This window comes from Drosophila erecta, unplaced genomic scaffold (assembly GCF_003286155.1).
Source record: "Drosophila erecta strain 14021-0224.00,06,07 unplaced genomic scaffold, DereRS2 tig00000000-arrow-pilon, whole genome shotgun sequence".
Taxonomy (NCBI): domain Eukaryota; kingdom Metazoa; phylum Arthropoda; class Insecta; order Diptera; family Drosophilidae; genus Drosophila; species Drosophila erecta.
In genome coordinates, this window is record NW_020825194.1 from 16,198,218 (window position 1) to 16,270,306 (window position 72,089).

At 43.9% G+C, this 72,089-nt stretch overlaps 3 protein-coding genes across 3 annotated transcripts; all 3 read right to left on the reverse strand.

Annotated features, from left to right (window-relative positions):
- Window positions 1–38,659: 38,659 nt before the first annotated feature.
- LOC113563743 lies at window positions 38,660–39,515 on the reverse strand. The gene is given in 5 exon segments (XM_026975994.1): window positions 38,660–38,992; window positions 38,994–39,068; window positions 39,071–39,196; window positions 39,198–39,357; window positions 39,359–39,515. Coding segments are annotated over 5 exon segments (828 nt in total). The 5' UTR covers window positions 39,493–39,515.
- Window positions 39,516–44,771: 5,256 nt separating this feature from the next.
- LOC26526474 lies at window positions 44,772–45,494 on the reverse strand. Its single transcript, XM_015155002.2, has 4 exons — window positions 45,318–45,494; window positions 45,143–45,261; window positions 45,003–45,084; window positions 44,772–44,942 (listed from the first exon to the last, which is right to left on the reverse strand). The coding sequence occupies exons 1-4, from the start codon at window positions 45,350–45,352 to the stop codon at window positions 44,882–44,884; spliced, it is 297 nt and encodes a 98-aa protein (XP_015010488.2). The 5' UTR covers window positions 45,353–45,494; the 3' UTR covers window positions 44,772–44,881.
- A 14,965-nt stretch (window positions 45,495–60,459) lies between these two features.
- LOC6553555 lies at window positions 60,460–61,766 on the reverse strand. The gene is made up of 4 exons (XM_026981881.1): window positions 61,679–61,766; window positions 61,451–61,581; window positions 60,907–61,067; window positions 60,460–60,740 (listed from the first exon to the last, which is right to left on the reverse strand). The coding sequence occupies exons 2-4, from the start codon at window positions 61,539–61,541 to the stop codon at window positions 60,678–60,680; spliced, it is 315 nt and encodes a 104-aa protein (XP_026837682.1). The 5' UTR covers window positions 61,542–61,581; window positions 61,679–61,766; the 3' UTR covers window positions 60,460–60,677.
- Between the last annotated feature and the right edge of the window lie 10,323 nt (window positions 61,767–72,089).

Below are 72,089 nucleotides of genomic sequence, written 5' to 3' on the forward strand. Positions count from 1 at the left end.
TTAATAAATTAATTGCTTGGGAAATAAATCAACTTATATCTAGAACAACTCTTTCAGATTCAAGATGAACTGCAACCAAGGAAACGCATTAATTGCAAGCTTGCATTTGGATTTCATCACATTACATCCGCGGTTTGGGTTTACATCACATTGCGTCCTCGTGTTACCCGATATGAGTGCATTATGTATGTATGCACAGCCGGAAAGTTAATGGGGCGACCCTCTGCAAATTTGGATGACCTCGGAGGAAAAGCCACTCGGAATGGTCACCGCATTCCGGGGAATCGTGCAAGTCGCGGAAATGGGCAGTTGGTGGAGTGAGCTGGAGTGGGTTTATTTGTACGGAGCCACCGCTTGCGTCATGTGTGAGCTGCTCCACCTCCTGCTGATGCAGTTCATTAATTATTTGGACGCGAGACCAGCGGGTTGTCACTGCTCGTCCAGCGCATTTCCCCAGTTGGCTTTTCTCCGTTTTCCATTTTGCTCAGCAGCTGGCCGGCTTGTTTGATCGTGTGTGAGAAGCGCTTTGGCCAGCACAAAGTCGCTTAATTAGTTTCAGTTGAAGTTTATTATTAGCGCAAACTTTGACATCGATAACAACGTAAAGTCATTAGCATTTACGGCCATAGTTAGTCACAGTCGCATTCGGCAGTCCAGTCTTCTTTAGTCTCATGATGGACTGGGCATTGGTATGGTAATGGCCAAAAGAGTGGGTGTGAAAGTGGGAGTGGGTGGGTGGCCGCTACACGACAATGCTTTCAATGCCGCTTGCTGTTTCTTTGCCCAACTTTGCATACAAGCCAAATTACATTTCATTCCCTCGTGCCCTTTGACCTCTCCGCAGATTTGAGCCATTTGCATCTTACAACAGGACGCCGCTGGCCCGCAGAGCATTTCATTAGATTCGGATCCGGATCCGGATCCAGATTCGGACTCGGCCACTATATCTCGCTGCCCCCGCAGCGGTGTCATTAAATCATCCTAAATGTCACTGACTCCTGCCGTCACTCCGATCCGCGTTTTGCGCCAATTGCCCCTGGCGTTGCATGCACCGACACCCGTGACTGCCCGATTCCGACTCTGCTGCGGTTTCGAATGCAAATAGCAGTCGCGCAACAGCATTTCCATGGAATTAGTTAACGTTTACCATTGCAATGCTGCTGTTGTTGCCACCAACAATAACAACTAAGCACACGTCGAGAATTCGAGTGGCAGGACAGGGTTAAACTTAAAGTTTCCCGAAAACCACATACAAATTGTTCTCATTTCTAAGGACACTTGAAATCAGCTGGCCAGGTATTGTGCGAATTGGTCGGGAAAATCTATGTTGTGTGGCACACGTAAGCTGAAGACGTATTTCAATACAGTTTTATTTATTTCAAGGCAAAAGACTCTCTTCAATTCAAACTTAGGCCCGATTTCAAGAACATCTTTTATGTGTGTTTTGGTGTTTCCTGGTGAAAGATCAAAGCTTCTAATTAAATAATGACTCAAACCATAACTTTTCAGGCTTTTAAAGGGACCGTGAATTATCCATTTTATGGACAGAGATTTTTGCAAGTGCAGTTCAGTTCTCGGCTGCATGTCGGCACTGTAAGCCGGACAACAAATTGACAGTGTTAAATTAATTTGAAATACATGCTAGTGCTTGATGGTCCGCTGCTGCTGGAATGTTGGTGATTCAGCTGCCTGCTCCACTTCTGGACCATTTCCACATGCCACTTCCAAATCCGTGTACTCGCATACATAGGTGGGTAAGTGGGAAGGAAATCCGCAGCGATGTGGGCCAGACTAACTGGCAGGCGGACTGGCAGGCCCTGATGTCAGTTAGATGCTTTCCACTGATTTTAATTAATTCATCTGTCAAATAAGATTAGTTTTATGGTTTACATTGTGCACACGGGCAGGCATACACATGGAAAATGGCAATACAGTTGCCGTATTCTGTTGCCGGCTTTGTGGTTTTGGGTTTCGGTTTTTCGGGGTATTTGGTCGGACGTGGGTTATACAAATGAGCAATTTGGGGTTCGGAATCACAAAACTTTCGCTTCGGTTGTTGAATTTCAATAAAAATGGCTTTAATAAACGGCTAATTGATGTGTGTGGGCATGTGTACCTAAAAGCTAATGCTCTATTTGATAAACAAGCTGCAACTGCCATTGATAAAGTTTGAATTCCCTAGGGTCCAGTTTTCCAGGGGTCAGGTGCCCAGCCGCCCTTCTGCCGAAGTCGCATTTCAGCAGCCCCATTAATGAGCTATAATAATTCAATAAACTGAAGGCAATATAAATTAACCTGTTGCTGGGCCGCCGCCGTTGCTTCGGCCATTCAATCCGTCCGGCAGTTCCCCCTGGTAAAATACACAAATTTCATTTTGACGTGCATTGCAGGCCACCTACACATGTGCAAGCCACCTACAAACACACGCAAACACACGCAAATATGTATAGTGGAGTAAATACCCAGGACGACCACATACATACTTCGGTAGGCGGAGATAGCCATGGGTATGTATACACAGTCATACGGCCCATTAGCCACAGATTTTGTAAATTATGTCAATAATTCAATACAGATATGCCGGCACTGCTGACATTTGTCAACCACCCACCACCCACCCCCCATTGCCCATCAGCCGAGCTTTTCCAGCCTACCACCCTCGCTTTCCTTAACGACAGAAGCAGCCGTAGTCGTGTCAAATTTGTGCGCCGCTCATTGTTAATCGCCCGGCCATAAGCCCGAAAACAATTAAGTTAATCAAATGCAATTGAGCAATGTCATTTATGATTGTTATGCCACTTGCCCTCGCCAGGGAGCGATCCCTTTCAACCCATTGTCTTCATATCCTTGCGCATGATATATGTATGTACTATTCTACTCAGTTGTGCCAAATTAATTCAGATATTTAAGCATCGACAAATAAAACCTCCAATTAGGGAATATTCTAGTTTGAATTCCGTAATAAGCTTAAATGCTTAACACCCACTGCAGAAATCTAAATACATGATTTAGATGCCTACCTAATTGCCCTGAGTTAAGGAGTTTAGAGCTTATGATGTTGTGGAAATTAAAAAAAAATAAGAATGGACAAGGCTGAAGTTCCAAACTGCATAACTCAGCTTATCTTAATCGGACTTTGAAGTGGCATACCTTTAAATGTTTCTGTCGTAGTTCTCTAAAAATCTGCATTAATTTTAGAAATTCATTTTTGTGTAATTATTTTGATGTAGAAATTCGAAAAAAATTAAGAAATGTGCCAAGGTCCCGCCAAGTCCATCAATGTCACGGCGTGTCCCGCCACAATATGATCACAATAGCTCATATTTAGAGTTTTACATTTTAAAACTCTTCTATAAATTCACCTATTGAATTCGTCAACAGGCCCGAGCATATCGCCCTGATTAATTGTCAAAAGTAAATCCAACAAGAGTGCGCACTTATACATTTTCTGGAAAAGTCTCATCTGTTAATTGCTTCGCTTTAAGCCGCACCTTGTTGACTTTGGCCGAAACTCAGGTGAGCCGGCGAATAATTCTGCTTAACGAGATCATGCACACTTCGGTCTGCAGGATATACGTTTTACCATCCTGTTTATTTATGCCGGCAGGTTGAACTATGAATGCTGCCAGGGGTTGCTGGTTGCTCTCGCTATTAATAGGATTGTCAATCGCAAATTGTGGCTCGCTCTCTGGGCCAGATTCCCCATATATATGGAGTGGATACCCAGAAATCGGCTGGATACGAAGTCTTTGGCCCCCTGTTTTGAATCCTCGCCGACTTCGTTGTCCTCGGCCTCTTCGTCATCGTCACCAAGAACATTGTCAGCATTGTTGTTCGCAGCCCGAGTGAATTTTCGGGGTCTGCCGTTGCCAGGCATTTGGCATTGTGGCTGAAAATTATTATAGCGGTTATTATTCACAGTCAATTACATTGCCACACAAACACAGAGCTGCAGAGACACTGGGAACCGAAGGACCAAAGGAGCGGGACACTCGGAATCCTGCGACTTAGACAAGGAACAGCAATCGCGTGGCCGCCGGTAAGACAGCGAGTGACGTTTTGACAGGGCACCACTATCCATCCACCATGCCTGTATTGTACATAATGACAATTATAATGGCAACCACAATTATGAATGCCAGTCGATTAATAACGCCAGCTTGGCATCCAACTCCCGATTTCTGGCTGCCGGCATCTTAACTGCTCCAAAGTAACGACGACAACAGAGCGCCGTCAATTTATGGCCTCTGGCGCCTGCAGTAAATATTTTCGAGTGTATTAATATTGCCCCCAGTTTGGCTTTTCCGGGTGGCTGTGGCTGTGGCGGTGGGTGTGGCAATAGTGCTCAATCTTCTGTCAATTTTACTTTACTTAATTTCACATTTCGGGTGACGCAGATGGGATGAAAGATGGGCTCCAGCTTATCACCTCTGGGATTTGTGTAAAGCTTCCTAAGACTTGGTTTGATCTTTTGTTTTAAGACACCTCCATTTACAATTCATTACGATTTGTTGAGAGTTCAACATGGTACATTCCACAGACTTCATATAATAATTAAAGACTAATTATGAGCCTTAAAAACATCCATTTTCCTCACTATTTATTTGGTCATCTAATCTTTTTTACTAAACATTTTCTATTACTAAAGTAACAAGTGCTTCCAATAAAAAAGCGACCACTTACGTTGGAAAATTTTATTAATGGGCAAAACTGTTTTAAATGTTATAAAGCCTTTCAACACACAACAAAAAGATTGATTGATTGCGAGTTGCAAAAAGCTTCAATTAATTGCACCTTAAAGCTTTTTCCATTCCTCAGTAATTTTGCGGGAGTGGAGATCTAATTTGTAATATTTTCAGCAACTTTAAGTTCCAATGGATTTATAATCCGAGCCGAAGTGGCCCAGAGCCATATTGTAAAATGTATTTGGCCAGCTTGCGATAAAGTCGCCATCAAAGCTATCGACGTAATTTCAATGGCAATTATTTTAATAGATATTTTGGGGGATTACGTCTCCATCATCAGGGCCCGAAGTTCCTCTTCTGTTCTGTGCTGTTTCGTTTCCATTGTGGCTGATTATTTATTTCGCCAGAAAATTTCTTGAGCGACAGCCGGGCTTAAGTTGTAGCTGAGGACTTTGAGTTCGCATTGCTGATGGAGATGCTGCTGCTGTTGAGCGCCAAATCGTTAGCGCATTTTAATTAAACTCTAAATTAGTCATTTTCATTGCCTTTTGGCACAAAGTAAAAGTGCCCTTCCGCTTCCTCCGCGCGGCATCCCATTTTTGCCATTGGTCGGGGTCCTTGCAGTTCGTTTGAAAGAGTGAAGATGGCGCCGCATTGCGTTCCAGTTTATCTATGTGTGCGTCTGTGTGTACCAGTGTGTGTGTATGCTTATCTGTGTTTGCCATCCTTGTATTTGTATGTTTATTGCTGCGCTTTTTGCTGCTTTAGCTGCTTCTGCTCTGCATTTTCATTTATTTCAGACGACAGATTCCATGGCGGGCTCTTGAGTCTCGCAACTAAATTAAGGTTAAGATTGCAAATAAAATGTATTACCCAGCTCCGATCCCCGATCCCAGAAACCCGCTAGCCGCTACCCGCTACCCGCTACCCGCTCCCTGCTCCCTGTTACGCCGCCACACGCCTCATTTGAAATGCATAAACAACTTACAAAGCAAAAAGTTCAACGACTGTCGCCATTTATCTCTTTTAGCTTGTCTTCTTGTCTAATGACACGCCCACTGCCCACATTGGGGATAGGGTAATGGGGGGCATCCAGGGGTTGGTTTCATGGAAATTCATGGCGGAGACCGCAATTCAAGCCTAAATGCTGGGCTTTTAAATAACAGCCAGCCGACGGCAGCGGACATGCAATGGAGCTGCGTCAAATTCAAGACAAACCAAGAGCAAATTCGCCGCCAGGCCAAAACTGTGGACCGTTCTTCTGCCACATGCCCCATCCCGCCCAGCTATCCACGACATGTACGTCTATGTATCTCCTCGCTGGCTGCCAGATGCTGTCAGCACGCCTCGGGCTGAGGCCAATGCGGCGTATGCGCAATGTGTGCCGCTGCCTTGGTGCAACTGGAACTGCAACTGCAGGCTACTAAATTTAACTGCTGTTAAATAAATTCCCTGAAATTAGTGATATTTATGTTACATTATAGCACCAAAGGCGGCTACAAATAAGCGCAGAGTGAGTGGGCCAAAAGAGCAAAAGAGCATCAACAAAAGGCGACGGCATCGTGCGGTTAAGTAACCGCTCTTTATCTCTTTCAATAACAAGTCCAACGACAACGACAACGACAACAGCAACTGCAACAGCAACAGCAACAGCAGCCACATCAGCAGCAACTGCAACTAGAACTATGCGGTGCGACTATCCCCATCTCCATCTACATCTAGTTGCCTTTTGTTTGGCCAGTGGCAGTGCCACTGCCCCGTTGGCGGAACAACTCCTCTGCCGACATGAATGAATGACATAATGGTGGAAGACCACAATTTCAAAAGCATACTTAACAAATATTACGAAATACTACAGAGAAAAGTGCACGCAACAAAAGAATAACAGGGCCTGGCCAAAGAATCGCAGACGGGCGACATGGTTGCGGGTTAAAGAGATGCACAGCGGCGGCGGCAGCAGCAGCACCATCAGCAGTTGCAGCAACAGCAGAAGCAGCATCAGCATCAGCAGCAGCAGCAGCAAGAGCCGCCTAGGTGAGCTAGACAAAAAGCGCAAAACAATGCAAACGACACGCAGTGGACAAGAGGCCACAATAGACTTTCGAGGGCCAGAAGTCCAGAGATGCTGGCGTGAGCTGACTATCTCGTGATCGATCTAGGGAATTTACAAAAATATTAAACTCCAAAAGCCTGACTAGATATTTTGTTTAAAATAATTTTAAGAAATATTAACGGTCATTAACGGCCCATTATGTTTCAATCTATATAGGTAGTAGTTATAAGTGGACTATTATATCGCCATTATATACTTCCAATCACTTTTTCCAATATACTCGCTTTGGTTGTTACCCTTTTTTATTGCCGGTTATTAGCTACCTGTAAGTAGTTGACTCCAAGGGCTATAGATGCACACTTCGATCCAGAAAAGTGACTTCCGGACCGCAGTCATCTCCGCTCCGAATCGGGACAATGGAGGAACTGTTGCTGTTGCTGCATTAAATAATAATCATAATAAGTAATGTGGGGAGACAAGGCTCTCGGCCTGTAACAAAGTGGAGTGCTTTCGAGGGGCGAGGTGCAAGGACTACCGGACGGTACGACGGCACTCGGGCCAGCTAAACGTCATGCAAAGTGCGGTAAAAGGACACTACAGGATGCCAGCGCTGATGTTACACTTCCTGCTTGCTGGCAGCCAGTCAGAATGGCAGGCAGGTCCTGCCTGTTCATTTGCCAGCCGGCTTTGTTGCTGCGAAAATACCTTATAGTTGCATGTAGCTGTTCTCGCAGCTGTGTGTGTAGTGTCTCCACTCATCAGCGCTGTTGTTCTTCAGCCTCGGCTTTAGCTTCTGGCCAGGTTCTCATCCTCATCCTCATCCTCATCCTCGTCCCAGCCTGGCCGACTTCGTCCGCATCCTCATCCCCAATCCTGAAGCCTGTCATCGTGGCGCGGTCCCTTGTTAAATCCTTTACCAGGCTCTGCATTGTTGCTCACTTTTGCCTGCCAGCCGAGCCATTGTTCATATAGACAAGTTGGCCTGGCCCGGCGTGGCCTACACTGTCTCCTAATAGTTTAGCCTTGTGCACGGAAAACAAAAACATATCTACATCTGAGATAGAAATGTCTATTTTCGAAGTCCTTTCTAAGCCGATTTTATAACTGAGTTGATATGTGATCGTGATTCGAAGTGATGTGATTGATTTTAGAAATTATGATTTGTTGATTGTGTCTACAAACACGTTGTAGTATCTGCAGAATGTGGTATCTGCAATACAAGTTATTGGAAGACCAATAAAAGAAGGTATACTCGATTATTTAAAAAAATATGTGTTAAACTAAGTCATATTATACATTTGATTGTCGTATTGTTCTCAGTGCACTATATAGCATTCTGCGGCTTCATGAGCACAGGTAGTAGCTTTTGCACGGGAGCAGTGGGAACAAAGCCTTGGCACACATTTCGCATTCGCCTTTACTGTATTAAGCCCAAATGATTTAATGAGCATGTTTTACCCAAAATGTAGTAATTGTCACGTATTACGTGCTCAGGCTGAAGATTGCGTATGCAGAGCTGACAAATAGCTAAATCTTTGGGCCGCTCGGTTGCCTATTTGCCAGGTTTTTCAGCCCGGCTCAAGCAGCAGCAGCTCGAATTATGTATATTTGCATATGTAATTTTATGGTAATACTCGTTAAAAATATATGTACACATATATCTGCGAATCCTCCGTTTGTGTGTGAACAAAACAGGGCCAAGTACGTGGGCTTAGCCGAGTTAGTTGTTGGCATACTATTCTGAATTTGGGAGCATACAAGCATACAGCTCACATACTTACCCGACTTGCTCAACCCCGTATCTACCAAAAATCCAAATTAGAACTCTGGGAACAGCACGTGTAGTGCTGTTGCTGCGTCGCAAGACTCTTGGCGAAACAAATTTTCATGTTGAGTGCATAAAAACTCTAAAAAATTCATATAAAACCAAAGAACGCACTTTACACGCTCTTCCAAAAGAAGCTGATGCTGAAGCTGAGGCAGAAAGACCCCCGCGTGCTCATAACATAGATACAAATAACCACAAAGGGAGTAGCGGCGGTGACGTCCACGTCTGAGTGACATGTCATAAAAACCGAAACAATATTGTATGATAAAGTATACGCCCAGTGGGCAAACGCAGGGACATGTGTATATGAAAACTGAATTAAACGAACTGCGAATGGGAAATAATAACAGTGGCCGCAGCATCAGCAACAGCAGCAGCAGCAGCAACAACGATGGTCCCCACTGAAGAACCAGAAAAGCAATAGCGGCACAAGACAAAAGATAATGGCAGCAGCAGCAGTAGCAGCAGCAGCAAACAAAAATAAGAAAAATCACAAAAGTCGAGCAAGAAGGGTCAGCATCAAGTGAAAACCAGCAGCAACAATATGAATTCGCAGCGTAAACAGGAAGCACACAATGGAGTCAACTCTCAACTGTCGTCGGGGTCACCAACGACCATACAACAACGACAACGACAACGATTGCAAGTCGGTCTTTCGTCGGTCACTTAACAGTTGTGCTTCACTTTTGAGCTGCTTTCGTTACGTTACTACTGCCTTTGCCAGCGGCAAGCGGCAAGCGGCAAGCAGCATACTTTATTTGATGGTCATAACTTTTTCATTAGAACAAAAATATATATTCGAGCGCAATATGTCCCGCAGCGCCGTAAACTATAAGTATATAAATAAGTACGGCTCCTCGAGTGCCACAAGCAGTTCATAGAGAGCTCCCTGCTCCCCATATTTATACTTACATCCATATATAGTATAGTGTGCTATGCAACGAGTATAATATATATATGAGTGCGATGCTCGGCCATTGTGTTTACTGTGGGCTATGTGCTGTGGGCTGTGGGCTGTGGGTTCTGGACGGTGCGGTTCGTGAACAACAGGAGCAATAGCCCGAGCTGTCATACTTTTCGGATGACCATAAAAGTCGCTGTGAAGTAGGACGCTTTACGGCGGAGTAGGAGTCTTAGCCGTAGCCGGAGTCTGACCCACGCCCAAAGCCCTGTGCGCTGTGCGCTGAGCGATGAAAGTTTAAGTTTAACTCCAAGACGCCCACGGGGAGCGAGCATGGGCGCTAAAAGTCTTGAGAGCCAAACGAGTTTAAAGATAAACAAAGATGCACAAGGCTCGTTCTGCCCACCGCCCCTTCCCCGTTCCCCGTTCCTTAAGACGCACTTAAAGACAATGGGATCGTTCAAGCTTAAAAATTTAAATTACCATAATTCATATGACATGAACATGTTGCTGCTTAGTTAGTCATCTTAAGTTTACAGTTAGTGCGCCTTGAACTGTTAACTTACCAAACTTAAAACTTAAAACTAGTATACAACGTTGTCTTGAGTAACCATATTGAATATTTAAGTGGTGCTTTTCAAGTGTCTTAAACTCTAATTAATATATGGATATTTTATTTTATAGGTGGTATTTTCATGTACTACCAGAACTCGAGGCTACCTCTTAAGAAACGGAATTCGGTTTAAATGTAAAGCATGTGCGCTTAATTTAAAATTCATGAATGCATCTCTGCGATTGGCCAGACAGGCCAATATCACTTGAAGTAATTGCCCTTTGTCACATGGCCAAGTTGCCTCCATCCAGCGAGCCAGGCGATTCTTAATTATTCGAAAACCAATTGCCGATTCCCCCAACGTCCTCTGGTTTTATCTTCATGCCGTTTGGCTTTACGTCGATAGGGCATGCAATTTTCAGATTAAACAGCAACTAAGGAGAAATGTCTTGTGCTAACGCTGCAGTGGCATGCAACATCGCTGCCGATTTCCCGCTGCCCCAGCCCCTTTTCCGCTCCCCAGGTGAGCTGCAGAAACATCCGAGCGGCACATTCCTTTGCGGGGGAACTTTTTGCATTCGAATATCAAAATCAACAACTAGTTTTGTTGTTAGCCCTCGTTCGCGCTGCACACTATCTATATACTACTTATACAGCTATCATCATAATACAGATGTGCAAATGTAGTTTATATTAATATTAATTTTATTAGTGGTAAGAAAACTGTTCCCCTGTGTGCTTTAACTATAGAAGACATCTTGTACTATTAATAAATAAATAAACGTAAACTCCTTACAAGGAATAGCCAAATATATTCCTCCTAATTTGGCGTAAAAGCATAAATGCGAAAAAGACAACTACTTTCGCATTTCTGGTTCAATTAACTTGGATTCTTTTTGTTTATTATGCAAATACTACCTATTACGCTGAACCCCGCTGTGCATGTTGTATATCTCAGTGTCTCTGCACCCGGCTTGTATTTGCTTGTTGATGCTGTAAAGCCAAGGAAACTTTTGTCCTCAGTTGCCCAAATAAGACTGTGTACACAATGTGGGTAGCGGGTGAGTGGATTTGGGTGGTTTGGTGGGTGGTTCCTCGGTTTTTGGCTGGATGGGAGGATGGGTGGATGGGTTGATGGGCGCAAACACAAGTGTGCAAACACTCGTGGCGAAAGATTGTCCTGGGAAATACAGAGACATCTCTGTCTCCGACTCCGACTCCGACTCAGAGTCGCAGTTGCAGTCGCAGTCGCAGTCGCATATAGTTGAATGCCCCAGAGGGAGCTTACAAAACTATTATGCTCCCGCGCAGCAGTGCCAAACCAAACCAAACCAGAACCAGAACCAGCAACAGAACCAGAGCCAGAGCCAGAGCCAGAACCAGCAGCGCATCAACAAAGGCAGCAGCCACAACAAATGTACTAATAACAGCAGAAACAACAATCCCGCCCCAGAAACATGGCCATAACGGGCAGCAGGGGGCAGGGAGCAGGGCGGACGGGTGTGGAGACAAGGACTCGCATATCAGCTTACAAATGCAATGAGAAACTGCAAATGCAAAATACCAGCGCGGCTGCAGCCGAAGGATATGGCCAAGGGGAGAAAGTCAGGTGGGTGGTGGGTGGTGGGCGTCAACTGTCCGCTTAAGCCGAGGGAAACATACACCAACAACCAACCAGCAACACACACGTGGGCAAAGGGACAAAAAGTCGGAGCACTCACTACAAAAATCAAGCCCTAAGTATACCCTCAAGTTATTTTTTCAGCTTGTACTTTTTTAATTTGGTTGTTTTGTTTGTCATTGTGCCCGCTTTGTTGATTGTTATTGTTTTTGTTGCATCTGTCGCTACTGCAGGGCGCTGTTGCTTTGTAGTTGTCAAATACACATTCGTATGGCTGTGCGACTAGCATGGATTTGCTGAAATGGACATGAAAATGAGAAATACGTTCAACGAACCAGCAAAGCGGCTAAGCACAAAACGCCATGCATACATACTCGCACGCACATGGAAGCTGTGTGGGAAATGTGCAAAATTCAAGGGGCGGCGGTAAATGACAGGGGGGGGGGGGGGGGGAGGTTGGTCCAGGCCATATCTTGGCGCTTAATTCCGCCCCACTGACAAGAAAGTATCCGAGAAAGTCTGGGCCAGGCTTCATCTGCAGTTACGCATTCAAAACTCATCAGCGACAATGCAACAGCGTCATCAGGCTGGGTTCTCAACAGCATTTCTGCATTTCTGGAACTGGCACTGGCACTGGCACTGGCACTGACACTAAGTATTGTTTTCCGCATCAGACCAATACCATTTCGCCCCTGGGGTTTCCGGAATTCAGACGAGTGCATGCCATCAAGCCTGATTAATGCCCGTTTGGCGCACAACGCTGCGTATACGTCATAGTGCGCAAATTGTTTCGAAGCAGGTAAAATTCCCATTTTCATAACCGGCGTCAATTTAAACAGCATGTGGCATTCCAAGCATATGAAGGGGCAGTTCAATGCATTGTTTGAGTCGGAGTTTGCTGGTATCTTTAAACTACATGCGTCTGCAGCCGAAATATATCCCTAATCTGCCCATAACAAGCAAGTCAGATGAGTATTTTCTTCCGCAGGGTTGAGAGATGCAGTTTCGTATTGTCCCTTTTTTTAGGGTCGGCTAAGTAGAAAATATTACGTATACGCATTATTATGCTTTTCCCCCAAGGCAAATACGACGGCGGACAGAAATCACAGTGTGCATTGTTATATGGCGCACAAAAATTGTACATCCATCGGAGAAGGGACTTGTGCATGTGCGTGTCGTTATTAGAGTCAAAATTGTATGACATACAAGTTGAAGCAAATGCACGCATAAGCTGAGTAACAAAAACAAGAACGGCAGTGAAAGATCAGAGCAGGAGCGGACTGAAAAAATGTGTGCGCTTTTAGTTTTCATAAATATTTAATAAATCCTTTTGGAATGCCCCTTCCATTCAATAAGTCTTCCGCTGTTGTCATTATATAGTTTGCAAACAATGTTTGGGTTTTTAAAGGAGCGCTACTTTCCTAACTAGAACAACTCATTCGCGATTCCGCCACTGGACTCTGGGCGTTTTGGGTGGTTTGTTGGCCCGGCCATGGACAGCCAGCAGAAACAAAAATCTCATATCTAATGGATGTGCTCGCTCATGTGTGCGTGTGGCTCTGCAGGCATCACGTAATCATTGCACAACTAAAAGGCAACCATTATTATTTGAATGAGAATGAGAATGTGAATGCGAGTGCGAGTGCGAGTGCGAGTGTGTTGGCAGCGTAACAGAAAATTACAAGCAAAAGATGTTGGCATTTACGATAAAAGCCCTGGTAATGTTCTCCTTACGACACATACAGCTACAAACAGAAAGTCCCTAAGCCGGTCCGATTTGGCTCTGCTTGTTAGCCAAGTTTGGAGCTTCGCTCCCAGCTACAGGTTACCACTTTGCACGGGTGGGGGAAGCATCCTTCGCACACACACACACACACACGCACGCACACTCACACCACTCGCTTTGAATCTGGACGATTTTTCAATACTGCGAAAGGAACACGTACACATGCGTGTGTAATTGCTCTTTGTCTGCATTTGTCTGCAATTAATTTCGTTAATGAATGCATAATCGCATTTTTGTGCACGCCTCGAAGCCATTTGGGCCCGCGGCCGACTGAAATTATTGCAAAAGAATTCAAATGAAAATAAATTTACGTAAAGGAAAAACTCATTAAAATGAGCCCAGACGTAAGGCGAAAAAAAACAAAAAAAAAACTCAGAAAACTCACAGCCCAAAGGACCCTGCATATGTACACTCACACACAAATATGTGCATTATTTTATTTCATTTGTTTGTTTTCGCTCCGTGTTGCTTCGCTTTTTTCTCCAATTTGATTATTACGATTTTTTTGTTTCGGCGGCGTACGAATAATGAATTTAATGAACCATTAAGATGCTCGCCGAGTGATAAATTTCAATGCGGGGCATAAATTAAATGGGCCCTGGCCGCATTTGGTCTCTCAACTTTTGATTGTAACTCCCAGTCGACAGTCTGCATTTTCGCATTTCAATATTTGCGTAAGTAACACTTTTGTAAACATATATTCATATATATATACCTCTGGGGCCAGAAGCCCACGTGCTTGAATTTTTTAATTTTGATAATTGCACCACAAATACGGCAGCACCCACTACCAACTTTTTGCCAACTTTCAAATGCGACTTAAGTCAGAAACTTGCTGCTGCTGCTGCTGCCGCTGCTGTTGCTTTTACTGGTTTTGCTGCTGGTGCTGCAGCAGGAGCAACAATAAGTCGAGCAAATTTTTTTGACAAATTGCTGCAACAATATATTTTACTTTTTCCCCTTGGTTATTCGCTCTGGCTTTGGGCGTAACAAAAGTGTTTTACATGCCAACAGATTCATGGTATTTACACGCACGCAGCATTAATGTCGCAGCTTTCCCACGGCCACCCCACTACCACCCCCTTGTATTTCTCACGTTGTCTGTTTGTCTGGGTCTGTGGTAAAACTTTTCTTACATGCAAATACAAGAGTTAGCGGGGCAGGGGGTTTGCTCAGCTGCCCCCCTCAGTGAGCCCCTTTTATTCATACACCCACCCACCCACACACGCTCATTCGGAAAACTCAGTACTTTTGCGTTGCATACTTTTCAGGTTGCGTGCGTGAAAAAAGGAAGAAAAACGAACTTTTAAGCTGCTTTAATGCGTTTCTGCGTACGTTGCGGGTGCTGGGGCGGGGGGAATGGAAAATTGGGAAAGGGGTAGGAGATTGCGGTTGGCAGAGCGAGCGTGAGCCACCTTAGCCAAGTTCAAGCCGTTGAAAGTGCTTTTAAAGTCGCAATTTACATAAACAAAGAGGCTACTGCATATGAACAGAGGAATACCCCGCAAAATTGTAATTTATAATAAGAATGTAGATGTACGAATTTAATTTGTACATTATAATAATGTCTGGGTAGTCTAAACTATGTAAAAATGACAGATAATAATTTGATAATTACGATATTTAAAAGAAAAAATAACATTTTACTTCTACATTTCATTACCAATTTTGTATACATCCTCCTTTCGTTTTACATTTGTAACTTTGAAGAAGTGTTGGCCAACCTAAAAATGGCTATGTGTTAATTAATGGGTTTGAAATAGTTCTCAGCATAATTTCATCATCCCTGCAAATGTAATCTATATGAGCAAGGGGTTTTAAAATTGTTGGTAGGAAATGCATAAACAAGTAGACGGTCCATTTGCTAGTGCCTGTCTAATACACCCTGTTAAACTCTATGGGAATTAAAATGAATAAATAAATAAGAATAAAAGCAAAAGTTCCGAACTCAACTTTAATTACATTCTGCTCTCCGGTGTGCGAGTGCGAGTGTATGTGTTTTTTTGTGAGTGTGCTCCTCTGTGTGGCTCGGTATTTTCAAGTCAATGCTTATTTAGACGCTTTCATTGTTACTGCCCGGGCAATAAAGTACGTGAAGCTGGCGTGAACCGACGAACAAATAAGCACCGAAAAAATGTAAGCAGTCAGCCCCTACCTATCGTTTTTGTATGGTTACAAATGCACAGATGGGCTCAGAAAAATAGGGAATGAGTTCCACAAATATCGACGTATGAATTTGCTGGATTATCCTTCTACAGCATTTTTAACACTAACATTGTGAGATTCTTGTTATAAAATGATGTTGTTAAATTCATATAAAAAGCATTGCTGCACCTGTCCTTTTGAAAGTAGTGCGATGATTTTCCTGTAGAGGGTTTTACTCCTCTGCACACGATTGTACGTATATAGTTGCTGACTCTTACTCTTTCTGGCTGCCACCTTCGTAATGACTTCATTCAAATGCCAACCAACTTGAAATGCCAAATGAAATAACTTCTGCCGGGTAGCAAGAGCAAAAGAAGAAGGAGGAGCAGGGGCACGCTGCAACAACAAGCTGAGTTATGAGTTGGCATATGACTTTCATTTTGAAAACCAACACACACACATTCCAGCCAACGAGCACTCGCTCACATACACATACATACACACACACACAGTCACAGCCGCTGTGGGAAAAGCGGAAACGGATGAGATGGAAACGTTGTTGCCATTTGCGAGAGCAGGGACCAAAGTCAAAGTCGGAGCGGAACAGCGTTCACACATAAAGTGTGAGCCTGCTGCTGAGTCCATATCCTTGTCCAGGATCCCCCTCCAGCCACAAGCCCCCGCCCAAGCCCCCTGCCCCGCCATTCTTCGCCCGCAAATGTTTGCATTTTTGCACATTTCTCCTGTCTCATTATGCTAAATACATTTGCATTGTTTGCCCGTTGTTTTTCTAGCTCTTTTGATGCATATGTGATGCCCCTGCTGTCCTGCCACGCCCCTCGCCAGTGCGTGGCCCCCCCGCCTTGGCTTTATAGTTGTTTGCTTCCGCTTTTGGTTATTACGCATTCATGTCTTGCCAAGTGCGCTTCAGAAGTTTTGCGTCAGTAGACGTATGCGAGTGTACAGCGTCTGTGTGCTGGCTAAAAAGTCAAAAGCAGCAAATGCCAGATTTTCAGCATCGCACACACACACAGCCAAGACACATTAGTTGCCATTGCAGCTCAGTCGGCCTGGCTCGGTTCGGTTTTGCATATGAAGTGCCGGCTCGACAATCGAAAATTTGCGCAACAGACTCGCTAAGTGGGAGCCCAACTGTAGCATACTTTCCAGCCAAGTTTATGCATGGCCATTGCCAGTGCCTTAATGAGGCACGTCGGCAGCTGGCTTTAACCCATTATGTGCCGTTCCCCAAAAACAATGGACCACAATCAGGGACACTCTTTGAAACTGCTTCTGGATGGCTGATTTATATTAATATTTTTACATGCTAGCTCTCACCTCAGATACTCGTATTATATGCTTTTCAAAATGAATGAACAGTTGTGTGCTATTTAATCAAACAGTAATTAAAAGTATATAAGTGTGTTACGAGGGGTTAAGGCTAGTCAAAAGGCAAAAAGAAAATGAGGAGTTGGAAAAGCTGAAGGACACTGGCTGACCGCAAAAACGCAGGCAAATTAAAAGCGCCCAAGCTCCGTTTTCTCGTTATCATCTATGACTTTGTAAAAGGCTAATTTATGCATTACAGTTATAAGGGCAAGCCAGAAAATTTTTAAGCCACACACACACACACACACACACACGGAGACACTATAACACGTGGCGCCATATCCAGGACAATGGTCGTGGTGGAGCGGCCTTTTGTGGAGTGAGAGAGCGCGGATGGAGGGCCAGGACTTTGGCATTAGCCAGGACAATCTACATAACAATAAGCGACGATTAAAAGCTTTACGGCTTCAGCACAGACCACTTCACATGCCCTCCGCACATTATCTATTAAAAATTTATAGCCAGACAACAGAAACGCCGCCGAAATGTCGACGCCGGCCTGCAGCCAAAAATCCGTAGTCGAAGCCAAACAAAAGCCAACAAGTATGCACAAATTTAAAATGCTGTCCCCCCGAAAAAAGGAAATACGAAATTCAACGACCAACGATACGACAACAGGAAAAAAGAAAAAAAAAAAAAAAAACAACCAAACGCAAGAAAATTTCAAATAAAATTCACAAGCATGAAAGCGCCATTACACACAGGCCACGAAAACAGGATAAAGCCCACAAAACCCACAGAAAAGCAGCAGCAAAACCGAACCGACACCGGTACGGAAAAAAAAAGCAACGCAACCAAAATAACGAAAACAAAACAGCTTCTAATAATTTTTAATGAAATTCCAAATAAACACGTAAAAGCCAATGAATGTCATTTCAAAAAGGTAAAAGCTTACCGCCAGGATCCAGCACTCGGCTTCGAAGGAGCAACAAGGTGCGCCCGGCGAGGATGTGTGATGTGCTCTCCCGTTTCAATGGCACTCTGGCTCCGGAGCAGCAGGAGGAGCAGGAGGAGCATCATCGGAGGCAATTGGTGGCGGGCAGCTGAGGGCAAATGGAGTGGCATTCCCCCAAAATGTTACGGGGGATTTCGGGAATGGTGGCGAGTGGAGCGGTGTGGGTGATGGTGTGGCAAGGGCGGACAAAGAGCGAAACAAGTGCCACAACAACGGCCAACAAAATTTATTAGTCCGCACAATTTGACTACTTTTAGGCGCAACAACCGCAGGACAGCGCAGGACACACAGGCTCCCTCTGTGTCCTGGCAGCCTGAAAATATGTTTAGTCCTGGCCGAAAAAAACCCCAAAAACAAAGGGGGACCAATAACGGTCACAACAGCAGCAGCAAAAGCACCAAAAGCAGCAGAAGCAGCAGCAGCAACACCAAGAGCAGCTCCGGCATACAAATACACAAATTTATGGCGCAAGCTGGAGAAATATTGTCAAGGCAGGGGGGCAAAAAACAAACAAGTGGACTTCCAGGCGCGTTAAAGCAAGTTGAAATTTATTAATTTCGTGATAAGGTAAACAACTCGATGCGGAGGAGTCGGCCATTCAAGATCCATCCCGTGGAAATGAGGAAAACAAAAATTCTAATTTAAGTTGCGGGAACTCCCATTAAACTTGTACGTGCGGTCGGAATGGATGGCATTCGCAAAGAAATCCGTAATCGCAGAAGATACTCGTACAATGCGGCGTGCATATATTATTTTGCTCAGGAAGAAATGCAGAGTTCCAATGTTTATTAAAAGGAGAAAATACTTTTGAAAAATAAATACAATACAATACAGTACAATTTATTAAAAAATTCCTAATGAATTGAATATGAACTGTCCGTTAAAAATACTCCTTAAAAAGGGTACACCACTATCAACGACTATAAAATATGCAGTAAATATGCCTTGAATAATGCAAGTATAAAAAACACCACCGACTCTTTCGAAATTCATTCAGCAAACCAACTTTCTATACGCATTAAGTAATGCGAACAAATTTATTGACTTGTCCTGGCTGGGAGACTTAATGCCAAAGTTTCACCACTGCCTGCATGTGTTTTTGCGTTGCTTTTTTAAATGTATTTTTGGGCTGCGGCGGCTTCGTCGGCGGCTTGGCGGCGGTAAAAGTTTTCATATTTAATTTGAGGGCCACCCACACCACCGACCATCGATGGAGCCACGAACCACTGCCCCCCATTGAGTTTCCCGTACACAGCGGAAAACACACGGCGGCCTCAGACGCACTTTTTGAAAGGTGTTTGACCGGCAATAAGTCAATTTTGTGTACATTTTATTCACGCGCGGTAAGTTGTGGGTGTTGTTGGGTGGTGCTCGGTGGTTTTTGGGTGGCTTTCGGGTGATTTTCTGGTGGTGGCAAGCGGCCTGGTGTCTCGCTCGCCCCATCAGGGAGTTGGCCACCGAAAATTCAATGATTAATGTGCGTTGGTGGAGCTGTTGAAGTGGGCGTGCTGTGAATGGGTTGGTCCCACGTCGCGAATGGCAAAAGGTGGACTCCTGTTCTTTTTCCCACTACCAAAATAAAAACAAAACAAAAAACAACAAACAACAAAATAGCAGAAACAACCGCTCAGTGACCTCAGCGAATTTCCAAAAGTTTATTAATTTATTGGATTCATGAAGTCATTCGGCATTATGCGTGGGGAATCGCATTTCCAGCGAGCGATTTGGGGTTGGGCCCATGACCAGTTGGTTATTTACTTTGCCAAAGTATTAAATTTTGTTGGCTTTTGTGTGGCAAGGCAGTGGAGCGCGGACGATTGGGCAATTCGATTTTAAGGGCTTAGAGGCCCAACGTTGTTTTCATTTACTGCAGAGCATAATTTCTCATTGAAATGGCTTGGCGGCATTAAATCCATTCAAAATCACCCGTTCCATCGAGGCTCTCTGTATGGCACATCAAATGTAATTGCATTCGACTGTGCATACACATGTACATATTCCAAGAAATTCTCGGTATTACGCAACACCAGTAAAGTTAAGCCGATTAGTTCCCACAAAAACATACATGCAGCTTAAAGCCAATGCAAATGCAGAGATTCCTTAAAGACATCACAGCCATCTTAACTTGCAGCGCCTTGCCCAAAAATTAATTCCCCATAAAGTATTAAGGATGCATACTATAAAAGGTATAGGATATGGAGCAAACTAATTTGTATTTCAGGATTGACTAAATTCCAATGAAGTGTGTACTTGTACAAAAATCCCCTTTCCTCTACCGTATTTTACGAGTTTGACAGAACTTGAACTACTAAAACTTTAAAAATTTAATGGAGTTTTCTGATTTTGAGGCTGTTAAGAAATGTTAATAGAACTATTGCGCGTGCACAAAAAATACTACTTTACGCTGTTTGTCACGGAATTCTGTGGTTTCCATTCCCATTTACCCGTTTTGTATCCTGCAGTCGACAAATGCAGCTGCATTTGGTGTGCATGTTGGAGTGCGTGCTTTGTGCATTGAATTGCAAAGTGCAGCGTGCACTAACTATTACACGGCAATTATTTAATTAATTAAAACTAGCCGAAAGCGTATGTAAATAAATGCGGAAACAAAAACACAGATAAAAGGTAATTAACTAATCAAAACACAAAATGCAGCTCACACATACGCACGCATATGCCTACATTCTCGAATCCTTTTGGCCCTTATCGCTGCATGGTTGTGTGTGTGTGTGTGTGGGTGTTTTTGGTAACATATGTGTGAGTGGCCAAACTAATCAATGCACACAGGTGGAAGCTCTGGGTTAGGTTTAATTTTCGCTTTAGCATGCACATCACATCGCAAATGGAAGATGGAAGCCGGCCAATCGGCTTAAACACATTTGCCAATACATGAGATAAACAACAAGTAAACAAACAAAAAACGACAAATAAAACACTGTGCGGAAAAAAATGAAAATTTACGTAGCATTTTAATAGGTAAAGTTTTCCCTTTAATGTTTATTGGGCTTGTTTGTTGTTGCTGCTGGTTTGCCTTCGCCTTTGCAGTACTAGTACTAATTTTTTTATTTTTTCGAATTTTACTCCTATACATGTTGCGTTTGTTTTTTTTGGTTTTATTTTTGCCGCATTTCATTAAATAAAACTTTGCCCGCAGCAGCACCACCACCATACCGAACTGGAGACGAGCTAGTTGTAGAATTTAATAGCTGCAGCAGCAGCAGCAGCAGCAACCCCAGTTAGTTACAACCTGTGCCACGACCCCCATTTGGAGCCCAGAAAAGCAGTGGGCGGTTGTCGCCTGCATAAAACACTGAGCTCTGAGCTCTGAGCAGCAAGCTACTACAACAAAAATAACAAAGTTGAAAAAAACTAAATAAAATGCCATCAAAAGTGCCAACCTTGAGCACTTGGTTATTAAAATGCATTCAACCAAAATCTAAAAACTACAAAACTAAAAAACGTCCACGTCGAGGATCCTGCTCCTGCTCATGCTCCTGCTGCTCCTAGCTGCTAAAAACTAAACAACTTTTCCCTGGCAAAAGTGAGGCGCAGAGATTGAGATGGTGGAGTGACTGCAGCTATTTGGCCATTGTTGGCAGCCGCCGGAGGGCGTGTTGCGCCCACAATTTTGTCGTTACACTTTCTAGGTGCCTTCCATTCTTCGCCCACTATTTTGCCCATTTTTTCGTTTTTTCAATTTTATTTTTTTGTTTTAACCAGCGGGCGCCTTGCGAAAAATAATTAATTTGCATAATCCTTTGTAGCACTTTGCTTCATTCATGCCCGGCACGTTGGCTCGCTCCTTCGCTCCTTCGCTTCTTCGCTGCAGCGAAGCTCTGGCCGAGCTATGCGAAATTCTGCAATGCAAATTACCTTAAGTGCGGGCCACACAACACATCACCCGCAAAAAGAAAGCTGAAATGGGTGGCGGAAAGCCAGGGGCCATGGCAGACAGGAGGCAGGAGGCAGGAGGCAGTGGGAAGGGCGGGGACTGCACTGTACATGGCACTAAACAACCTCAAATCCTCATAGATCTTAAGTTATGTACACACACACACACTCACACTCACTCACACTCGCACATAGTGCGTTTAGCTGCCGAGCGAAGGCTGCAGCTGTCTTCTCTCATGTCGCGAGTCGAGTTGGGCTGGCAAATGTGTAAAAAGCACCTGCTGCAAGTTATTTAGCCAGGCCCTGGAACCAGTTTGTAGCTCCACAGCTCTGCAGCTCCTCCTCCACCTCCTCCAGCTGCCCCTCTTGGCCAAGATGTGGGTGGCTGGAAGCCAAGCGCTGAGAGCCAAAAGCGGATGCATCGCCTGCTGCCTGCACTTCATCACACAAGTCGCCAACAAGTGCCTACTAGCACATGAAATAAGCTGGACCTGCACTGAAAGGAAAAAGGTGCTTTTATGACTGCCTAAAGTGCTTAACATGTTGATTAAAGGGCTGGTGAAAGATGAATTATTTACATAATTTACAAAATCATAAAAAACAATTTAACTGAAACTTTAATCGTATATAATGAGCAAACAAAGTGGGAAGTACTTAAAAAAAAATATGCTCTAGTAATAAATTTTGTAATTTATTTTTTGTTTGTTACACTGCAAAGCAGGTTTATTTTTATTGGCCCAAAACGATTGAAAGCGATTTAATTTGTTAGTATAAACAGCCACTACACCTTTATTGCTAATTAAAGCTGTAGTGTATTATTTACACATTTGTAATTGATTGTTTGTAAAAAAATGACATCATATAAATATCAAAGACAGTCCTTAGTCCAAGAAACCATCTCTGCGTGGAATAAACCATAAATTTAGATTACAGTCTTAGATTGTAATTCAGAGAAAATCAAATTTGGCTTGTGTAGCAAGATGGAGCCTGCGACTTGAGAACCTTGGCCCCTTCAGGCAGCACCCAAACACTTGGCTCCAACATTTGGTTAACACGATATTTCTTGCCGCCTCTGATTTCCAGAGCGCTCCATCTCCATCGTGGCTTTCATCTCTCAGCTTTCATCTCTCTGTCTGCGTCCCAGGCTGAACTGCAACTGCAACTGCAGCAACTGCAGCTCGGGGCACATCAATTTGGCTCAGGATCTCAAGATGAGCGAATGCCTGGGCAAATTAGTGCAGCGTCAAGCGGCGGTGGAAATTTGTCCGCTGTCAGTTTTGCAGCCTGAGCTGGCCTCTGATTTATGCCCCACTTTGCGGAGTGGCCAGCACGTAGCAAACAACACAAAAAAAAGCAAAACAAGAAAAGGTGGGGGGTGGAGCAGACGCAGGAGGATGGCTCGAAGTGGCCTGTTGGACAGCCAGCCTCCAATTGTGTTCGCCGTGTTTTGGCCACAGTGTCCACAGTGTCCACAGAGTCCAGGTTGCATAACTCACTCGCCCGCTGACGACCTGGGGGCATTCTCAGATTCTCGGCGGTCGACTTGCTCAATTTGCCATATATAACACGGGGGTGCCCTGCTCTTCATTTTCGGTGTGTGTGCGCTGTTCTTAACTATTTTTCAAACAAAAAATACAACAAAAAGATTGGGGAATAAAGAAAGGTGAAAGGGTGTGGGGAGCGGGTGGAGCTGGAGCAGCGGGAGCAGCGGGAGCAGCGGGAGGGTGCCCCAACCTTAAGTAATGAAGCAAGCGCTGGCAGTTTTGTGGGCGCTGCTTCATTTAGTATGCCGGGTAACATAGCCCCATCTCTCTTGTGCCGGCCATCCAGCCGTCTCTTTCGATGGTTCGTAGACCTGGCCAGTATAAAATTTATGCTATAATACCGTTTGTCCTTGCTGAGGCGCCTCTGAAGTGTTCCCTGCTTTCCCGGCAGTTTTCCCACCACTGCTTTCCTCGGCACCCAAAGTGAAGTAAGTATTTTTGGGTATTTGCATAAATTTTCTTAAGTGCATCAGGCAGTAAATTGCAATCGATGTTGTTGTTGCAGCGGCATGCTGCCGTTGCCGTTGCCGTAGCCGTTGCTGTTGTTGGTATTTTCCTTTTGGCCCTCCTGCTGCACGCTCTTTGCATTTCCCCCCTTTACTTTTTTCCTGTTTTTCAGCTGGCTGCAAATTATATAGCACACTTTCCACACCTGGACAGGCCGACGTCGACATCGCTGGCCACGGCAACAACTCAACGCCGACCCGGCTGCCACGCCCCTTCGTGCCACCTCGGCCCCTTTTGGCCCCTTTCGGCCATGGTCCTTACCCTCAGCTACTTCCGGCTAACACATACACATACAGCGGCAGTCTCACCAACACACAGACACCTTCGACATGAGCCTTGGTGTCTGGCAAATTGTTTTCAAGGAACATGCAAAGCGCAAGTATTTAATTAATTTTTGCATATTTTATCTGTTTGAATTTGTTGAAGCATGTTCGAGTGCTCCGTCTCGCTTGTAAAAGCTCGGTATCTTGCTATCTTGACTGTGGGCCAGCGTTGAAATGCTTAGGCCATTGATTGCATCTAAAGTGGCGCTATTTATACGTTCGGCTTCATTTAAATAAATTTTAAATAAAGCACAGCCAAGTGGAGAGCGTTAAAGGATCGCCACTGCGGTGTTTCTAGAATTTAAGACACTGCAGGAGCTGAATCAATTAGAACAGTTGTATAAGGTATTAGAGGGGTGTGCTTCGGAAGAAGAGTTAATAAACATTTCTGTTTATTTAAAGGTCAATGAACATTATGCTGATGATAACACAGTTCCACAAATCCGACTGCCAACTATCAATAGGTAATAATTCCAATAAATCCACATGAGTGCAGAAATGCAGCAAATATTTATCGGTAAACCCCAGGCGATGTGCTCGGGTTGTTATTTAAATACCAATAAAAAAATGATATACAACAAAATGAGAGAAATTTACTTTACAGTTTTGAGCACTCATCCAAAGTGGGGCCAAATTCTATTTCCACACGAATATAAGCTGCGGCTTATATAAATTTTATAAAGTTGCTCCTGAGGTAAGCCAAATCAGAGTAGTTTAGTGTGTTACTTTGTTGGTCGCCTGCAAACTTTCTCGGCCAGCAGATACATGGGCTCACAACCTATGTACATACATACTCGTATATACCAGCCTGTATATACAGCCTTGTGTAGTTTGTGCGCCATATCTATATCTATATGTATTAGGGCTACCCATTTCATAAATTTTCTTGCAGAAAATGCGGCTGCCTCTCTGCCTCGATGTTCTTGCTTTGCTTTGTTCGAAAATCAATTATGCTGTCATTGTCATGCTTTTGACCCCATACCATCCCGATCCTGGTCACACAACCCCTCGAACCCCCAGAACCCCCAGAACTCCCAGTCGCCTCACCTCTTGAAGGTCGGACCTCAACTGTTATCACACCTAGCGCTGTTTAAAAACACGTTGCTCAAACATTGACTGTTGACTCCCCCGCCTCTTGGCGCCCGGAAAAGCCAGGCTTTTCCGATTTCCCGCTTTCCGATCCCCCCTTTCTCTTCCGATGATGATGGCATGGGCGTAGCGTGCAGCGCTCCCCGTTTTACGTGCCCATAATGGACCCTCATCAGTCTCATTATTTATGCGACGTGCGGTTTCTTTGGATTTTGTTAGATTAAAAAGTGCCTGAGGGTTTTGTTGAGTGGCCAGAGCGTCACTGTGGTCACTCTGCTCAGTATGGCCGGGTGTGTATTTGTGTGTGTGTGCATAAAGGTCTAAAGGTAAAGCAGGTCAGGCCGGCCGGTCGGTCAGGTATTGTCGTTCGTTGTACGAGGCCCATGCCAACGGCTAACTGCCCCTGGCCCTGCTTGTTTACGACCTTAGCACGCGCCCCTTTCACCTCAGTGACTATTTGTTAAATTTACAAAACGAACCGGACAGGACAGAGGGTTCGATTGGGGGATACCCTCTGCAAGGATCAACAGAGGGCTAGGGGTGTTAATTCCTCAAAGATTGTACATCAAATGGTTGTCTAACTTGTGCAAAACTCTGGCCTTTAGGGAAGCGGGTCCTTCAATGGGAAGTCATACTGTTTCCTGTTGGTATTAATAATGCAGACATATTTCTACAAGTGGAAGCCGAAATAAATAATTACGGGAAGATAGTTCAGTGAACAATCTTAACTGCATAGTTAAAACACTTTCTCAGTCTTAATTCTCATACTATTAAAATAGTATCTGCTAATATCTTTTTGAACATTTTTTAGGAGGCTTAACTATATTATATTTATTAAACCAAATAAATCACCCCAGCAAAGCAGCTCTCTTCGAACACTAATTAAATCAGCGAGCACACCGAAACAATCAATCCGAGTCCACCCAGGATCACCAATCCCCAATCCCCAATCGGAATCCCGCAGACGGGGCTCCAGAGTAATGGGCCATAAACACAGTGCGCCGGGTCCGGCTAAAAGATTGGCATTAGTAATGCGTTTCCTCTTTTCCAAGTTTCCGTTTCGGTTGCTCTTTTTTTTTATTTATACGAGCGAAAGACAGGCTGCTGACTGCGAGCACCGGCTCCACTGGTGTTCAAAGATTAATGCGACAGCCATTGAATATTTATTAGTTGTTACTTTGCATATAATTTGTGGGCCTGGGCCAGTTTTTCGAAATGCCATTGATTTGCCAGCAGAAGGGCGGAGGGGCTATCCACATTTGAATGTGGAACCTGTCGGACTGTTGACTCTGCGGTTTTAATTTGTCAGAGTGCGCTAATACGAAATTAATTTGCCGGGCCAGGATAACCAGGACCCAACTGCCAAGCTACTTGTCCACTTTGCGGCCAAGACAAATGGCGTCTGTTGCTGAAATATTAAAACGAGAAAAAGATAACAGAAAATAAAATAAAAATTCCTGTCGTGCAGAGTTGCTGTCTTGCTGTCCGGCGGCGTTTTGGGGCTGGCATAGAAGCAATTACATTAAATAAAACAATAACATTGGGAGTGTAAAGCGGACGAACAAACAAACAAACTGGCGAACAGTCCAGTGGGGCAAACAAGAGGCCAACCCAAACACACATGCTGGCCGAAAGGCACCGAGCGTCAAGACAAATTGTTGCAGCAGCTGCATGTTGAGCCAATAAACAAAGCCAAAAGCACAACACAACACAGCACAGCCCAGCAGCAAAGGGATGGGAATCAAAACCAAATTAAATAAAATACAATACAATAAAATAAAGTAAACAAGGCAAGCCAAATAATAAGAATATTGCATTAGTTTTAGTGCAGGCCTGGGGGCCAGTTTGAGTTCAAGAATTACACAAGATGGCAAGATGGCCTGTGGGGCGTCTGGTGTTCGGCTCCGGCTTCGGCTTCGGCGGCCAAAAGCATTAACCGCACTGACAGCCCAGCAACCGACAAGCTGGTAACACACACGAATCCAAACAGGGGGAAGGACCAAGGACACGGACACCCACACACACTTGCACTTGACTGCATCGGCGGTGGAAAGCTGGTGACACGCTTCTACATCGGCGACAACATGCTGCCACTGAAACGGGTGAACGGAAAAAGCTGGCTAGCTGGATAGCGGGAAAGGAAAACAGGAGCAAAAGGAGCAACAGCATCCGAATTGGGATTGCTCGACTGCCAGACTGCCGGACTGCCTGACTGTCGTGCCCAAAAGCAAAATGTTTTTACACTTAAAGACAAAACCAGAGATTCGCCCCAAAGAACTCCCGCCCAACTCGGCAGCCCCCCAGCTTTTCGGTTTTCGGTCTCCGGTCTGGAGTACCAACATTGAAACGTTTGCGGCTGCGGTTTGTACTTTTTGGTCTTAGCAGCGATGCAGCTCAGTGGGTGGCGGTTGATCCTGCTGGTCCTGCAGTGGGTTGGCTAATGGGAAGGTGGGCGCCGTGGGGCGGAGTGGAGGAGTGATGGTCCAAGTAGTCCTCGGCAAGCTGTTGTCGCTTTCATCCTCATCCTGGCATTGCATTGACAGAAGATTAGTGTGAGGCAACAATGTGAAAACAGCTCTCCAAGGGTGCCACACATACTGACACACTGCACAAAAGCTATGACATGCATAACTTTTTCTACATCTTAGTTGGTATAAATTGAAGTTCATTTATGCAATTTAGCAGAATGCGTTCTCGGTAGCTTTTTCTACGCATTCATTAAATATCTTTTTTGAACAGCTAAAGTGAGGGTTGCAAAGAGTTTCTCGCAGTGCACGCAGCTGCATTTGGCGAGGAAACAAATGACAGCCGCAGGGACCGAGGGCGAGAACATTTTTATTGCGGTGCGTTTGCTTTTTAAGTTGTTCCGAATTGCATTTGCCAGTGTCGCTGCTTCTACCGCTTCTGCCGCTCCTGCTGCTGTGGCTCCCGCTCAAAGATTACATAATTTAGCGAAATTTAATAAACATCAACACCAACTGCTGTGCCGTGCCTCGCCAGCTTCCCGCTTTCTTTTGTGCGAGCAACTTGAGCCAGGGTCAGGAGTTGGCTGTTTGGTGCTTGGCGCGGGGTCAAAGGTTGCGGGGTCTGGCGAGCTGAAGCTTTATTAAATTTCACGCACGCCACGCTCGCTGGCGAACCTGAAAATAAATGCACATGCTGGAAAACTAGCACTCCACCAGCGATTTTTGTGCTTTTCCCGCTTTTCCCGCTTTCCCGCTTTCCTGGTGACTGTCGCCGGCGAATGGGGTGCAAAATGCTTTCGCATCTGCATATAAATTCCTCTCATTTTTGTTCGCACTCCGACAGGCGGCAGGCAGCTTACACACGCTGCTTTTGCTCTTGGCCAACTCCACCGCTGTTGCCAATATTTGCATTTGCATTCTATTCCCATTTTTTCCATACCTTTTTTTCGCCCGCTATTGTCGCCTCCTGTACTCTTACACTGTTTACATAAACATTTTTTTTAGTCGACGCAACAACATTTCGCTGCACAAATTTACATTTAAATTAAATTTTAAGTGCATTTTCAAATAAACTAAGTTGCTGGCAAAAGCAATAGGAGTGGGTGGGATGGGATGTCGGGGCAATCAAAACTCAATGCGTGCACTTTGCATTCACGCTCCTGTGATATTCGCATAAGTCCGAGGTGGGCGTAGGGGCGTGGGGGCGTGGTCGTGGTCCTGTCAACGACAGGTTACGGGTTAAATGCCAGCAACATGGCCAACACAACACAACATAACAGAGCTATGGCAAAACATGGCTGAAAATCGACAGAGGTGCCAGTATTAAATGGGTGGGCCTAACAACACTGCCGCTCCTGCCGTCACACATGGCCATATTGATTGTTATCAATTTTCGGTTATTACATGGCCAAGCGCTTGCCATTTTCATGGCGATTTTTCACTTGTTCAGTTTTTGTGACGCCATGCTAGGAATAAATTGGCGAGCGAAAAGGTGAATGTGTTGCATGGGCAGTTGGAAATTTGAAAAGTACGAAATTATACCTCCCAAGACAGTAAATAATTTAGCAAATATAAAACTTGGTTGATGGCCAGGGACCAGCAACAAATGCTCGCCTCATGCTTATTGGGTTAGAAGAAACATGTCCTGGCCAAAAGGGAAGTTCACACTCGACAAGCAGAAGTTTTGACTCCAGTTTCTGTGTCTGTTTCGGTTTCGCTTTAGTTCCAACCGAAACTTCTCAACTATACGATTATAGTCCAATCCCAAATGAGGACTGGGGTGCAAGTGGAAGAAGCCAAATAAAACATTACCGGGCAAAGTTTCTCTATGCATTTTTGATTGTTCTCAATTGCTTTGGCAATTGTTTGCAGGGTATCCCACGGTCCATTACCCTCCTCAGCTGCAAAATGTTTTTCATTTCGGTTTCCGCACTGGTATTTCGTACTTGTTTCTATTTATTTACAGAAAAATTGCTGTGTTTCTCGTTATATTTTTGGGCAATTGCTAAATACATACGTGCTTTCGAGAGATTTATGTTTTTGATTTTTATTGAGGCCGAGTGCATCGATTATACTAACAGCAAATTGAACTAATAAACGAGATTTATAAATAAATTCTTGCCGCATGCAGCTATCTATTTTTTGGCCTATGTATACTGCCAAGCCCACAAAAACCAAACTAAGCCGGCAAATGGATTCAAAACCAATAAGAAATACACCATCAGATGTGCATTTGTTTGCCAAGTATGCCTTCTGCACTGAAACTAATTTATATATTTGGCCTGCCACAAACCGAAGTTATGGTAAATAAGTGTGGGGTGGTATATATATATATATATATATTTAACATCTATCGATAAAACCATTGTTTGTTATAAGTTAGCTGTAATCCGGCTTAAGGAACAAAACTTCGCTGCATCTTTTCATTTATTGCTTAATTTATATATGGCTGCGTAAATAAATGAAATGATGAAAAAGTAAAGCAGCAGAGGCCACGAGTTCGCGACGCGGGTGGGACAAACGAAAATTAATGACAAAATTTAATGGACACTTGTACGCCGGACCACGCCCCTCAGCCGCCACCGCCACCGCCACCGCCCCCTTTTTGAAGCTGCGAGTGCGTGGAAATGTTTACACACACTTATGCGCAGTGCTACACTCGCCGGCAGTGAAGTTTACTTATACATTTAAGTACGCGTCGCATTTAATGGACTGAAATTGCATGTCCGCCCAGCGGGAGCAGCAGCAACTGCAGCAACAACATGGGACCACGAGTCTGGCGGGAAAACAAACAACAAACGCTAAGATTGTTTGACGGCAGTCGCTTATGAAGCACCCTACTGCACTTTGGCATCACGACAAACCCAATAATGTCTCGAGGTTGCGCTGCGTTGAAGTTGCCGCTGAAGTTGAAGTTGCGGCTCGAGTGGTGCACTGATTAGCTGCCGGTTATCCCGGCAAATAAGTTGTGATACATCCTTTATCCCGATCCCCAATCCCCGATCCCCATCGCGATTCCCCTGGCAACTCGACGACGAACGGAAGTGGTAGCACATCTGAAGTGGCTGCGGATTCCGCATGATGAAATATTTGGAGTGCTGACAACCCAACTTGAACAATTTACGGCTTGCAGGCAGAAAGTTTGCATTATACACATGTTTATTAGGTTTTGTACTTCAGGTACTTTTTGCAAACGTTAACTCAAATATTATCTATATTCTCAGGTGACACGCAACTTTTTAATCTTTTCCCTTTTACATATAAGCAAAAAATCGAGTAATAAATTTAATATGTTGCAAAGTTATAGTATACCTAATATGATACGAGAAAGTACTAAACGTCTAGCATGTATTGCATTTCATTTAAAATAAATAAAATGTGCCTCTTTCTTTAATGCAATTTGCTAGAAAGAATTTTAAGGCATAATTATAAGAAAACAATTTTAAAACTTCATAAATAGTCCTTTTCACAAAACTCATTTCTCGGAAGAAAATAAAATCTCTAAGCCTTTACAAAAAACCATGATTTTATAATAATCAAGACTTCCCCGCCTGTCAGATACCCATTACTCAGCTAGTGGATGTGCAAACGAGAAATTTAAACATTTTCTGAAATATCGGTCGAAATTGGGGAAAAAATGATAAAATAAAAAACCTAAAACCTTGTAGTTCCTGAGATCGAGGTGTTCATACGGACAGACGGCCATGGCCAGATCGACTCGGATATTGATCCTGATCAAGAATATACTTTTTATGGTCGGAAACGCTTCCTTCTGCTGTTACATACTTTTCAACGAATCTAGTATACCCTTTTACCCTACGAGTAACGGGTATAATTGTACTAACTGCCAGCCATCCTTCTCTTAACCTAATTACTGAAATACATAAAGTTTAGAATGGGATATTCTTAAAGTTTTCTTTATGTGCAACCTCTTAATTGCGCAGAATGCTTTCAGGCTCGGGTCTCATCACCATAACCATCACCAGATATAGTGCAAAAAATAATTCCCCCATAAATGCAACTCCGGCACTCTCGCACTGCAGCATTTTGGCATCCTGGCACTCTGAGTTTCTGGCACTCGTGGCCGCCTGAAGAAGCCGCTTGGTGCAAAGGAACTTTCAGCTCATTAACTTAAAAACTTGCGGAGCTCTCCAGCAGAATCTTAGGATTTGCCTGAATGCAGAACATGCATGACAAAGCCAAACCGAGCTGAGCCGAGCACTTCAAAAAAATACCGCAGCATTTTTAATTTACTACAGAAATTACAAGCGAAATGCGAGAGCTGCGTGAGAAAAAGTACTTTTCTTAAAGGCTGAAGGAGAAAAACGCATTGGATTGTGGAGCGGGAAAGGGGAAGGGGAAGGGGAGCTGGAAGGAGATGGAAATATAAATAAATAAAGCGAGGTCGAATGCAGCAGCACTCTCGTTCGTCCTTTTCTCGAACAGCTCGCCCAGCCAGTCAAGTCACTTTGTCATTCCGAGTGGAGCGGCAGCATAAACAGCATCCTGCATCCTGCTGCCAGGACCCTGAATCCTGAGTCCTGAGTCCTGAGTCCTGCATCCACCAGCCTGCATCCAACCACCGTCCACATCCATCCACATCCACATCCGCACTCACATTTGCATGACGCCAGGAGTCGAAGGAGGCCGACTGCCAGGATGTGCCGCTGAATGTGGATCTGTAGTTTTTTGCGCCGCCAGAGTTCTTCACTCCCATTTCATCTTTACTTTTTTCGTGTGCTGCTCGCTTGCCGGCGACGGAGCTCTTGTTGGTTTTATGCTGGCAGCGTGTATATTTAATTAAAACAGGATTAATCTAGCAGAAACAATACTTCACTAAATGCAGGAGCAGCAGGAGCAGCAGGAGCAGCAGGACCTGCGCTGCCTGTGGTCCATGGACTCCAGCTTTAGCTCCATTTCCACTTTCGGCTGCAGCTCCAGCCTGCGGCTTGGCTAAGAGACTCGTTGGCTTGCCCGCCAGTCGGAATCTGGGGGAGGAACTGGTGGAACGAATGGGGTTGGAGTGGGGCTTATGGAGGTGGCGCTGCAAGCTGAGATGTGGGGAGATGTGGGGCTGACCTGGCTGCCAGATTCGTCGGAGCTTAACACAAACAATGGCGTTAACTGCTCCGGCTCAGCCCCGCTCACTTACACACACACACACTGCGGGGAAAACACGACCCCAAAACAGGGATCATGTTTAATATTTGACTGCTTCCTGTTTGACCAGCACTTCTTGAAGTTGCATACAAACTTTTCAATGTTGAAACTACAGTAAATACAAGCCAAAAGAAAAATTGCACTACTCTTAAGATGAAAAGATGATTATCAAAAAAAATGGTTCGCATATGTGAGGAAAGTTTTTATGTAATCTTGATGGAATGCAAGCATTAATAGTCAAGCTACCGAAAGTATATATAAGCGTTCTTATTGTATATTGCACAGGGGTGCCATTAAACATATGAAAATTTCGTCCTGTGCACACACGCTCACTCGTCGGCCTTAATGCACTATGAGCCCCAAAAGTATGCTGTGCTTTTTGATACGTTATGCAGATCCTTGCCAGAACGCCGCCGACAGCTTAGCAGCGCGCCTTCAATCATTCAACTTCAGCTTGGTCTCCTGTTCCGCCTCCAGAATGCTCCTCCTCCGAGTGCTCCTCCGAGTGCTGCTCCGGCTGCTTGGAGCTGCGCTGCCAATCAAGGAAATTGCGTGCTCACATGTTAAACGGGTCGGATGAGGGGTGCCAAAACAGGACAAATGGGTAGGAAAGAATAACAGGCGAGTGGGCGAGTGGGCGAGTGGGCGAAGCGCTTTTCGGCCATTTACTATCGACTTTAATTAATATTTACCCACTGAACGCTGGGCTTTCGGCAGCGACTATTAGCCGGGGCAAACAGTTTTAACAGCTTTTGCGGATGTTTTGACTTTTAGTCCATCGGGCCTCATCAAAAAACTTAACTTGACTTTGGCTCAAGCGCAAGTCAAACGGAGGGCAAATAAACAAAATATCTATATATATGTATAAATGTATATATGGCAAAGCGGTAGCAAATTGCTCGCCAAATATTATTTCTTTTTTAATAATTTGACCAACGGAAAGAAAACAACTTGGTGCCGAGCATAGAAGATTGAAATCCAAGAACCAGAACAAGAGCCGGCCCAAAAAGCTGGCTAAAACCCACACCAGGAAGTGCTATACACAGGCAATGCCAACAGCAACAGCAACAGCAACAACAGCAACAACAGCAAGAACAACAACAACAACGGCAACATGAGTCGAAATTGTAGTTGTACAAACACGTCAGCTTTTAAATTACTTGGCCTAAAGGTAAATTGAGCGGAAGTTAAAATGTTGGAAAAACAGCACGAAAAAAGCAAAACCAAAAACACGGGGTGCTTGCTGGCCCAGTGGGTGGCCTAATGGGTGGTTCGGAGTGGGTGGTGCAGTGGTTCGCTGGCTCGGTGGCTCGGTGGCTCGGTGGTTCATGGTGTAACGGAATACAGTGCCAGTTAAGTGGCGGGAAAATGGCGAAAGGGACGGAGTGGTGTCCATAACAACAGCAACAAGAGCCGAGCTCGTGAAGAGAAAAGGCGGCACACGGCAAATTTGCCGGGAGTAAACGCAAGTATAATAACAACCGAAAGCAAGTTTTTCGGCTCAACTTGTTGTTGTTGTGGCAGTAGGTACTACTTCCTCCTTCTATGAAACTCAGTGGCATACAGAACGTAATTTCAACTAAACGAACCGGCAAACAAAAACAAACAAACAGCGAATGGCGAATGGCGAACGGCGAACGGCGAACAGCAACGAAATATTATTTTAGCTGGCTTGCATCCTTCCTGCAGCCTTGCGGCCAACAGGAGAATCGCTGCCATACAAATGCATATACACAGATCTATATATTTTTATACATCTACACCTACACATACCTTCTCTACATTCATATGCCGGCGGGATAAGTTGGCGAAATTGTGCAATAATAAAATATTTGCAATGTACTCGAAGCGCGGAACGCCAGCGACAGGCGGGCTGGTGGCTGGTTGGCTGGCTGGCAACTGCATTTTCATAAAGTGCAGCTCATAATAAAGCCGCGGTGGGTGGATTGGCGTTGGTTTGGCTATGGCTTTTATATGGGCCCAAGTAGAATCACCTACATACACACCACCCACCCCGAATAAAAAGCGCAAATAAATATGAGCAGCAGTAGTTGCAGCAACAGCAGCAGCAGCAGCAGCAGCAGCAGCAACAAGCCGAACCAAAACAAACAACAATGGCAACAGCAGGAAGGCCAAAACAAAACCAAGCCAGGACTACAAAGCCAAACAAAACAAAACAAAACGCATACAATGGCGACCGGCAATGGCAATGTAAAAAACAAAAAATATAATAAAGCCCGCGAAAATATTTGCAGCGGGCATTGAGAAATGTTGCGCAATAAAAATTGCATTTTTATGCTGATGTTTGAATTTCGCATGCAAATGAAAAACGAACAGTGCCAACCGAAAAACAACAGTCGCCCCTCCTTGGCCATCGGAATCTCGACCCTATAGCTACCCGATAGCTAAGAATTGAACTATCTAATTTAAAGCGTAACCATATCATCATGGTATTTACATTTCTTATCGCTATCATATTGGCAATAGCATCTCTTTTTTGAACTCGCAGCTGTCAGTCTTGATAAATCTATCACGTGTCAAACAAATTATGCAATTTCCGCCAGCAATAAAAGGTAAATCAATAAGAGATAAACTTGGTAGACTTTATTTGAATATATGCATGTAAAAAGTTACAGATACGCGTAATATTTTATAATTCTTGAAAGAAACAAATGTCACAGCCTAAATATAACTGTTCACGCATCAAATTTAAACAACTTAAATGCATGTCTTGTATATAGTTATAAAATCGTTTAACCATCATATGCTGAAACAAATTTGTATGTTTCAGTTCATAAAAAACTTCATTGTGCTACTGCGTAAATAAGCAATTTAAATAGGAAATACTATAAAAGACTTGATCTTAGTGAATTATTTCCTTAACGCGCAGCCATCAAAGGGAATGCCACTAAACTCAATAGCAGTTTTGCGGCCAAATGGAGTGGATTTAATACTCCTTTGATACCCTCTGTCTGTCGTGTTGCATAGACAACAAAATGGTCTGGAAATAAAAACGAATGGTGGAAGGGAACTGCGAACTAGGAATCTCGGGGCAGGAAGTGGAGCTGCCGCTGCTGCTGCCGCTACCGCTACCGTTTTCCCCGCCACCGGCATCGCGGATTTTCCCGCTTTTCCCCGGCTTTTCCAACGCTTTTGCGCTCCCATTTCCCAGCACTTTCTCCATGGCGGCTTAGCTGAGACTTTGCGCCCACGCTCCACGTGTTTATGACTTTGAATTGCAACTTCATCCGCCGTGCGGGCCGCCGTTGTCCTGAGTCCTTAGTCCGTAGTCCTGCTGTTCCAGTTGTTGTTGCTGCAGCAGGTCCTGTTTTAGTTGTTGCCACAGCCGTGTGCCTTGTGCCGTGTGCCGTTCGCTGTCGGTTGCAATGATGGCGGCGCATAGCGCGCATTGTGACGCGAAATGGCGTCGAGTTGAATAATCCAACATGGCGTTTTGCCGCCGCCGTCGCGGCCAAAAGAGCTGCACTGGTATTTGTGTTTCAGCAGCTATGTTTGTGTGCGTTTGTGCTGTCTGTTTCCGGCAGCCGGATAAAAAACTTGGCGTTAAAGTGTTAATATTTTGAGTTTTGAGAGCGTCGGACTGGCAGGACATGCAAATCCTGTACAACAACGTCTGAGCAACGGAGGGGCTTATGTACGAGTAGTTCTATTGGAGCACCATGGAGCGTCAGCTTCGACGCTGTTTCCCCTCGACGCTGACACTTGTTCAATTCAAATAGCACGCCAGAGCCCCCGACATTGATGTCCTGGCACGGCATTCCGCCGCTTTTCCGCTTTTCGGGCCTAGCTCCGTCCGGAATGGGAATCGGGATCGCAACGCTACGGCTTGCTATGCATAGCTATGGTATGGAATCGGAATGGACTGAAGCTTCCCTTGGTATGGCGTGCCCCGGCGAGCCGCATTTATGTTATCTTTAATTTTTCACTACGAAATTGGCCGTGGGAGTGCAGTTCGAATTGCCAGACAACAAGCATATTTATTTATATTGCCCCGCCGTTCGACCCCAATGCGAACTGTCATGAACTTACAGGGCAGATGGAGCACTTCAGTTGCCACGAAATGGGAGTGATTGCGCGGAATGGGGATGGTGTCCTTCGCCACCTGTGAACGGGAAACAGATCAAGTTGGGGGTGCCTAATGGAAAGAAACATTTGGGCACTTGACTGTCAATTTAATGAGCTTTTCAAAAATAAATGTGCTGATAATGTAGGATTCTTAAAGTGAAATTTATAATAATAAGTAATCGCTCGCACCAACACATTAATTATACAATAATTGCGATTGTGAATAACTTAAAAAGTCATCATTGATCATCTTAAATCCGTAACTTGATGTTTTGATGAGGCCATATACGATGCTGATTCGCTTATATCTAGTACTTATTACATCTTACCTAAGGCAAGGTAACTTACACTTCACACTTCCCTCAGAGCATTTTCACTTCAATTGCAGGTGAGTTTGAGTGGCAACCGCCGAATAGCTTCCCACTCGGAAGGCTTAGAGTCAATGCAGCATATTAATGATTGGCTGCGAACCAATGTTTGACCATCGTTCGGTAAACGGGCACAAGGGCTTTCGATCTTGGCCAATTAATCAATCGGGCAACGCATGGCGTGGTCAGCTTGCCCAAGTTCCCCCAATTAGACCGCTGCGGTAAATGTTCGCTTAGCAGGAAAGTGGCAGGCAGATGGAAGTATTGGAGGCATGAATACTGAATGACAAATAAGGCATCATCGTTACCATTATCATCATCATCGCCATCGCCATCACGAACGCAGGCACCAATTAAATAGCGCATTTTCTTTGTCGGTTTATCGCTGATTGGCCGGTGTAAATTTCAGTTTTACTTAAAAATTAATTATCATCAGGTTGGGATCGGCTTGTTGATTTTGCCAGCGGGACAAATGGACGGACGGTATGAAGCGGTCATGTCACATTAAGCATACGCACTGTGTACGCAGCGCATAACTGACGGCAAGCCAAGCAATCAAGCGAACTGCCACCAAAGCCCCGCATCCTCCACGCAAATCCCTCCCAGGCAGCCGCCAAACCAATTCCAGAGTCCGGCAAACAACTTGCCAGACTGCAAAATACAAAAAAAATGAAAGAGAGATGGAAAAAATTGTCAGGCTGGCGTTTAAAACCAGTTCGCATCAATTTAAGCGGACATATGCTTAACTTTACTTGCGGTGATTTTTCAACTTGGCCCGCAGAGTTGCAGGTTGCATGTAGCAGTTACCTGAAGACCATCCACCCCCTCCCCCTCGTACTACGCCCCTGGAAAGTGAAGAGGGTGAGGTGGAAGGAGGGCGAATGGCTGGAGTGCTTTGCACATTGACAGCGTTAATTAACTTTTAATTTAATTTCGCGTAAATGAGTTTTTACTGTCAGCGCGCGTTGCTTTATTTAAGCTGACAAAAAACGCAATTTGCAATGCAAGAGTTTTTCCAGTTCGAGGGGGCCAAGCGATCGAGCCAGCCAGCCAGCCAGCCAGCCAGCCAGTCAGCCAGCCAGTCAGCATGCTTTTAAGCGCGGTTTTCAAATGTGGCTGCGATGTCGTCAGCCAGTGTCAATTTATGCCGCCAAAGTGAAAATCCAAACTGAAAGATTTATGCAGGCGACACACTACCACACATACGCACACACACGCACACACACGCGCACACACACGCACACACACGGGGGGCACACACATATTTTATTTATATTTTTCACTCGCAAATGTGATTTATACGAAAAATCTCAGCAACAACATGGCTCTGGCTTGCTGCGTGTGCGTGTGAAATATTTTGCAGCGTTTGAGCTTTTTAAATTCAATTTCCAGCCAGCTAAAGAGAGATGGAGTTGCAGTTGCAGTTGCAGATGCATGAATTCGGATTCAGACGCCGATGGCAATGTCGATGCGGGCATCGCGGATTTTCCCGCTTTTCCCCGGCTTTTCCAACGCTTTTGCGCTCCCATTTCCCAGCACTTTCTCCATGGCGGCTTAGCTGAGACTTTGCGCCCACGCTCCACGTGTTTATGACTTTGAATTGCAACTTCATCCGCCGTGCGGGCCGCCGTTGTCCTGAGTCCTTAGTCCGTAGTCCTGCTGTTCCAGTTGTTGTTGCTGCAGCAGGTCCTGTTTTAGTTGTTGCCACAGCCGTGTGCCTTGTGCCGTGTGCCGTTCGCTGTCGGTTGCAATGATGGCGGCGCATAGCGCGCATTGTGACGCGAAATGGCGTCGAGTTGAATAATCCAACATGGCGTTTTGCCGCCGCCGTCGCGGCCAAAAGAGCTGCACTGGTATTTGTGTTTCAGCAGCTATGTTTGTGTGCGTTTGTGCTGTCTGTTTCCGGCAGCCGGATAAAAAACTTGGCGTTAAAGTGTTAATATTTTGAGTTTTGAGAGCGTCGGACTGGCAGGACATGCAAATCCTGTACAACAACGTCTGAGCAACGGAGGGGCTTATGTACGAGTAGTTCTATTGGAGCACCATGGAGCGTCAGCTTCGACGCTGTTTCCCCTCGACGCTGACACTTGTTCAATTCAAATAGCACGCCAGAGCCCCCGACATTGATGTCCTGGCACGGCATTCCGCCGCTTTTCCGCTTTTCGGGCCTAGCTCCGTCCGGAATGGGAATCGGGATCGCAACGCTACGGCTTGCTATGCATAGCTATGGTATGGAATCGGAATGGACTGAAGCTTCCCTTGGTATGGCGTGCCCCGGCGAGCCGCATTTATGTTATCTTTAATTTTTCACTACGAAATTGGCCGTGGGAGTGCAGTTCGAATTGCCAGACAACAAGCATATTTATTTATATTGCCCCGCCGTTCGACCCCAATGCGAACTGTCATGAACTTACAGGGCAGATGGAGCACTTCAGTTGCCACGAAATGGGAGTGATTGCGCGGAATGGGGATGGTGTCCTTCGCCACCTGTGAACGGGAAACAGATCAAGTTGGGGGTGCCTAATGGAAAGAAACATTTGGGCACTTGACTGTCAATTTAATGAGCTTTTCAAAAATAAATGTGCTGATAATGTAGGATTCTTAAAGTGAAATTTATAATAATAAGTAATCGCTCGCACCAACACATTAATTATACAATAATTGCGATTGTGAATAACTTAAAAAGTCATCATTGATCATCTTAAATCCGTAACTTGATGTTTTGATGAGGCCATATACGATGCTGATTCGCTTATATCTAGTACTTATTACATCTTACCTAAGGCAAGGTAACTTACACTTCACACTTCCCTCAGAGCATTTTCACTTCAATTGCAGGTGAGTTTGAGTGGCAACCGCCGAATAGCTTCCCACTCGGAAGGCTTAGAGTCAATGCAGCATATTAATGATTGGCTGCGAACCAATGTTTGACCATCGTTCGGTAAACGGGCACAAGGGCTTTCGATCTTGGCCAATTAATCAATCGGGCAACGCATGGCGTGGTCAGCTTGCCCAAGTTCCCCCAATTAGACCGCTGCGGTAAATGTTCGCTTAGCAGGAAAGTGGCAGGCAGATGGAAGTATTGGAGGCATGAATACTGAATGACAAATAAGGCATCATCGTTACCATTATCATCATCATCGCCATCGCCATCACGAACGCAGGCACCAATTAAATAGCGCATTTTCTTTGTCGGTTTATCGCTGATTGGCCGGTGTAAATTTCAGTTTTACTTAAAAATTAATTATCATCAGGTTGGGATCGGCTTGTTGATTTTGCCAGCGGGACAAATGGACGGACGGTATGAAGCGGTCATGTCACATTAAGCATACGCACTGTGTACGCAGCGCATAACTGACGGCAAGCCAAGCAATCAAGCGAACTGCCACCAAAGCCCCGCATCCTCCACGCAAATCCCTCCCAGGCAGCCGCCAAACCAATTCCAGAGTCCGGCAAACAACTTGCCAGACTGCAAAATACAAAAAAAATGAAAGAGAGATGGAAAAAATTGTCAGGCTGGCGTTTAAAACCAGTTCGCATCAATTTAAGCGGACATATGCTTAACTTTACTTGCGGTGATTTTTCAACTTGGCCCGCAGAGTTGCAGGTTGCATGTAGCAGTTACCTGAAGACCATCCACCCCCTCCCCCTCGTACTACGCCCCTGGAAAGTGAAGAGGGTGAGGTGGAAGGAGGGCGAATGGCTGGAGTGCTTTGCACATTGACAGCGTTAATTAACTTTTAATTTAATTTCGCGTAAATGAGTTTTTACTGTCAGCGCGCGTTGCTTTATTTAAGCTGACAAAAAACGCAATTTGCAATGCAAGAGTTTTTCCAGTTCGAGGGGGCCAAGCGATCGAGCCAGCCAGCCAGCCAGCCAGCCAGCCAGTCAGCCAGCCAGTCAGCATGCTTTTAAGCGCGGTTTTCAAATGTGGCTGCGATGTCGTCAGCCAGTGTCAATTTATGCCGCCAAAGTGAAAATCCAAACTGAAAGATTTATGCAGGCGACACACTACCACACATACGCACACACACGCACACACACGCGCACACACCCGCCCACACACGGGGGGCACACACATATTTTATTTATATTTTTCACTCGCAAATGTGATTTATACGAAAAATCTCAGCAACAACATGGCTCTGGCTTGCTGCGTGTGCGTGTGAAATATTTTGCAGCGTTTGAGCTTTTTAAATTCAATTTCCAGCCAGCTAAAGAGAGATGGAGTTGCAGTTGCAGTTGCAGATGCATGAATTCGGATTCAGACGCCGATGGCAATGTCGATGTGATGTCGAGGCCAGCCGTTGCATAAATAAGCGCTTTAGACCACTGTGCAAAAATGGGGGGAATGCGGTGCTCGGTGGTGGTGGTGGTGGTGGTGGTGGTGGTGGCAACTCGAAGTGGAAGTTGAGTTTCGGCCGCACAGAAGGTGTGTGTTTTATTAATTGCCAGCGCCAATGCCACAGTTGCCGCAGCAGCCGCGGCCAAGAGAAATATGCGAGCAATGCACGCATGCGGTTCCCTCAGTTTTCCCGCCCACCCCCTTTTCCACCCTTTCCCACTTTGCCGCCCCAGTTTTCCCGCGACTTTTCCTCCTCCTTTCCTCCTTTCATGCAGCACCAACTGCCGACCATTCCGAGTGGGCAGTCGCACGTTATATCGTTAATGAAAACTGATTCTAGTGTCATTAACGTGCGAGCTCTCCAGACCATTTCGAGTGCAACGCGAGCAGTATCTCTCAGCGTCCTTGGGGCACCGCTGCCACCTCGACACCACGACACCCGTCCACCATGCTCATCCTCATCCTCACCCCTCTTCAGTCCAGTGCCAGCGTGCATGACGAGTCATTTAAACTGATGCGTCGCCAACTGAGTGAGCAACTGATTGCGTCCTGCCACTCCACAGTCCGCAGTCCGCAGTCCGCAGTCTGCAGTCTGCAGTCTACAGTATGATGTCCAAAGTCCCCTTTCGATCCCCAATCTCCCAATCTCCCAGTCCACCCATACCCATGTACTCCTCGTTACTGAACCCGCTGACGACTTAATGACAGTCATACAAAATACGACAGCGGTGCGAAAATTGCAAGGCTTGCCATCAACACTGCAACACTGCTCCCGATGATTACCTTTTAATGCAAATATAAAAAACGAAAGAACAACATAAACCGATCGGAAGGCAAGGAGTCGCAACAAAAATGCTCTTAATAACATCGGCGATTTTAGGAAACACTTAAGTGGGTTGTGTTTGTTTTAGGGTTGTACGATACCATAGGAATTTAAGTGAACAACCAAAAAGGAAACAAGTTTTTTTGAAACTGGTTATGCAACTTAAAGAAATGCCGACACTGCACTGAATAATATCCGTTCATAACTTTAGTTATTTAATATAAGCCCAATTAATACAAAATACCTAATAGTACTATTTAATATTTTCAATTTGTTACATGTATTTGGTGAATAGGCTTGTTTGAGTTCATTTCTGTCTTTGAAAAAAGGGATCTATGAAAATGAAATAAAACTCTGTTCGACATGGTTCAGAAGTGAACTGTATATAATTGTAACTATAATTATCAAAAAATCATTTGGGGCTCTATTAAGCTTACAACCTCTGTGTGCTTAAGATCAACTTAAGATATTCAACTATTGTGGAACACCGCAGTTCAAACAGCGTGAATGATTCAATAATTGTGATCCGAGCTGCTTGATTTGATTGACGAGTGCAAGCCGCCTGCTCGGGTCGGACACGCCCCTAAATACGCAGGGTATAATCAAAAGCGATGGCAGGAGCAGAAACAAAGGCGACCGTCCGACAAGCTGACAAATAAAAAATCCAAAAAGGAGAAAACAAGCGAAACAGAGCGGCCCGAAGGGGAATCGCGGCATCGGGGATCTGGACAGAGCTTCACTTGCCATGGCATGGCATGTGTAAATGACGCTTAAAATTGAAAAATTAAATGAGAAATTATTATGTGTGGCAGGAGGTTGGAGGGCGGAGGTAGGAGGGAGGAGGCAGCCACAGGAGGCGGCAGGAATCCGGACCAGGGTATCCTGCCCCGTGGGACATGTGTGTTAATGTGCAAGTGTGAGGCGACGGCGCAGTGTCATTAAATTAATTTGTCAAATATGTATAAAATAATAAATTACCTTTTTGTCAGTTACTCGTTTATTAATTTGTACATGGCAACAACTTCTCGGAGCTGCGCGACAAAAAGGACCAAAGTGTGTAAAAAAAAACAGGACGCGCCACTGTCCAGAAGTCAACTAGCATAAAAAATTATGATGTGTAAAAAGTAAACACACGCGCGGTAAAAAAAACACAAAGCAGCGGAAAAACTGGGTGGAAAATGGGAGAAAGCGGTGGTATACCATATATATACCCTATATATTGTGATGGAGGTGGAAGAATTGGACAAATTGCCTGGCTGCTCATCGTGTATCGTTTAATAGGGACGACCCACCACAACCCACACCAATGCATACACACACATGCACATACACACACACACACATACTCGTATATGCACGTCACATGTTTTTGGGGCATTTTTATTTCACAGCTCTGGCCGAAAGTTGAATGATTTATGATTTATTCAATGCAACGGATAAAACGATGCCAACGACGAGGACTCTGTGACTCCGCTGTCTGTCAAATTATTTTTTAATGTGTCTATTAAAAAATTCAACAGCTGCATCAACAACTGCAGAAACAACTAGATCAACTATAGGTGGTACTCTGGTAGGTAGGTGCCGCGAATCGAGGCGTTCAGGTGGAGATTTTCGGGGGATTTGGCGCCGGCATTAACATGGAACCAATATAAATGGCATGCCAAATTGTAGTGGATGAACAAATTTGCCGCTTCATATGCGAGTGTGGCAATAAAAACTTGTAGAGCCAAAGCCAAATGCGATTTGGTGGGGCATTTGTTTTAAATTACCCTGGCGTGTAAGTGATGAACTGGTGTGTCTGTATGTTTTCCCTCTTTGTTTTTTCGCTTTTTTGGGTTTTTTTTTTGCATTTCGGTTCGGCCAGTGTAACAGCAAATTGAGCAGTCGCCATAAAACAACAAACAAACTTAGCCGTTTTGCGGCGCTACCCACGACCAGCAAAAGGAAAAAAGGGAGCATTGAACTCGCCCCACCAGTAGATTTCCCGAAAAAATACATGGGGCTACATGATGAGCCATAAAACTATTGCAGTTATTTGGAGTAGATTGCACGGGCGGCGATACCCAGATACTTATGGGATAAGGTGGAATAAATATTTCCGTTGGCGGCCCAAAGGCGATTGCAATTCAGGCCAAAGCTCCTATAATGCCAACTTATCCAGTTCCTATCATAAATACAAGTTTGTGAGACCGTGGTTTTCCTGTTTTCGAACCCAAGAGCTCTGAAAATAAAGGGGAAAACGTGAGCGTGTTTTTATTTATTGTGGTTGGGATACAAAAAAATATAGAACCCTAACGTACAATCGCTTTAAAGAAAAATAAGTATTTTATTTACGAAAATCGCCTTGGCACTCGATAGCGATCATCAGGAGACATAACCACTTGATAATAGTTGAACACAATAAAAGAAAAAATGAAAAAGAGCGCTAAGGGTCAAGTATTATAAGGAACAGACAACAACACATACGAATGATAAACGGACTCACCCAAAGGTATTATTAGCCAGTGAATAAAAAATATGCCTATTCCGCAGAAAACTATGGATGAACCCACCAAACACCGAACATCCTGTATAAAAAGGGGATTTAAATAACATACTACAATGTAAATGAGTAAACGAAACAACCTTTAAGACACCAATAAGTAGCATGAATCCAGACAGTGTAAAATTGCCTCCACATATGCAACCAAAAACCAAAATAGCATTCGGTAGTTTTTGCCGTTTCACGAAGTCCACAACTAATGCTGTAAATTAGTGCATAATTTAATATTGTTTTTCAATATTTAAGAACCCTACTCACGGATAAATGCGATTCCGAAGATTATGTTGATACATGCCCACAAAACGCAAGCCCTGTACTTAGTGCAAATATTAAGGTTTGCTATAAAGGAAAACTTCTTGCACATGGTATTCCGAAAATAATAACACAAATTTTGACATTAAACGAAAATAAGCATGTTAAAACATAGACTTAGTTTGTTGTTCGGTTTGTTTGATCTTGGATTTCGTAAACAGCTGCTGAATCGCGCTTAGTTCGCGTTTTATAATTATCAAACTCGAATTATTATACATTAGCACCTGCTTGTAATTAATTGCCATGCAAATAACTCTGTTGGGACTCTGGTACATTTCCCCTTTCGCCCATATGGACAATGGTAAAAGTAAGCAAATAATGTCATTCAATTACAGAATTAAACTTTCCCCATTTCGTTTTCCATTGAAGCGTGAAAAGTGAACACAGTGTCGTCGCCGTTCAAACAGCTGAACCCTTCCCTCTTCCTTTTCCATTTCCACGTCCGTGTCCACCTGTTAACTAATCAAATAACTGAAGCGACACGAAAATACCCAAATGTGGTCATGTCAATGGTTTCGGCCGCCGGCGCTGACAGTGTCCAAATCCAATGCAAACAAAAGTGCAAATGAGTTCGAGAGTGCGACGCTAAAATGTTTGCCCAAGCCAAAATGTTAATGGTAATGACAGCTCCGAGAATTCGTTAACGAAGTACGGGCACGTATGGTTCAGTATGGTTCAGTATGGTTCCGCCGGATTCAAATCCCCCGGATTCAGATGAGCCCTCTCAGTCCATCACAATTTCCATCAGTGTGCATCAGCGCACCCAAAGGCCAACAAATGCCATTAAAAATTGCCACGTGAAATGCTTTCAAAAGCCATCAAGAGGGATGGGTTGTACGGGTATACTCGTATGTTTGGTATGTGCTTGCTATATGTATCCTAATTTCTGCCAACTAAATTAAAATATTTACGGGTAGATCTGCATGTATCCCAATTATACGCGACCCAAAATATGATAGTTAGACGGTCAGAGCAGAAACCAAAACCAAACTAAAACCGCACCAAGAAGACAACCCGGCTAAATCCCATAATTAAGCTTGTATGCATGTCCTTGTCGTCCTCGGTCTTCTCGCTTCTAGTCGTCCTTTTTGCGTGCATGTGATGTATTAATTTAGAGAAAACCAACATCCACCCACTCAGGCATCATCCTATCCCCGAGTAGAAACAACACCACATGGTCGACAATGGCAACCGGCAACCGGCAACGGCCACAATTACACCTACAGGAAGGCAGAGAGTACAGGACAATGGCAGGACACCGGGGCTCGGGAGTCTGGGAGTCTGGGAATTCTGGGGTTCCGGGAGCAGCAGCAACAGCAAAACTATTTCACAGCTAAAAATGCTGTTATGCGTTTATATTAACACGGATGTACCCGCACACACACCAGAACACCCCGAAATCGTGACACCCACTATATAGTAAAGTCGTGGAGGACACGAGGACACGAGGACACGTAGAAAGGTAGCCAGCATACATTAGCAGGCACGTAGGATGCAAACTAACTGTGCCATTGGACTAGAAATAGTATCAGCGATACGAATCATATGCGGCAGCGCCAAAAACGCAGACCAAGCCCAGACCAGGACCTCATCCTGCCATCCCCATCCACCCACCAAGATACGCCCCACTTATCCCATACGACCGCCCGATTCAGCGATGCGACTTGGTCGCACACGGTAATGTGGAAAAGCATCCTGCGGGGGCTGCCCAAATAGAAAAGAAAGATCCATACTTATCACAAGCATTCCCAAAATAATATGGAGAAGGAAACGCTTTTCGGTAAATATTCCATAATATAATCCATAATTCCATGCGCTACTCGCAAATGCAGCACTTTCATTTGTTTTTAAACAGCAATTGAAAACATTTATTTGCAGCTATCAGCAGAAAAGAAAATAAGCCAAAATGTGAAAATGCATTTCAATAAATATTGCATAATTATAGATGCATTCGCAAACACCAGGTTTCTTGTTATAAAAATCGTTTGATATATAAACATTTTTAGTGAAATGTACTCTATTTATTGAAATGATAATAGACATATTCAATACATAAATCCTAAAGTGTGCTAATCGCTGCGACAAATTGGTGAATTTGATTATTGTGTATAAAAAAACACTTATAAATTACAATAAGCCATGAAATATTTATGGAATGAAGGCAAATGAAATCGTGACAATTTGTTTTACTTCTATTAAAGTTAAATATCATGCAAATTTAAGCGCAACACTATGGGATTAGCATACTACAAATTTGTATAAAACGAATGTATTTGTTATGCGCTTGTTGCTGCAAAAAATGTATATAAAATAATTCATATTATGCATGTGACTTGGAAATGAAAGAACAAGAACTTTTAGAGAGGCCCTCGCATGGTGCAGGTTTCGTCACACGCTAAACAGTTGGCAAGTATTCGAAGGACTGGGCTGGGCGATCCGGATTCGGGATGGGGGATTGAAAGATTGGGGATTGGGGATCGGGGACGGGATATGAATACTATAGAGTGGGCCTGGCTGAAGCCGTAGGTGGGGATGTATCCTTTGTGCCTGCAAGGAGCGTTGGCAAAAGTTAGTTACGAGTGCGAACAATGATATTACGTAAAATATTTTGAAACTGCTGTCGTTGTCGACCTGCTCTCAGTTACGCTGTTCTCCGCCGGAGTTGTGTGGGTGTGGGTGTGAGTGTGAGTGTGTCCCTGTGTGTGGGTGATATGTGGGCGTAAAGTGGCAGGAAGTGGGGTGCGAGTTTGAGGGGGCGTGGCCGAGGGAGTTTCTGCGGCCATGTGGCATGTGACAGCAAAACGCTGCTGACTCCGAAGCTCCACCTTTGCCGTAATTGTGTCGCACATGACCCCTTTAGTGGAAGGATGGCACCCTTTTCGCTCTTCGCAACTCGTGGAAGGACAATGAGTGGGTCTGAGTGCAATAACCACAATTTCAGATTGAGATGGAGCCAAACATGGCCCCAACAGCCCCACCCACTCGATCCCAATTCCTCTGCTAGCCTAAGCGTAAGCTCATTACGTTTTGGCTTTGTTTTGGACTAATTAAATTTGAATGACTATTTTCACTTAAAAACTTTTTGCCCCACTGGTTGGGTTTTGCCCCACCATTTCAAACTCCTTCAGTGTTGTGGCTGCTTTTGCTTTTGCTATTGCTTTTATTTTTGTTTTTGTTTTTGTTTTTGTGTGTGTTTTTGGCGGTGGCACCAGGTTTTGTTCAAATGCTGCTGGGGTTGGCTGTTGGCTGTTGGCTGAAACTCTTGAGTGAGCCATAAACAATGTGGCTGGCAGCCTGGCTAAAAACCCAAAAACGCCACCCACCAGCGACCGCCCCAAAAATGCCAAAGTGTCGCACGGGTATCACACAAAATATTAGAAATGATACTTAACCACAGAATTGCAGAGCTTTCGCTCTTGGATCGAGTGGGTGTGGTTGTTTGCGGGTGGCTGTGTTCGTTGGGGGAGTTAATTGTTTGCGGGCCAACCGTTTGGGCCCCCATTTTCGCATCCGAAATGCCAAACTGTGAAATTAGCAGCAGCGCCAAATGGCAACCGGAAACGTCGCGCCAACCGGATATAAGCAACACTGGGTGCACCGCATTCAAGGGGCTGGATACCATGCCGTGCCATCGAGAGAATGTTGACAGCAACAATAAGCCATTTAAAAAATACGGCAACAAATTTATAAACTTTTCAATTAAAATCAAAATTGTTCGGTTGGCTGACCTCAAATGGATTTCATGATTTTATTAGCAAACCAATAGATGAATTCGCGTATTTAAAACTTAATGCAATCGCTTTCACATTTGCTTTCTGCCTTTTCATTTGCGGCCATAAATAGCCCCCAGGGGATAAAGGATATTATTTGGTTTTGTTTCAGCCGACTAGCCATGGTATCTACATATACTCGTATGTTTAAATGCAAACCGAAATGAAAATAAAAGGAAATTAATAATAAGGAATAAAGCCGCCGACAAACGATGCATAAATAAATAATACCTACAAACGTGCGTCTCCGGAATCCGGGAAAAACCCGGACTCATGTACTCGTGGACTTACGGACTCATGGATTCCGGCAAGGGCGTGGCGGAAAATCAATAACAACAAAATATTGTTCGTCTGACCAACAAAAACGACAACTACAACTACAAAAGGCCACTTGATTGTGGTGCACAAAAATTTAATTGTGCTCAATTGAAATGAAATCAAATGAAATTTGCGTGCAATTGTTTCTGTTGTTCCATTTGCTCCTTCTTGGCACCGTAATATCAATATCTAGATTTGGGAACAATGTTGAGGAAATAAATTTTAGAATAAAGAACGAACCGTTTAAAAACCATTGCATACAAAATATCAGAATATGGTTAAGGTAAGTAAAATTGTAAATGATTTGGATTTTAATGTAATAAGCAATAGTTTTAAGTTATGGAAACAATCAGTACTGGAATTCATCCCAAAAATATGATGTATACGTGTATATCATCCCTTTTTGGTTTGTCTGATTTTTAAAGAACTTTACTGTATTGTACACATCTATCCTGAATAAGTATGCACTTCACTCTTAAGTGCCCTTGCATTTTGGTCTTTTGGCCAGCAAATCGTTTATATTAAACAACATAGGCTGCCGGAATTGATTTGTACTTGCCACTCATACAGGAAATCCTCTTCAAAATTGTTCGATAGCAATCAGTTTGGATGAGTACTTCTATCTTTCAACGATCCCATCCCGAACCATTCCAATGAGTTTGTGGTTTTCCTAAGCGGCATTAAGCTCAACCTTTGGCCGTTTCACGAATTTAATATCCGTCATTCTTTCCCCTTTAAAAATCGAGCACGTGGAGCACACGGCCCCGTCGTCCCCGTCGGCCGTGTTATTCCATTTTTTCCCCCGGATTTTTGGGCTTTTTGGTATGGGTGCACCCGCAGTGCTGCTGGCAACATCCAACTCGTTACCAGAAAGCTAAACCGTGCAAAATCAAATAAAAAGCTATGGTAATTGGCTGTCGGTTGTAAAATTTTACAATCATTTTGCAGCGTGGCGTTGCGTTCGGATGCGTTAGCATGGTTTTCCCCATTTTGTGGTTAAAACTAGGGAAAGTTTGTTTTTGACAAACTAAAGCAAATGCGACTGCTAATGTGCGTGTGTGCGTGCGTGAAAATATATATTATGCGGCACATAAATGCGCATTAACAGGCGTTGCAGGCACAAGGACTCTCATACCCGCACTCACACCTATGCAGAGCACAGTGGACAGTGGATGGCAATATCAATATCCGTGGGTCTGATTAAAATGAAATATGAACATTAACCGCATTTGTTTAAATATACATCGAAACCGCACACACTGCGTGCAAACACCCACACCACGGCAAATACTACACTATTGGTCCAAAGGCTTAACTAGGGGAATGCGGCTATTTGGTTGCGTTGAGATAATAGACAAACACACAAAACTGCGGACAAGAACATTTAATAATGAAATTGAATTTACAATTATTTTTGTTTTGTTTGCCAATACGCACACACACACGTAGGCGAGCTCAAACAATAGCCGTTGTGTGTGTGTTTGTGCAGATTTTCAGTGCGAGTATGTGGGCGGAATAAATATTTGATTTGCATTTAAAGCTGCATACATCAAAGCAACTTGAGCGCCGCCCTCAGCATCGGTTTATGGTTAAAATTTAATTAAAATCCCTTTGTTGCCCTTGCTGCGGTGACCAATTACATAATAATTAATGCTAGATTAATGCTGCCAACTCCTAGCCGAGAACAATGCAATCAATCTTCATGGCTGATGCCGCGAAATAAAGTAATCCAATGCTCAATTAACGCAGACAGTAAAATCTTAAGTAATTGCAATAAAACAGACTACCCCTCGAGTACATATTTTATAAAGTCCCTTCTACTTGTTGTACTTTTTTTTTGTTTTTCGCCGAGGAGGCGCGAGTCTTGCACAAAAAAAGCCTTGGAAAATGCCATAAAATCAACGCCAAGGCAGCGACAGGATGACGACGAGGTAAGTCAGCCAGGACTTTCTGGCTGAAGAGTCAAAGCGTCTTTCCATCCCCCATTTGGCCCCCATCGCCAGTTGGCCAAAATGAAGAGCTTTCACATGTCTGGCACATAAAAATGGAGCGTTGTTAAACGCACCGCTGGGAAAACGCGGAAAAGCGGAAGAAGACGCCCCCGGAAACCGGAAGAAAACAGTGGCGCAAATGTCGCAGCCCAACTTGCTGGTGTCAGTATCTAAAAAAAAAAAAATTCAGATGAGATGAGAAAAAACAAGCAGCAGCAGCAGCATCACATCAGCAACAGCGGCATCAAAAATTGCTTATGTTTTCATAAAATGAAGCGCAAACAATTTTTTGACTGAAAAGCATAATAAAAACAACAAAATTTCGCACAAAAACAAGGGGTCGTGTGCCGCTGCTAAGCAAAAGTACTCACTCCATTGTTTCTTTTGAGAGGCTGTAATCTGATTTTATTATAATTTTGATTTGGCTTTCTTTTCATAAATTTTATAACAAACCCAGGTCGTATGCAACCAAAAAACGGGGCGAATGAATATGGGCAACACAAAAAAAATTTGTGAAAGAATCAACAAGGAGAATTGAGCCCAAATAAAAACAAAACATTCGCGTGCCACCCAAAAACCACGAGCAATAATCATAATAGCAACAACACTGCGGTCCCTCCTGAGGTTAACTAAGGTTAGGGGTGCCGTTATTAGAGGGCGGTACAGGTGGCTGGGGGGTGGTTGTAGGCAGTGGGCGGTGGGCGGTGGGCGGTGGGCGGTGGAGATGTAGGGGGCGGGGCTCGGCGGCATTGTGTGCCTGATTCCTGTTTCCCTACGTTTTTGGCTGCTGCCAAGCAGGCGTAAAATAATAAACGCGAAATAAAGTGGAAGCCCACAAACATGAACACACACACATACACACACACACCCTTAGATGCCCACACATGTGGTAAATACACTGAAGCAAAAGGATTTGGCCAATTACAGAGCAAAAAAACTTGAAAGCGCCATGTAAACTAAGCTAATTTAAGCTAATCAAGCTGAGCTTGAAAGAAGGGGATAATGTTTAAATTTACAATGTCATTAAAATAAAGAATGAATATGGTGTTGCCATCAATAATCATTGATAAGACTAATTAATTGGCTAATTTAAGCAAAAACATATATTCTCTTTTTCAATTTTATCAATCAAAGGTACAAAATAATCCCATTATATTTTACACAACACATGGATTTGTTAGCATTAAAGAGAAAAAATTGTTCCTATTATTATTACACCATACAAAATAGCAATCTAATGTATATTTTTTGTGCAATTACATATGTAGCTGGCATATGTATGCAATCAAACTGAGCCCGGTTTTTCCCGCGTGTATACATGTGTGCGACTTACTAAGCCGTGGAGCCAAGATGGCGACTGGAGCCTTGGTCCTTCGTCCTTTGGCAACTGGCGGCGTTACTGTTTCTTTGGCCTGCCCAACGAAGCGTTTACACTGATTTTCGCTTTCAGTCAATTTTAAAGACAACTTGAAGCCGCATAACCAACCAGCACCATCAGCAGCCGAGGCAGCAGCCCATTTCCCTGCTGCTACATTTTTAATGAGATTAAAATAGGCTCACACAGTGCCAACAACACGGAAACAACAAGCAACTTTCACACTCACACACACTCACACTCTTTGGGGGATACAAAGGTGTGTGTGTGTGTGTGCGTGCATTATGGCAATTTGGGGACTTGTACAGGATTTTTTCGAGCCCATATTTTAAAGAGCTGCCTAAAAGGTTTAAGAGATTTGAGGCTGTCGCTCATTTGCTGATGTCCTGATGGGCGGCGACCTTATGCAGCGACCACCTTCGCAGCTCGCCAACAGCCTCCATGTCCTCCCGGCCGCTCATTAATCTACAACGCATTAATTTCTCCGCCGCAAAATCCAATCTAAATTACATAAATCAACAAGCCGTAACGAAGGCTGCTTGGCTGGAGCCCTCGAATGTCCTTCGTCCTCGCATTCGGCGTACACCCCGCCCACATCTGCCCACTTCCACTGCCTTTCCCGTAATTGGGTCACTTGTATGCGAAAAAGCAGCGAACTGTTGCATGCAAAGTACATGCAACATGGGGCATCCTGCACGGGGCAGGAATTGCGATGCAATCTAACAGCTACTTTGTCAAGCAGCAGCAGCTGCAACAGAAATGGCAGCAAGGGATTGCAACTTGCACCACTGCTACCAGCTATATTACGATTGGGAGATTCGATTCGAGTAACCCCGAGCCAGCCAGCATCACCATTCCCCATCCCCCCTCCCCCATCCACCATCTCTCCGCCAGATTTCAGATTTGTGTGGCCTAATTAATTAATTGAAATTCATGAATTGCACATGCGACTGGCGCTTGAAGAATGGCAGACGCGGCAGCAGTCAGTCGGGCGTTTAATTCGAGCTGACAACGATGCCACAGCCGATGCTGCATATTAATTGCAATCAAAGCTCAATGGGCAGCAGCGTTTAAAACTAAAGGGAATCGACATCGAAATCGAAATGGGGAAAAACGGGGGGAAACTGGAAAACTGACTGACAGTTGGGGGAGAAAACTGAAATCCGCTACGAAAGCCGCTTAGGCACTCGGGCGTATTTTAATTTATTAATGGCAACTCATCGAGCCGCTGCGTTTTTTGTCCCACTACCCATCCCAGTCCCCATTTAAATCCATACCTACAAATCCAAGGCGCCCGTTTTGACCTACTGCCGATACCGCTCACCTGCGGCTTATCTGAGCGACGCGTAATTTTGATTATTAAGTGCCACTTAATTTAGTGGGCGTGTGCGCTGGGGGCCATCGAATTCCCAGGCCACAATCCAAAACCGATATGGAATATTGAAATTGAAATTGTCAATGTGCTGCGACAACGGCGGTGGCTTTGGCTTCGGCTTTGGCTTTGGCTTTACCTGAAATCAAAGAACTGGTTGCCAACCGAGGTGGGGATTGATATCTGGATCTGGTTTTTCGACCATTTTCCCCTGGTGTCGGTCATTTGGGAAAAGGCCGGTAGCCGTCTTAGCCGTTGATTAAGAAATGCATGATATATTTGCCTGAGATAAGACCACGGGCGAAAGGTTTCCATTTTGGATTCCGTGCGAGTGGGCAAGAAAGAGTAAGTCCATCAAATATTTACATATTCCACATGCCGAAATGCCAGCTAAACGTGGGCAGGATCGGGCACATTAATCACGTTGAGAAAATAATGTTGAGGTTGAAGAATAAAGCTGAAATTGATATGCAACCGCGACTGCTAAAAATATCAAAAATTAATTTACCCCACTACCCGCTTTTCAAAAGGCGAAAACTTTCTGCCAGCAAATTACTCAACTCGTCTCGAGTTGCGGTTCTCAAGTGCATAATTAAGAGCAGTTTAGTTGGGTGTTTTCGACTCTTGATGCATGGTGGAAGGATCAAAAGAGGATACAGCTATATTAAAAATGTATTTCCAATTGCAAATAATTCCATATAGATTTATTTACAATTGCAACTCTTTGAGTAAGCCTATTTTGATAGGGAAATAAGCAGAAACTTTATAACAGCACTCCAACTTTCCACTGAGCTTACATAAGCCCACAGAAGGGGGTTAAGGAAATGGTAGAGGGCTATCAAATGTTGCTTGGAAATGTTTTGAAAACCTTTTGGATCGACTTAGTATTCAGCAAGCGCGGCCAAACTTTGAAATTTACGTAGGAACTTCGAACTCGCCGCTCTCTTTCACCACTAACAGTGGCGAATATCGTAAGTTTTAAGAGCGTGCCAAGTTTAAGAGCGTGCGCATTCGAGTTCGAAAAGTCACGAAGCAGAGTGGCTTTGATTTCGAGGAAACACGGCCTGTTCGTTTTCGGTGAGCCCTGCGATACTGAGATACTCAGATACTGAGATACTCCAACACACACATATACTCGTACACAAGCCTTTATTTGTATGTGTCGACATGTGCGAAAATCGCGGATGTAGGCCAATGGGTAGACGACGACGAGAACGACGGCGACGACAAATACACGAGCAACACAAGAGCGCGGCATAGTATGCCACACAAATGCTGAATAGTTGCGGAAGGTTATGAATTTCCGTGAGAAATTACTACAAGTAATATGTGAGTGTTGTATGGGCATGTGGATGTGGATGGGGATGGGGATGGGGATGAGGGGCTGGGATTGGGATTGGGATTGGGATTGGGGTGTGTGGGCCCTAGGGCTATAAGGGTATATGGCCGTAGCTACATAGATGCACATGTATGTTGGTAGGACGCGCTCGTGTGTGGCCACGTGAGGCGTTATTCGCCAGTGAGTTTGCTCATGTGTGCAGGCCGATAACAATGTTGCACTTGCTAATGCATTAATTTTAATGCACTTTCGACTCAACTCGGGCTGAAACTAGCTAGCCAGCTCTGCTCACTTAATTACTTGAATGCACCGCAAACTCACCAAGTCACGGGGTTATCCATCTTGCTTCCGATACGCCTTATCCCCTAAATGAATGGAATAATGCAATGTATATATACATACACACTCGTATATATAAATGGATAGATAGAAGTGTAATGCTCATGCACCGAACGAAGCGTCATTATCGCTTTTGTCTTCAGAGAAGAGAAAGGAGGGGAGGACCAACGGAACCGGATCCCGAGGCAATGGCTAAAGAATCCTTTGCTCCTTTTGCCGCCTGACACTTTTGTGACATTGTGCAAATGAATAATTGTGCTTTTCTTTGCTTTGCTGGCGACCACAACAACTGCACATCCGTTCCACATCGCTCGCTCAATGTCTCATCATCATTATTATCATGCTCATGGCCGGGGTCATCATCACGTTCATTGTCGTCCCAGTTGGCGAAAAGGCACGTTGCTCATCCGCCGTGTGGACTATCGCCAATGCCTTCGCCATCATCATCCTGTTCATCACCATCAGAGGGCCGGAATGTCCTGTTCCTGGCCAGCCTGCTCGGCCATCGCCATCGCCATCACCGTCTAACCACAACAAAACAAGCAGCTAAACAGTCGCTTAGCCCGGCCAGCCTGACTACTGACCCCTTTTCAATGGACATCCGTTGGATTTGGCCCTGTCTCCACGTAGACACTCCGAAAAAATCCACATCGGTTTCAATACATTTCATTCATTTGTTCAGTTGTAAGCAGTAAAACGCTTATTAAGTAGTTAATTAGTGCTGTTATCGGGCAATCTGCGGACGAGGATATTTCTATTTTCACTACAAGAAAATGGTGACTTCAAATTGTGTAAGCTATTGATCCCTAAGTAGGTCGATTTCTGTCTCAGTGCACTATTGCCACTTGGCCAACGTTCGGCGTCCGAGTCGCCACTGTTTGCCATTCATTTTGTTTCTGTTTGCGCTTTGATTGACGGAGAGCTGTGCGATGGCGAGCTGAAAGCTGGGGATCCTCGCGCTGCATGTCCTTGCGCTTGTCCTTTCGGAAAACCAATGCCATTGCGCTGCCCCAGCATTATTAATGATTTTTCCAAAGTTTTCGCAACATTTTATGCTACATCTTCTGGCCCGTTGGGCTCTCCACTCCCTGTACTTCTGCATTTGGTGTCCTTCTGGTCTTTTGGTCCTCTGGTCCACTGGTGTTGTTGTTGTCCGTATTGTCCGTGTTGTTGCTGGCGTATTGTTGATTGTTCTTTTATCTCGTCTCCGTCAATTTCGTTGCGTTATATTGCTGTGTTTCATTTGACTTTCGGTTTTGAATTTCCGCCAACTCCCACGGGTTCATTTCCCGCCAGCTTCAGCTCCATCTGCCCGATTTGGTAGCTTCTGTTTCGGCTACTGTTTCCGATTCAGATTCTGTTGCTGGCTCGGTGTTTGGCCAACGTATTACGCTTATTTGCCCGGTTTTGGTTTCGGTTTCCCCCGGACAACATGGCTGCCGCTCTTTGCATCCTTGCTGTTGCAACTTCCGTTTCCGGATTTTTTCAACCCGGCGTCCGCTCATCCACCAGCCATTTCCTCCTAGATAAATACTTGTCAATCAGTTATTAATTGCTTTTCAAATTTATTGAATTTGTGGTTGCTTGCAATTTGGCTTTGCTTTCTTCCCCAATGTTTTTGTGGCCCTTCATGATTGGCAGAAAATGTTGCAAGCTCCTTCCCTTTTTAAGTTTTTTTTTCTTTTTGTTGCTCGGCTGACTGCATTTTGTGCATGTCAAGCCAAGGTTCATTAAGCTAAATTTTTCAGCAATTTGCAAGCAAACCGAGTCAATTCGATGGCATTCTGTATTTTCAGCAATGAAGACAAGACAAAGCCTGGCTAAAAGAGTGCTTCCTAGTGGAAATGGAATGGCACACGAGGCAATTCAAGTATCAGAATGCACAAAGTAAAAAGATATTGGGACAATAATTGATTGAGACCATAGTGCACCATGTAGCAACATAATTGACCGTTCTAAACAATTGAATGCAAAAGGGTTGTGCTATACCCAGGCTAAATTGATGTAAAATTGTGGTTGCATTTTGCCTGTTTGTCCTTTAAGCACAAAAATACTTCAATTTGATTTCTAGCTCTAAAGAAATGAGTTAGATTGCACTTTTTTCGCATCTTGCTCACATTCACTGCTCTTATTTGGCATGTAAATATGTAAAGCAATTTGCCACTCTACCAGCCATTTGTGTGGCTGCCTTTCAGTTCGCAGGCATTTGCCGTTTTTGATGGCGCTCGTTAATTGCATTTTCCTTGGCCAGGTGATAGACAAGCCGCGAAGTGAAGTGACTGCAACTCCGGTTCCAGGGGTTCCAGGAGTTCCCCGGTTTCCCACTTTTCCCACTTTTCCCAGTTTCCCGATGCAAGCTGATGTGATGTTATGTGATGTGATGTGATGTGATGTGATGTGATGTGATCTGATGTGTTGCTGTGCGATGTGCAATGCAATGCCATGCGATGTGATGCGGCGAGGACAAGGACAAGACATTCGGATGTGTCAGTGGCGACAGTTAGAACAAAGCGATATTTAACCAAGGTGACAGGTGGAGGATGGTGGGTATAATGGTTGGTTGGTGTATGGAACAGTGCGCCTGAAAGGTACATATGTGGCCGCAGAACAACAAACACCGAAGCGACAACAACGAAATGCAATTAGCAAATAGATGTGGCCGTGTGATGTGATGCCTTGCCTCCTTGGCTTCTCGCACTGGCTCCTTTCGAGCTTCTGTGTTTTATTGAATCCACTGCTATGCTAAATAAAATGCACACAAAATAGGTTTTAAAAACAAGTCTGCCATGCAGTCGCAACAATATGTTCCACATTTTATGCTCTGAAGTAGTCTGCCATAGCGACAACAGCAACATATGCATGCAATGGACTCTGCGCCTCACTAACTTCAATTGCTGGTGGCAAAAGGCTTGTGCACCATTTGGAGTAGAAAGCCACAACTTTCCCATAGTCACCCCCTATATAAATATATGTATATAGTGTGTATATAGCCCATGGTTTGTCTTGCGTTTGTTTCGCCTTTTATGGCAGCTAAAACGCAGGCATCATATGCAGATGGCCTCGTTGCTGCAGCAGTTGCTGCTGTTGCATCTGTATAGTTGCTGTTCGCGCATCTGCAACATCTTGTTGAGCTGTCAAAATATGCTTGTTAACAACATTTGTTGCACCGCAGCAACAACAGCATGCGGCATGCGGCATGCGGCATGCAGTAACAGCAAAAGCAACAGCAACAGCCACACCAACAACACCAGCAATGCAAGCACAGAGAGCCCAGTCTAAAGACTAAACACTAAAGACCAAACACCGATGACTAAAGACCAAAGCCGGCGCGAGTGGTGCAGCTGCATTTGGCCTAAACATGTTTGCTGAAGCTGATGCCACCCATTTAAATTCTGACAGCTAGAAATTTTTAGTTTAAAAGCGACAAAAATAATCATGGAAATTGCCGTTTTTCCAGCTTTATCTCGGGGTAAACTTTCCATAAATAGCCAAATGGTCGGGAGGCAGGAGGAGATGTGTAGGGGCCATGTAGACGCCTTGGGCGTGCGTTTGTCTAATAGATCAGCATCAGCGGCTACAGAAGGCGAGCTGCTGAGCTCAAATGTGTTTTCAGGCCATTTATCATCTGCTGCCCGCTGTCTGCAATTTCAGCCGCGTTCATGTTGCACCAACAACTGCAACAGCTTCAGCAGCAGCACCAGTAACAACATCAGCTAGAAACTAAGCTGCGGCCGAAAGCCTCGGCTTGAACTTCGAGCAGCGTGCGCGCACAAGGTGTCTACTTTTCAACGCCCCAGCCTCTAGAAGTTCAGACCAAAAAGCAAACCCACTTGCAACTCCTTGGCGAAAGCAGCCAGCCGAGTGCAACCAGTGCTGGTCAGCCTGCCCCGGAGTCTGCCTCATTTACACACTGAAATTATTCCGCATAAATCATCTCAGTGTTGCGTGATTTTTGGACGGCCTTTTAGCGTCTCCCGAATGTCACTTAAAATGTGGCACATTAAGGCGAGCACACAGGGCGATCAGAAGGATGCCGAGAATACCGAGGCTGTTTCAACACCAGATACGAGCATAAATCAAAATTAAATAACAGCGAATGAACTGCTCTTGCTGGGCGGCTTTTGTGTAATGGAAACCCTCGTTTGTTTCTAAGAGGAAAATTTAAACATCGAGCATGCAAAAGTTCAGGGTCCAGCACTCGAGTAAATATTAAAATGAAGATGGTTAAGCAAGGGCAGGTAAAGAGTTTCAGGTGTCCAGAGGTATCTTTTTTGACAGAATTGTAATTGGAATAAATGCTGTATGTATTTCAAATATTTATTTCCATGCCGTACTACTTCTATTACTGCCGGTAACAGCAGTAGGTGTTGCAAGTTCAAATTTATTTATGCCTTTAATTTGGCTCCTCGTGAATGTGAAAAGCCCTCTTCACTTTCTCCAATGATGTTGAAATTCCCTCTTGATTTTCGTCAGCTGTCTCACAGGAATTTTTGGCAACTCATAGCGCCTTAGCTTTGGCAGCTCAGAGCTTTAAATAAAATACACAAGAACAGACTCGAGCAGAGCTGTCAAGATTGAGGCTAAACTTTTTATTTTTATTATGTCCCAGCATCTGTTGCCGTGGCGGGACTGGCGAAAGGCGCACTTAATACATAATTCGTGTACACATTATAATTAAAGGCGATGCCGCACGCGGCCATAACATTTTGGTTATGGGCCCAAACAAAAAGCTACCAACTGAGTTAGCAGATCAAAGTCCACACATACGCACATACACACTCGTGAGGCACTTTGAAGTTGATTTACTTCAACTTGGAGTTGGCGTTCGCGGGAATCACATCTTTGAGTTCGCAGCACAAATGATACTTTGTTGATGTGTTGCCAGGGGAGAAATTCAAATATACGGCGCGCATTCCACATGTGAATAAAGCAAAAGGCAAGAAAGGCGAAATTTCATTAGAATCAGAGCCCCATTCGTCGGGTTATTGTTCTTCCCAGACACTTTTATTGGCCTGCATCCCCGCAACTTACGCCTTGGTTTTTCGGCTTGCAGCGGGCCCTCTGCAGAAATCGCATTACCGCCGGCGGCATCTGCTCCTTGTACATCGCATAGTGCCGCAGGACGAGGCGGCAGGAGCTGAAGTGCACACAGCGTCCTTCGCTCTTCTCGGGCGTCTGGCAGCTGAGGCCCACTTCGGCACAAAGGATCATCGGACGCAGGCACAGGGAATAAATGTAACATAAATTAGATATCAGTTGCATGATGCACATCTTACATATCCGCTTTATTGGGATTTTCCAAATCAGTTTACACTAAATATACTTCATTAAATTATATTTCCACATCAAGCTGCCTTTCTTTGTGTTTGCAAGACAAAGGCCAGCAAACTGTTGATTTGCCCATCCAGATGCCCATTGCAGATTGTTATTTTTTGCATCACTGACCAATTAAACTCCCACACAATTTGAAGAACTTAGCTTCAATATAACAAAGACATTTGGTTTTTTCCTGTGCGGACAGATGTACATACGAGTAAATATGTACATGTGCATATATACATAATCAATCGCTTACGTGTGTGGCCGACCGTCGATGGCTGGAGGAGCAGAAGAATCAGGAGCAGGATGAGGAAACCGAACGGAATCAATCGAGATGCGCGCCGCATTGTGAATTTACAATTGCGGAAGCAGTTGTTATGCCGCAGACTTTTTCCCGGAAAGATGACGATGGTATATGTTGTGGTATATGGCCTGTATTAAAGTCGCTTTAAGGTCTTAAGCGCTTTAAGCGCCGAAAACTCACTCCGAGTGTGGATGGCTGAACCCGGACTGATTCTTGGACTGGGTTCTGAGCTGGAATCGAGTCTGCTCCGCCGTTCTGGCAGCAGATTGTTGCTGAAGTAAACAGCTTGGGCTTGGGAAACTTTTGATAAGCGCGCATAGGAAACGATGGGCCAGGGGGCAGAGCCAACGAAGGGGGGGCCCTCTTATCGACGGCGTGCAAAACAAGAGGCCAAAAAATATGTACATAATATGTAAACAAAGCGCACCCACACCAAAAAAGAGAAAAAACGGGGCAGCTCCAAAGCATCCACAGCATCCACAGCATCCATGGCATCTATAAACACATGTTTGAGGCGGCGCGTACCAGTTTGAACTTATGCCTCGTGCCTCATGGGCGCCTGGCGGGTTGCGTGGGGTTAAACGTTAACGGAGGGCTAACAACAAGACCAAATGGAAATTTATTATACATATACATGTAGATATATTGCAAAGTTCGAAATGAATTCTAGCAGCTGTGGGCTCGCAGCGGAAACCCTAGAGTCATCGTCGTCATTCGTCTTTTCAGCTGGAAAACCACCAATATTTACACGGTGGGAAATGATCTTGGGGATATCTAATAAATTGTAATTCGTTGACATAAGCACATATCAGAATGGCAAATAAATTATTTTAAATCTTTACGGAAATAACAAATGCGGTATACCAGACTACAACCGACATTTTTCCCAACTTGATTAAACTATCAGTTATGTTTAAATTCCCTTTTACTTACACCAGTAAATTAACGTTTTCCAGATACCAAAGCTATTTTGAATATTATCAAACCGGCAACTTTTTTAAGAAACATTTTGTTAATAACTTTTGAGTTATTTAGTTGCAGCCGGAAAACGCATGACCACAGGCGATAAATAAATCAGTGAGTGAGCGTGAGAAGAGCCGAATTTTCTAAACAAATAAAGCAAATATTGCTTGTGCCTGTGTATCTGACAAGATAGCCATATTCGGCTGAGATTACCTTTGAGTTTTTACCGCTTACCTTTGAGCATTTCACCCCAGCTCGAAAGCACATTGCACGCTCCTAATTAAGTAACCCGGGGCATGGTATTGTTCAATAAATACCAATTTATGCCTTCACTTGCTATCTGTGTCTGGCTAAGAGTTTGGCCCGGCCTGCCTGCCCTGCCCTGTCCTGCTGTTGCCCTTTTGCCATTTGGCCAAAATCACAGTCGAATTCAATTTTATTCAGCCCATGGTTGTGGCGCATACACACACACGTGTGCATACAAGTACGATACATATAGTTCGCCTGCCAAAAGAGGAGATTTTAATAAAAATGTAAATTTTTTTAGTTGCCTTAGGGGTTCTTGGCGCTGGGAAAAGCCAATAAAAAAGTATTGCTCGTTATGAACTTGGCGGCAGTTTTTGTAGCTGATACCCGCAGCATCCCCAACGCAATCCGACCAACTTGGCCAACACAATCACAATACACTTACACATACACATGGTGCACGCAACTGCCAACGAAAATATCATTTGGCCAGGTTAAAGTTTTCGGCTGTCTCCGAATGTCATGCCAATTGGCTCTTTTGGTCTCCCATCGCGTGCGTTTCGGAAGATTGCGGCTTTATCGAATTATAATTGCGGCCATAAAGAAAAGTTTTTATTTCGCTTTGAATTTTAAGTATTCCCAATTCTCTCAGTTGGTTTTTGCATCCCTTCTCGGCAGCTGGAAGGAACAGCATTGCAATTTCATTTAAATATCCTGCTTTTTTCATTCGAGGGACTTCATCTACATCCAATCGTAGGTCCTTTTCCGAATAATTCCGGACTAATGACTCAAGATGCAGCATGCTATTTGTATGCGGATGGAATACTTTTATACACAACCTTAGCTTAAATCGAAAAACATTATGTATGCACATAAGCAAAATTATTACAAACGTTAACTTTCTCAAATACATTAACACTGCATTTTGCAATAATCGAACGGTTTCTAAATTCCAAACAAGGCGATTAATGTCATTTTTCCTATCGATGTTATAGGCCCATCCCATTCCCGTTTTGGATGTGTGCATAAAGTAAGACAAATAATGATTGATTTAATGTACATCGAAGCATTATCGAATGCATTGCAAAACACTGGGCAAAGTGTTGACGGAGCCATTTGATGGCCCATAAAGCCAGCCACATCATTAAAAACCCTTTCTCGAGAGGGAAAATATTGACACTTGGACACCAAGCTGGCTAAATGTTTCGGGGGAGGGGTGGGAAGGGAGTGAGTGAATGGGAAATGGGAAATGGGAAAAGGGGAAAGGGTCCCCCATTTCAATTTGCTGCCAGTCACCCCCGCATCGATCACATGTGTAAACGTTTAAGTACGATATTTAGATATGTGTACGAAAACATGCCGGAAACCGAAGCATAAAAACCCGAAATGCGCATAATAAAAAGCCATCGTCATAGACTTCAACTTCAACTCCAGCTGAATGGCCCCATAACCATTGCCCATCCGACGTATACAGTCCATACACATATGCGTACATTCATGCTGTATCCGAATCTGAATCTGAAACTGAAACTGAAACTGAGAGCCGGCGTAGCCCTTTCACAGATGTGCGATAAAACAACGGGCTGGACAACAAAAGGCATCGGAAAATATGAGAAACAAAGCATAAAATAAAACACTTCGGAACTTCGAGTTGACAATTTGAAGACGCCAATAAAGTTCCCTACGCCCACCCCCCCTTTCCATCGATTTTTGTTTTTGTTGTTGCATGCTGCTGATTGCACTGCGAAAACTTTGGGTGCGCTTTATAGGTATTTTATGCATTAAACAGGGTTTAGAAACGTGTATCTCTATTTAATATATTGTTCTCGAGTTTATTAATTAAGCTATATGATTTAATATTGAAACAATATTGAAACATTTTTAAATTTAAAATGTCTTACGCGTGTTTTTTTTGAGAAGATTTTTGTGCCAAGTATTTTTAACTTTTGTTGCTATAAATATTTTTCAAATTAAAAATGTTGCTTATAATTTTTGAAAGTAAATATTTAAAATCAAGAACGAAATAGTATTTTACCTAATTAATTAAACGACACTTTTTTTTTAAATTATTAAAACATTTCTAAATGTGGAATGTCTCTAACAATTTTTTTTTTTCAAAATTTGATTTTTGATAAAAAGATTTTTAAAAGTTTTTTGTAATAAATATTTTTAAAACCAAACGTACCAAATTTCTTGTTCCGCTTCTGACGCCTGTGTTTTCGCTTTCCCCTTTATTTTTCACCAATAAAAATTCTTGGGAAATCATTTAGGAAAGCGCATGCATGCACATCATCATGTGCACGCCAACGCCCACGCCCACGCCCCTACCGTTTCGCCCCGCCCCGGCGTCGGCCACGCCCCCTCCCACAGCATCCGAAAGATTCCCAGAGCGGAGATAAAACGCGTGTCAGACACGACAATGCCATGGATCATGTGTCAAATTGTGACTTGCAGTTCATGCCACTTCTCCGGGAGTCGCAACTAGTTACCTGCCGTCGAGCACTTTCGCATGCAGGTGCTGCAATACTCGAATATTGGGTTAGTCGAATGCTCAGCTCGAGGCGAAGCGGCAACGGCACACGCAAATGCACTTTTTGATTGCCATCGGGGTGTCTTGAGAAGCATACCCATAAAATCCCCATCACCATCCCCATCCCCATCCCCATCAGCATTGCCCCCCCAAGGAAAAGCGGCAACCGCCGCACCATCTCATCCCACGCCACCCAATCTATATCTGTCTTTGGCTTTTCTTATCTGGCTTTGGCTGTTATTCTTATGAATAGTCGAGTGCGGGCGGAGCACGGACACATCTGCAGTGTGCACTCCGAAGTGTGCTGTTGCATTGTCGTTTTATTTGATGTTGGGGTAAAAGCTTTTATCAAAAATCGTATTGCATGCAAATTAGATTCCTCTCCGATATTACTGTGTCTCGCCTTTGTCCGCCAATCTGCGAGTGGAAAACTGCAGCCAGCATTCCCTCCACCGCCTTTGGTTGATGATATTGTCGCCCTGCATTTTTTCGCATTTTTTCCAGAGCTTGCGGAGCCTTCGCCTCCTGATAAAGATACCGACGACATGCACACGACAATGCTGCCAAACGCTGATGATTCAGACATTGCGACCAAAAGCAGTCTGATGATGCTGCCACTGCTGCCGCTGCTGCTTACGAGCGGCGACTGTTGTTGCCGTGCTTGGTCTTTTGTCGCAGGTCTCAATTGACTTGATAAACTCCTTCCTACGGTTTTTTTCAATTCCGTCGAACGCTTGTGCTTGTTAACGTCAACCGGCTACACACACAGCTACACTCAAAAAAAAAGTGTATAAAAACTAAGCTTAGTTAGTACTCACACAAATTGCACTCGATGTCTTGGGACTAGAAATTTCAGTTATTAAATAGTAAGTATTTTTTAATAATAATTTATTCATTCCCTTTAGTATGAACTTAAAAAGTTGTCGTGAAATATTCATAAAACATTCGGAAATATTCACTTAATATTTGCTTAGTATTCAATATGTAAAGTAATCAAACTTAATGCAGTATTTCCCTCGTTCGATGTTTGATCCTCCTGAAAATTATTATTCATAATCAAACTTAATGCAGTATTGCCCTCGTTCGACGTTTCATCCTAATTTAACCTTAATTATTTCTCGTAGTGTCCGAAATAATAGATGGCGGGATGGGGAAAGGTTGGCTCGACAGTCACAAAGATGCAGGCGTAAAATGAGTTCATTTTTTCTGTGGACTCTATCGAGCACGTCTTATCTGAAGTCGCATACGTATTTGGCCATGGCCAGAAGGGAGTGGGAGTTGGCCTAAAAGGCGGCGGGGAGCTGCACCGGCTTAAACACACTTGAATGCATTTCCATTTCATGGCTATGGCTTCATTGCCGCCAAACGTCGGCGTCTGCCGCTTTGTCTGGTGGCTATGCGCCAACTTGCCAAATAAAAGGGAGTAGAAAAAAGGGCAGCTGGGACACCTCTAACTCCACGCTGGCTGTTTGTGTAATAGCGTTCATCGAAGCTTAAGGTGTATAAATCACACACAATGCGGTCTTTTGTAGTTTCAGACGACACCAACACACACTCACACACACATACAGCACACTCGGAAAACTGCAGTGTAAAAAGTGCGCATCGCTTAGGTCGATTTTTTCCACTCTTTTTTCACACTTTTCCTCGACGCTTTTTCGGGTCTAAATTATGGCCCCGACGTTCCGCTTTAAATGGTGCCAGCTGGTCTCGGTTTCCGCTCGGCATTTAAATAATAATAAAATGATAATTTATTTTTAACAATTTGTTGCACTGCTTGTAATCATTTGTTAAATGCGCGCTCTCGAAAATCCATAAGCGAGAAGGCGTTTAAGCCGCTTACCCGGTTGGGCACTTGAGAAAACGCTCGAATTCGGATTTTAACAAAGAAAACAATGGCGGAGCAACGGAAGCAGCATAGTGAGCTAATGCCCACTGATAAAGAGTCAAAATATTTAAGCGGCATATTTAAAATCAAATAAACACATCAGCCAGCAATCAAAAGCTTGCTGAACTGTAAATTGAGCTTAGTTTCGCTACATTTAAGACCCAGCATCGTCGTCGTAGTCGTAGTCGTAGATTTCATAGTAGTAGTTTTCCCAGCCGCCTTCAGACGACCGGCAAACGACCCACTTTTAGCCCCCGGCTATAAGTAAACAGCTTAGCTGAAGCTGGAGCTCTGTATTTCTGCATTTCTGCATCTCCATTCTGCATCTGCATCTGCAGATGTATCTGCAAATACACATGTACACTTGTATTTGTATCTGAAGCCGAAGCAGACAAGAATGGCTCGAAGATTCGCCCCGAATTTGTTTATGGCCAACTGGCGATGCAACAAATGTAGTTACATTGCGTAGATATCTCAATCTGTCTGTGGCAACAAATTTGTACACATGTTTCTGTCATTTTATGGAATTATGTGTGGCCCAGCCATGAAAACGAGAATCGAAATAAAATCACTTTTTTCCACACAGACACATGCGTGGCGTTTCGTTTGACAGACGCACCATGGATGGAAAAACACGAATAGGCATAAAAAAGCAAATATTTATTGCTCTCATAATAAATTATTGAGGAATTAATTGAGACTAAACGGAGGTGTTACGGTGCTTGGAATCCAGACATAAATCAGAGGTATTGATGTCTGACAAGAGAGGTGCTAAGCTGTGACATCCAAGGGATTCTTGGAAATGGGCCGTTGTGTAACGGCAAGAAAAGCGTGAAAATACTAAAGTTCTAATGGTGAGAGAATCCATAACAAAATTTTACTGACCAATACCGTTTTTCAAACAATAGAAAATCTTTAAAAGAGTATCATTTTTCGCCCTTTATCAACCATCTTGTAATTATTCTCGCTTTGACATTCAACGCACATGTTTATTTTCAAAATAAACACATGGCAGGGGTTATCAAAGCTAATTGCTTAAATAAACGTGAATAATTCCTCTTTTAGGATCATCATTTTGCTTTCCGTTGCACATTTATAAATTCCTATCAAATGTGCATATTTTATTTATTAATGGATTTAAAGCAACAAATAATGGTCAGCCAAGGCAAACAGAAATTTAAAGCGAAAATGCCGACATTAAGCTATTCGAATTTAAGGAAATATTTAATTGCATGGAGCTAGAAATAGGTGTAGATAACCAGCCCATTTTAAGCTCCCGTTAAGAGTAACAAGATATCATTCACTTGGCTTCTGAAAAATGTCTTTATTTCATTAAAATAAAACTATAAAATTCAGCTTTGGACGCTCATGAAGACCGGACAGACTAGTATCTTAATGGATATAAAATGAGGTTACCCAAAGATCTTATCACTCATCGGGAAATTTTTTCCCTTTTCAGACTGCCATTCGTCTATCAGCGAACCCAAAAGCCGTTTGATAATTTATTCATAAATATTTTGGTCGAGCCAATAAATCTCGTAGTACCCCCATCTGAGGTATTTCGTTTCCGAGCACCTGCACAGTTCAGAGGCTAGGGAGCTTTTTGATCCCAAACATAAATTTCGTGGCCATTGTGAGTTGGGGGTGGTGGGAGTGGAGAATTTAAAACTCCATGTCTGTTTATCGTTTATTTCAGCAATGACAGGTGCAGCTGCCATCGACATTCTACCATAATAAGATGGGCAGACATCGGCATCGACATCGCCCCTCCATCTTTTGTTTGTTTACCGAATCTGAACTTTTTAGCTGCTCCGACTGAACGACTGACTGACTGACTGACTGACTGACTGAGCATCTCACTTTCGGGATTTTGGAGGAGGCCGGCTGTTTATGTTGTTAAATGCAAAAATGATTTCCATTAAAAACAAACAAATGGCGAGACGCACGTAGCAGCGGCACCAATGTGCGTGGTCCATGGAGTATTTTTGTGTTTTTTGGTTTAAAATGCAATAACCAATAAAATAAATTGCCAAGCAAAATGATCAAACATTAGGCCGGGCAGACATCGTTTTGCTTGTTTTTCATCGCCGTTTTGGGTCGAGCCAGGCATGTTTCAATATATTCTGTGATATTTTGTTATTTTGTCGCAAATGTCCCTCATTATTGCGTGATATTTATTTAGGTTATGACTTAAGTTGTGTCACGTTCGTCTAAATTTATATCCAATATGTTGACTATCAGCGCCGCATTTACGAACACATCTACCCAATCCCTGCGCCCCAAGTCCCTGACCTCCCATAGAAATTTATGCCACCAGATTTGGGACTAGCGATGTATTCAGACATATAGCCGTATTCTCCAAAGCCGCACATATCTTGTTCCGCTCCACGAGTCCAAAACTATCTGTTTTCCTCCGAAATTTATATGCAAATATTCAATGCACGTTGGCTGTCGTGAGTATTGCATTCCACCCAGCAGCCAAGCGGTACACCGTCGAAAAATAATTAACAATAAATATTATACTTTCCTTAAAGGCATGGGATACCTCAATAATGTAAGACGATCATCTGCGTCTTGGAAAGATATGCATTTATATAATTAGTTATAAAAGTATGTAGTTTTTATTCATTCTGTATCTTTTCTGAGATTTGTGTATAATAACTTACGACCCAAGTCATGCGTAAGTAAAAATTTAGTCCTTTTTTTACTTGTAACGTTAGCATTATGAATAAATGAATCCACAATGAATACCACATTTTTCACCGTGTAGCTACCAGCAGCAGCTCAAAGCTCACGGCACACAGCACGCCACTAATTGGGCCCAGTGGTTCGCCATCATCATCGTGATCGCATTTAAATGTGCTGATCAATTTACTTAAATGTTAATGGCAGCCCAGGGCGTGTCAAAGGGTATGGGTTAGTGGGGCTGGTTGGGGGGTCAGGTGTATCGGTGGGAGGTGGGAGGACGGGGTCGGGGAAGGTGAAGGTGAAGTTGCGACTACGACCGAAGTTGAAGTTGAAGTTAGGCTGAAGATGGAGCTGCAGGTGGAAACTTCGAGTGGGAGTCATGCTGGTTTGGCTTTTAATGCGCTTGGTTGTGGATGTAAAAAGAAATATGACAGACATAAACTGAAATTAGCTGGCAATGCGAGATGGCAGCGTCGCATGCGAATTGTTTTATATTTGTTTGGCGTCAGCATTAAGCCATTAAAAAGGAGGCGCCATAAAACACCGCAAGCCGCGGCTATCACGCTGTGATCCCCATGTATCCCCATTTACGCCGATTTTCCCAGCGATTTTCCCGCACGCTTTTTTCCGCTTTTCCCGCCTTTTGGCCGCCCTGACAAAGCAATCAAATCAAATTTGTTTGGCTTTGTGCGTGCTTCATTTCTCTTGCCAACTTGCTTGTTTCTCTTTTTCTCTTTTTATCTCGCCCTTCCCCATTTCTCCACTTTTCGCCGCTTTTCTCACACTTTTTTCACCGCCACTCTGCTCTCTTTGGCAATGCAGCCTAAAAGCATGCCACACATATTTCACAACAGCTTAAGCTTTGCAGCCAAATCCGCTGCACTTTTTCATTTGGCCTGAAGTTTTTTGTCTATGTCTAAACTTATTATCATTTTGGCTATTTATTTTATGGCTCTTGGCGAGGCAGGAGGTGTGGTTGCTGCTACAATTGTTTTCACATGCAAATGCTTTTTGCCCCATGCCGCCAAGCATTTATATGCAAATATATGTACAGAAGTGAACGAAAAAATAGCAGCGTTAACACATTTTGGAAAAAACTGAAAGTCAGCTTTAAAATCAATTAAAAATGTTTTTGTACTCGCATCAAAGTGCTGAATTATATGAAAGAAAAAGTAATTGAAATCAGGATGCATATGTGATAAATGAGGTGATTGAAAAAATACAAATTGCTATTATTGTCAAAGCTATCGAATTCAATATAACTTTTTAAATTTAACAAAAAATTTCACCAGAACTGAGAATGAAATGTTTTTACTATCGCTGGCTTAAATAAACTTGGATCAATTTTACTAATGAGAAAATTGATTAAGTCCCTTACATCACTGAAATGTGCAAAGAAAAAATAGTTTTTTAAAATATATACAATTTCAAACTATATTTTTGAGTCTATCTGTATGTGTGGCTCCTTTTCCCACGATTTTCCTTCTCTCCGGCTGCTTTTCCTCCTCCCCACAGCGAGAGACACTCAAAAAGAGATTTCCACTAAAAGACAAATGCTACAATATTACAAAGGGCGGTATGGGGATAAAAAATACAGGGGTTCCTTCCACCTTGAGTGGCTGCCACTGCAAATGCTGGGGGGCTGTCTTTACGCGTTCAAGTGGCAAAAAAAATCGCTGAAGTCGCAAAAATTATTGCAGTTGGCAACTTTGAGCTGACGCACACTCGCACACTTGCACACCTACAAACACACACACACACACACAAACACTCACTTATAGAGTGCGCTTGCGATAAAAATAAAGTGACAGCAAAAAACAATTGCAAACTTGTGCAATTAATAAAGTGAAAAGTGAGCAGCGAGCATTTCTCTCCTCCGATCGACCTCTGCGATTTAAGGTGTACATATGTATTTGCCCAAAAGTGGCCGGATATACCTGTATATACGTATAGACTCGGCGAGTGGGAGTTGAAGCCCAATGGCATCGGCAATGTTTTCACACGTGTTGTCGTTTAAATATTTAAATGCGCTCCTGGCAGCAGCGGCGTTGACAACGCCAGAAGTTTTACATGTTTCGCTGTGTGTTAAGCCCGAAAGCAAACTGCTGCAGCTACATCTCATTCTCACACTAGCACTTACTTCCAGCCAGGGACGTATTCAAGGATATCTTTTCAGGTGAATCGATTGTATAAACAACCGACATAAGTAAGTTTACACCACTATTTTCATAGTGTTTTTAGGGTTTTGTTGGAACATGTTGAGTAGCCATTTCGAT

Excerpts from the sequence above, each read along its gene's own strand:
- LOC26526474 (XM_015155002.2), bottom strand. The coding sequence starts at position 45,352 with ATGTATCAACATAATCTTCGGAATCGCATTTATCC. Across the intron at positions 45,262-45,317 it reads CTTCGGAATCGCATTTATCC|CATTAGTTGTGGACTTCGTG; the intron begins GTGAGTAGGGTT and ends ACTAATTTACAG. Across the intron at positions 45,085-45,142 it reads TACTTATTGGTGTCTTAAAG|GATGTTCGGTGTTTGGTGGG; the intron begins GTTGTTTCGTTT and ends CTTTTTATACAG.
- LOC6553555 (XM_026981881.1), bottom strand. The coding sequence starts at position 61,541 with ATGCGGCGCGCATCTCGATTGATTCCGTTCGGTTTCCTCATCCTGCTC. Across the intron at positions 61,068-61,450 it reads ATCGACGGTCGGCCACACAC|TGGGCCTCAGCTGCCAGACG; the intron begins GTAAGCGATTGA and ends TTTGTGCCGAAG. Across the intron at positions 60,741-60,906 it reads GCAAGCCGAAAAACCAAGGC|TATCATTTGTGCTGCGAACT; the intron begins GTAAGTTGCGGG and ends ACATCAACAAAG.